Genomic DNA, 71,171 nt, shown 5'->3' with positions numbered 1-71,171 from the left:
GTGATGTGAAGGTTGTGATGATGATGATAATGATGGTGGTGATGGTGATGGTGATGAAGGTGGTGGTGATGGTGATGGTGATGGTGATGGTGATGGTAATGGTGGTGGTGATGGTGATGGTGATGAAGGTGGTGGTGATGGTGATGGTGATGGTGATGGTGATGATAGTGGTATGGGTGATGGTGGTGATGTGAAGGTTGTGATGATGATGATAATGATGGTGGTGATGGTGATGGTGATGAAGGTGGTGGTGATGGTGATGGTGATGGTGATGGTAATGGTAATGGTGGTGGTGATGGTGATGGTGATGAAGGTTGTGATGGTGATGGTGATGGTGGTGATGGTGATGATGGTGATGAAGGTGGTGTTGATGGTGATGGTGATGGTGATGATGGTGGTGAGGGTGATGGTGATAATGGTGATGGTGGTGATGTGAAGGTTGTGATGATGATGATAATGATGGTGATGATGGCAATGGTGATGATGGTGATTCTGGTGATAAGATGATGGAAGAGTTGTAGCATCTACTGCTTGACCCATGTATTTACCCCATTCCCCCTTTCAAGGGTGAGTTATTAGGAATTGGTGCTCATTTTTGAGGATTCCTGATTGAGTGATCAGAGCCCTTTGGTATCCATCTGCCTCTCAGACCGGCCACCTTACAGGGTGCCAGACCTGATGTTTTGTTCCACATTAATTCGACAGAGTGCGAGCTCCTGCCTCCTTCCCTCCTCTCCTGAGCAGGTGGAGTCTGGGCTGCTGGGAAAACCTCTTATTGGTGCACGTGCATTTTCATAAGCAGAAAACTCCCAGGGGAGGGACAGCCGGCTGAGGTGACATCAGCTCACAGATGGAGCTGGCCCGTAAGTGCAGCTGCGACTGCTCCAGCTGTGTCCATGGTAAGGAGCCAGGCGGGTGGTGGGGCAGGAGAGGTTCCAGGCACACCTGGCTCTCTGAGCAGTGGGGAAAGTCTGTCCTGGCTGTGCCAAAAAGACCTTCCTAAGGAGGTCTGGGCCCGAACTCCCCAGCTGCAGCCAGATCGTGGGAAACCTGGCCAGCTCCGTCACTATGCCTTCAAGGTGTGACTGCATCAGTAATGGAGAGCTTGAGCTGCGGGCAGTGTGGCTGGTTGTTGGCAAAGGCTGATGACGGCAAAGCACAGCAGACACCTGGACAGCAGGACACGGGTTCTAGTACGGACTCTGCTGCCCGCGGAGGAACTTGTGCCACCTCTTTCTTTCTCCAGGCCTCGGCTTCCCTATCTGTAAAAGGATGGGTCATCTTCGTCAAGTGTGGCTCTGGCAAATTTCTTTGGCACAGTGCCCACCGCAGTAGACCTGCTACAGACACCTTGGTGTGCATGAGTGGATGCCGTGGGGAAGCTACTTGTATGAGTTTGGATTGGTCCTTTCTGCCCCTTGAGTAAAAGAGACAGAGAACACAAGAAGGATCAAGAGCTGGCTGGGAAATTCAAAAGAATATCCAGAGGAGCCCTGAGCAGGAATTCCTGGGGGCGGAGGAGACCCGCCTGGCAGGCAGGGTACAGGGAGGAGGCACAGCTCAAAGGGGAAGGCCAGAGGCTTTGGGTTACTATGGTAACTGCAGCGAGCAGGAAAGGGACAGAGAAGATGCCAAGGGTGGCATTTTTTTTCTTTAAGACTGGCTTTCTTTCTGTGAGGGAGAAAGAGGAGGCAGCAAGAGAGAGGGCCCTAAGACAGGGGAGACTTGGAGGCAAAATCACCTTTAAAACAGGAAATCCATCCCTTTTGAATTCAACTCGGCGATCCTGTTTTGTGATGGGAGGGCACACCATGGAAGGCCACTCAGGAGCCACTGGGCAGCCTCTGCAGGGCAGGTACCTGCTCAGCCCTTTGCACACTTGGTGGGTTTAATCCCCACTGTGGCCACCAGGATTGGTGGTCAGGCCCACTTTGCAGACAGGGAAACTGATCCTCACTGCATCCCAGGGCAGCATGGTGGCAGATTGGATTGACATGGGGTCTGTCGGGCTCCACCATCTCCGCACTGAAGTCCTCTGCCAAACAACCACGCTGAAACTTGGCATCTGCCCGTGGGAGCCGGGTTGGTTGGTCCTCCTTGTCCTTCCCGAGTAGCACTTTCAGGTGGGCCCCTGGATGTGCCATAGGAAGACGCTGCTTCCTGTGGGTGGAGTGAACTGAGTGCTCTCGCCTAGAGTGTTGTCCTGTTCCCTGGGGTGGGTGGGGTGGCGGATGTGGTGGGGTGGCGGATGTGGTGCGGTGACGAGCGCTCCAGCTCCCAGTTTCTGCTCAGCCATTGTGCGACCTGGGGCTGTGCCTCAGTTTTCTCTCCTGGCAGTGGGCACACGGTGGAGTTTTCCAGGGGCTGGAGCAATGACTGAATGTGCTGTGTCGTGGGGCCACTGGCTGACGCACGGCTCGTGTGCCACACACCTTAGCCTGTCATGGGAAGAAGGGGGCCTGGGAGAGAAGGGCCAGGCCCCCCAAGCCCAAGTCAGGGCAGCACAGTGGCCCCGAGCTGGCCTCTGGTTCTCACGGGTGTGTGCCCACTGCAGGGGGCGCTGCCGAGGGCTGCATCAGATGCAGGACCCCAGACGCCTGCACCCAGCTTCAGGTCACAAACTGAATAAGAACACTGATTGTGTGTGTGTGTGTGTGTGTGAGAGAGAGAGAGAGAGAGAGAGAGAGAGAGAGAGACAGACAGAGAGAGAGAGAGAGAGAGAGAGAGAGAGAGAGAGAGAGAGAGAATAATTGGAATTATAGGCCTCTTGTGTCCTGTGCATGGAGACCCCCCGCCCCACCTCCCGCCGGCTGAGGTCTCCTCACTGCAGGCTCCAGAGCCCCTTATCCACACCCTCACTCTGCCTAATCCAGTCATTGCCTCTACTGTTCACTGAGCTCATTTTTAAAAGTTCTGCTCTGGTCACAAACAGGGTGGGGTCCTGAGGGTCAGAGTCAAGGACGGGTACAGGGAAGAGCAGAATTCCTGGAAACCTGAGGACTCCAGGAGACATGTCTGAAGGGGGGGCCACTGATGGGGGTGAGCACTCACCTGGAGGGACCCTGGAAAAAGAGGACACACAGGTTGAAAGAGGACATGGAAAAGGGGGAAAGTTACATTTACTGAGCACAGACTAAGTGTCCAGCATCAGGCTAGCGGCTTCTACACACGTCCACTTGCTAATTACCTGTGGCAGGTACTTTTTATCCCCAGTTTGCAGAATGGGAAAACGGAGGCCCACACGGAGAGAGGCATGTGAGGACGGATCACCAGGTTGACCTGGTGGGTCCTGAGGACTGTGCTGTCCTCCAGGATACGAGATGGAGTATTGGTCTTGGTGACATGTTTGTGGAAGACCAGGGTGGGATCCTCCCCAGGAGCAGACTGCTGTTGGTAGCTGTGGGTGCCCTGGGTGAGAGGTGACAAGTCCCCCTGTCCCTGGAACCAGTGTGGAGAGCATCTCCCAACACTCTGGAGGTGGGCAGAGTGTCATGCACAGCCGCCAGGCGCTGTCCCTGGAGGCCCAGCTGTCACCATCTGAGGGTGGGTGAGTCAGCGGGTAGCCTGCCACCACAGGTCGGTGACAACTCTTTGGGGAAAAAGTGTTGTATGATGAGAAGGTGGTGACGTGGCACTCTGTTTGCAAAACTCTCCGTGGTCACTTTTAATTCAGAAGATATTTGATGCAATAAAACTAGAGCTTGAGTATCAAATTTCTTGGGGAAGCTGAGGGGGTGAGGGAGCTGTTTTCTTTTTTAGAAATTCCTGCAAAAAGGAACAACAGTAAATGGGGGAATTAATGACACAGAAACCAGAGAGAGTCCGGAATCTTCAGAAGTGACAGCATCATTTCAGGGGTGAGAAACATCCAGACACCATCTGGTCCGAGCTACCACTTAAAAAGTGTGGGGTCTGAGGCCCAAGGAGGTTCCACAAGATTCTCAAGGTCATTCAGCCAGTTAGCAACCAAGGCAGGTCTTGGGTCAGCTTCTCTGACTCTGAGCCCTTGACAGAAGGGCCCTTGAGAGTCTGGGCTTCAGGCAAAGAAAGCAGACTCTCTCGAGTCTTAGGAGAACTCACCAGATCGCCATTAATGACCAGGGAGTTATGTGAACCCGGCTGCTCAGCAGTGGAGCGAGACAAGAACCTGGCTGTCCAGGAGTCTAGTTAGGTGTCCTGACCATTTACTACCCCAAAGTTGGCACATAAGCCCCACCCTGATCTGTCAGCTTGTCCACAAGGAGTTTTTCAGCTTAAAGTTCTGGATAGAGGCCGATGGATTTCCATCACACCACTGGACACTCTCCCACCTTTTGAGTTGACCGGAAGTCAACTTCCCGGCTAGTCGTGAATGTTGCCCAGACTCAGCCATCAGCGGCACCCGTGCAGGGCTTCGGTTGGTAAGAAACATAAAGGAGCAAGCTCCATATGGAAACCTTTCCTGGTGAGGACTGTGAGGCCTGGGGTGGAGGGGGGGCATCTGCACCCAGACACCCAGAGCCCCGGGGCACAGCAGCTGCCCCCTGTGCTGGCCATCTGCAGGCTGCACACAGAGACTGTGAGGTCTGAAGAGAGCTATGAGCAGGGCCAGAGAGGATCTGGACACCATTCCTGGGCACGCAGCCCTCTTGGAGATTTTGTGAGTTCCTGAAAAACTGTAGTAAATTTCTTTTTGTTTCATTTAAACTCGATAGAGCAGCCCTATTGATCTGCATCTGAAGATTCAGATGGGCACAAATGTCATCTCCACCATCATCGTCACCATGGCTGTGTTTTGTACCTTGGAATTCAAGTGGCTTGAGAAGGAAAGTACCTTGGTGTTTGATTTTATTCACTCACTCTATATGACATTGTTGACCCTTGAGCTCTTGAGCTATGCATGAACAGTAGGTGCTCCTTGTTGAGGTCCTGGCCTCTGGCTAGCTGGGGAGAGGGATAGGTGAGGTTCCCCTGGTAAAAGATGCCAGGAGTCAGAGCTTTCATTCTTGCTGAGTGCTCCTTCTCGGCTGATTTCAGCAGCATGCACTAAATGACTCATTAAAAAGTGGCTTCGGCAAGCAAGGATATTCGTTAGTTCACACGGATCTAGAAACAGTGCGGTCAACGCAGAGGCTCCATGGTGTCCAATCGAGGCCCCAGATCCTTCTAGTCCCAAGTCTTTCTTCTCTGTCATTCTTTGTGAGGTTGCTTTTGTTCTCAGGCTTGTCACAAGGTGGCCGCTGCTCTTCCAGACATCACAGAGGGACACCAACGTCCAGCGATACCGAACAATAACTCCATTTGCATCTTTTCCTTTGAGACACCTCTTTTGGAAGCCATGACACCTTTTCCAGCAGCTCCTCAGCAGATTTTCTCTCCTGATCCATTGGCCAATAAACTGTGCCCTGGATCCTTTCTTGAATGGTCATGGAAGGTGAATGGGTTTGCCACAGTGGCAGGCACTGTTCTGGGTTTGTGCCCTGGGACTAGGCAGGCTGTACCTCTGTTTTATTCATGGCTTCCCAAGCCTGAGCAACACAGGGGCTCTTCTGCAGAGAAAGACGGGGTGGCCAGTTGCCCTCATGTGCTGGCCCTTGGACTAGTGGGCAGCTATTGCTAGCCCCATTTTCTTGACCTTGAAACTCATAAAGTCCAGAAGTGATTTGCAGAAGACCTCACAGCTAGCTCATGGGTGTCTGTGTGTGTGTGTGTGTGTGTGTGTGGGCAGTCGGATTTGAATCTGACCAATTGCAAGTTTGGAACACCCCCTGGTGTCCTGTGGGGAAGGCACTCTACCCACAGGTCCTGCAGAGCTTTGCTAAAGCAAGAAAAGCTTCAGCATTGAAAAAACTGACTAATTGGAGAGGGAGGTAGAAAAACTCCCTTGCTGGGTTTAACTTTGTATTTTAATAAACAGTTTAAAGGAAAGAGAAACAGCTTCCTGTCGGCTGCTGAGGAGCTTCCTCTGTGCTGCTGAAATATTTAGTCTCCTGTAATTGCCCAGCATCCCTCCGGCTGGGCACCCCGCGGTGCAGGAGGGAAGCACTCAGTCCTGAGTCAATGGCTGTGTTTGCAGGAAGATGGCTGCCAGTGGTGAGTGGCTCACTAATGGCCTCCCTGGGAGGCTCACCAGGGATTTATTTCCGGGTGGAGTTAATGTTTCTTTAGAGGGAGGGACCTTAGTTGCTTCTTCCGGAAGGCGGTGGGGGGGTGGCTCATTTTCTTCCGATATTGTCGTTTTCCCCAGGCGCAAGGGCTAGGCTTGCAAATTGCTTTGGATTTGAAGGCAGTTTTGTTTCTAATTCAGAAGAACTCCATTTATTGGAACTCCTGTGTTCTAGAAGCATCCACTGGGTGTCCCTTTCTGGCGGGAACTGGGCATGCCAAGATGCTGTCAGTCCCAAAGCTCCGCCTTCAGGAGGCCAGTCACAGCACCGTGGGGACGAGGGGCTGTGGGTGTCCACAGGGCTCCCTGCTCTCACCAGGGGTGGCACGGGGGAAGGAAGGGAAGGCTTCCTGGAAGGGGTGATGCCTGAGCCAAGTCAAGCCAAAGAAAGGTATTTCAGTCTCTTTTTCTGGGAATCGAACCCAAGGCCTTGTGCACACTTGGCAAGCACTCGGCCACTAGCCTCCATCCTAGCCCCAGGAAAAGTATTTCAGAAACAGGGAGTAATATGGGGAAAAATCATGATGGCTAGGCATGAAGAGTAGGTGTTAGGCATGAATAGTAGCCCTCTCCTCCCCAACCCCCCACACACATGGTATAATGGTAACAAGAGCAAATATGGACCCCTGTCTGGGCTTTGAACTGTCCCAAGTGTTTTACATTTAGATACTTATCAATTGTCGCATCCATCCTGTGAGAGAGGCATTTATTATGCCATTTTACAAATGCAAACAACACCATCAGCTCAGAGAGGGAAACCTCGAGCCAAGCTAATAAGCACGCAGCAAAGATGGCTGGCGCCTAGTCACGGTGCTGTCTGCTGCTCTTGGGGACTGCACATGTCCAGGGTCTCTCTGCAGTCTGTCTTTGACGCTGCAGCAATGCTTGATATGCACACTTGATATGCATAGGTAACAGTTAATTTCAAAAGACAGGATTTACATTTTCTTCCAAACTCTCAAAGGGTTGGTTTAGGCATCTAAATTTTGAGACCACACCCTCTAACTAAGGACTTGAAGCTGGAGAGAAAAGAACCACAATCGAATATGATTGGAGCAAACTGATGGAGAACCAAGTGGCCTCGGCGGAGATGGGGACGATCTCCGCTTGGTCTGGGTGTCAGGATATGTTGCTCTGAATTTTCTGATCACCCTTTGGCTCTCTAGGCTGTTGGAGAGGATGACAGTAATGTTAGCTGGGAGAGCCCCTTACAATTTACCAAAACACCTCCAAGGTCTCTTTGGATTCTCACTACCAACGGCAACGGTCACTGAGTCAAAGAAGAGGCAATGAGGGTTAGAGAGAGGAAATGATGTCGTGGGGGTCACACAGGCAGCAAGTGGCAGAGTCAGCCCAACCAGGAGGACCAGGAAGACAGGGCTCCTAGGAATGGGGGAGGGGGAGGCCATGCAGGGGGAGAGTTGAGCACCAGGGGGAAGCTGCGTGATTCTGGGAGAGAAGCAAGAGGTTCCAGGGAGTCTCCACACTTCCCTTTTGGATGCCAAATAGTTTGTGAGATGGGGCCATCTTGTGTTGAGGCTGTCTCCAAAGGCAGGAGATCAGAAGACCACGGAGATGGAGGCCTGGGAGCTGCAAAACATGTAGCCATCAGAGCCTCATAGAAAGGGATCAAGACCCATCTGTTCTTTTCAAAATGGTGATAGCTCCTTCCAAAATATTCAAGCAGAGAAGCTCAGGAGTCAGGCCGGTTTAGATTCACAACCAGCTACTTGTTCTCTCTGGGGCTTATTTGCGAAATGAGGATAGAAGCAGATCCATCGTACAATATTGACTGAGGTGGTGTATGTGAGGGGTAGGCGGTGCCCATCACCAGGAAGTATGATTTCTGTTAAGTGACTGGTTGACACGTGTGGCCGAGTGCATCTGAGACGCCTCCCTCTGTGGTGCCTGACAAGTGTGCTGAGACGCGCTGTCCCCTAGGCCAAGGGCTCAAGGTTTCCTGTACAGGGCACCCCTGCACCTGCCTCTCACATACACTGAGCAGAGTTTAGAAGAACAGGCAGTTACTGTTGATCAATTACCATGAAATGATGTTAATTGACTGAATAATCACAACAACAGCATGAGTTTGGTAACATTTGTACTCTCTTTATGGATCAAGAAGCTCAGAGAATTTGAGTAGCTCACCCAAGGTCTGTCTACACAGCTGGAATGTGAAGTGAAGTGGTGTGTTAGGAATTTAAAAAAAAAAATTGTTTTGTTTTTTAGTTGTCAATGGACCTTTATTTTACTTATTTATACGTGTCGCTGAGAATCAAACCCAGTGCCTCCCACGGCTAGGCACTGCCACTGAGCCCAAGGTCACACACCTTCTGTGTCAGTCAAGGTCATGTTAGGGAATGGCACACACAAAAAATGAAGTTTTGATAGAAGAACAACTTACGAGATGGAATCTTTGAAATTTACAGTATCTGATCGTTTGGATCTGCAAAAATGGCAATTTTATAAGCTTCAACCTCACATAGCGGCAGGGATGGCATTTAGAGAGAGAGCTGCAGGCAGTGGCACCATGCCCTGAGATCAGCACCTCAGGGAGCTGCAACCATCACTGAGTCGGAGGGGTGAGAAGAGGGAATGGTCCCCAGGGCTGGAAGAGAGGTCCACGTGGAGAGGTCACCAAGGAGGAGATGAGGGATTTGGCTGAGCCCCCAGTGATCCACTGGAGGGAGGGAGCTGGGGAAGGATACTCCTCACCCCTCTCCTCCATTCCTGAGCTCTACATGGGCTTCCACTGGGTGAACCCCGATGGAAGCCAGCGGTCCAGGGTGCCTCTTACTTCAGCCCATGGAGTGTGGCCGGTTGGAGCACAGAGCAGAGCAGGGAGGGGTGAGAGCGTCTCAAGACACAGACAGATGACATTTCTCAGAGTGAGTAAGTGCAGGGCTGGGTTCCAATCCAGGCAGCCCCGTCTCAGGGCCCCTGCTCTGTACCAGCACCTCTCTCACTTAGAATCTGGTGGAAACAGCTGGGTCTTTAGAGTCACTGATGTACCTTGAGGAAAGCCTCTCAGCTTCTCAGGCATTCACAATGAATTATTCATCCTTTATATTAATATTTGATGGCTGACAAAAGAGCTGGTTTGGGGAGCACCTCTGTGCAGAGCAGAGCCAGCCTGAGCCCAGACCGCGGCCTCCTCCTGGCAGGTCTGCAGAAATATTCCAGAAGATGGGGCTCTTGTCAGGAGGATGGCGCAGTTATGGACACTTATGGCATCCAACCAATTGAAGACAGATCACTCACACCCAAAAGACAACTCTGTAAGAATCGTGTGAGCCTGAAAGTTAACCGTAACATAAGGTGAGAAAATCATGAGGTTAAAAACCTGAAAACATCAGGTTCTGAGACAACTCAGCGTTACCAGAGAGCACAGGAGAGAGATGGGAGTGTGTGTCCTGGCATTTCTACCCCCAAGTCGGCCCTGGGACTGGGAACTACCTCCTTCTCTCCCCCTTTAGTTCCAATGCTTAGGACATCTTCCTCTTTTAGTCCCATGGCCAAATCCTACTCATTCTCCAAGAGCCATCTCTTTGAGGAACCTCCCACGACCTCCCATCTTATCCCAGGCAGAGCAAAGCTTCGGGGGGCAATTGGATAGTTCATGTCTGTCTCCCCAACTAGACTGTGAGTCAGCTCCCCCTCATGGTCTCTGGAGCCTCTAGCCCAGCACGGTGCCTGGTGTCTTGGAGGTGCTGCTTGTGGGACGAATGAATAAATGAGTCACCAGATCCTGTGGTCCCAGGGGAGGAGTCTGTGAGAGTCTGTGAGAAATTCCACGGAAACTGGCTCCACATCTGAAGGATTCCTCCACCTCCCACCAGCACCATGGGCTGTCAACCAACCTGCCATCCATGGGCCTCTGCTGACCCTTGTAGCAGACTCCTGGGCAGCCTGTCCCTGGACTCCCTGCTGGTGAGGCTCTTCCTACCACTCCTGCTTCCTCCTTTGCCTTAACAAACCCTTTTCAGTCTAAACTTGACCTCAGCTTGCTGTCCTTTTGGAAAAGTCGACATACGGCCTTACTCATGACCGTATCACCGGAGACTTGGCAGATCATGGAGCATCGCAGGGGCACAAATGGTTGTTGGAGAGTGAACAGGTGCAAAGAAAGGGTGATGTTTTAAGCAAAGATCCTCCTACGAACTCTGCAGGCAGCATCCACCCTTTTGCCCGAGCTCACTTCTGGCCCTCGTCTTTGGGAAGTGCTAGTGGAAGGTTTTACACCCCAGAGGTTCTCCAATGACCCTGCTTCCTCTTGAAATAACAAAATAGCACTAGTGGAAGTTATTTGCAGAAACTGCTTTTGATGCTTCATGCCAGACCCCTGCAGCTGGTGGGGGGCATGTCCCACACGTGCTGGCTATGCCCTACTTCAAGAGCCGACCTTGGCTCCCCACTTCTCCACTCTTTATTGAAGCCGTGGGAGCTCATTCAGTCCACAAGACAGGAACCTGGGAGTGTGTGAAGTTTGTCTCCCACAAAAGGGAGACAAGTGTCAGTGGACATGCACCCAGCCTCTGTCCTTGGCAATCAGTCCTCCTGTCTCCTCCCTTCCATTCCCTGTCCTTGCTCCTTTTCTATTTGATTATCAGTGACACTGATGGGCAGTGTCTTTAGCTGCACGCTGAGTGCAGAGGCCAGCGTGTGGCTCTACGTTCCTCCTTCCGTGGGCTGGCGTGGCTGGGACAGGGCGTGGCTTCTCCTTGCTGTGGACTGCTTCTGGCCTTCTCTCTAGACCTTCTCTTCCTCCCATGGGGGATTTGAGCTGGGTCATTGTCCTGGGTGCCCAGGGCCACATGGATGGATTAACTTTCCTGCATGTCAGCCTCTGACAGCTCCATGGGCTGCAGCACTGGCTTTTGACCCAGGGCTGCTGAAGCTAATGAGCTTAGGCCTCAGGCCCGCCCCCCTTCCAATGGTGGAGGCTGCTCCCTGTTCACCACAACCCATTTCTCTTCCTTCTGGTCACACCTCCAGTTGGCCCTCCCCAGCCTCACTTGATGCTGGGTGTGACCTCGCGGCTGCAAGGTATGGGTGACACCTTAGAAACTCTAGCAAAGAATTCTAGAGACCCTGAAGATTCAAACAAGATGTAAAACCTACATTTTGAATGAATGCAGGAGTGCAGGTGGCATTTCCAGGGTGATGAATGACGTTTGTCAATCACATTGTTGGTCCTTTGTTCAAGTCTTTGGCTCACTTTTAAAAAGTGGGCTGTCTTTATTCCTCCTGAGTCGTAGCATCTTCACATATTTTGAGAACAATCTCCTTGTCAGATGAATATATCCAGAATGCTTTCTTCCAGTTTAAGTCTTGTTGTTCATTTTCTAATGGTGTCTTTGGATGAGTAGAAGTTGAAATGAAACGAAGTCTGATTTATCTATGCATTGTTTTATGATGCATGCTTTCAGTGTCCTACTTAAGAAATCTTTTCCTATCCCAAGTTTGGGTAGATATCCCCTTGCATTTTCTTATAGAAGATTTGCAGATTTAGCTTTGACATTAGTGTTTGGCCCAACTACATACAAACTAATTTTGTATACAGTGTGAGTTAGGGGATCAGGGTTCATTTTTTTTCCTTATAAAGATACTCAATTGTTTGAGCACTATTTGTTAATTAAGCTGCATTGGTAACTTTGACAAAAGTCAATTGGCCTATTAGGTATGAATTTATTTCTGGATTTTCTGTTCTATTACGTTGATATCCTTGTCACTCTTTACACCAAAACCACGTTTTTTTTTTTTTTTTTATTGTAGCTTTACAGTGAGTATTAAAATTAAGCGGCTTTGGGCTCTCAGACTTTATTCTTTTAAAAAACTGCTTTGGCTATTATTGGTCCTTTGGGTTTCCATATGCATTTCAGAATCAGCTTCAGACCCAAAAGACAGCTGAGATTTCATAGGAATTTTGTTAAATGCATGGATCAAATTCAGAGAAAACTGTAATTTTTATAATATTAAGTCTTGGATCCATGGAATATGGAATATTATCCATATATTCAGATCTTTTAGAATATTTCTTAGCAAATATCTTTAGTTTTCATGCACAAGTCTTGTATATGTTATTCAAATCTAAATTGCTTCATATGCTTTTTTTTTTTTTGCATTAGTGTCTGGCTCCATTTTGAGGAAAACATTTGGTTTTTGATCATTAGGTATAACGTTAGCTATAGTTTTTCTTTTTAGACCGTCTCTAGCATGTATAAACCATCTAACTATGAGAAAGTTCCCTTGTATTTCTAGTTTGCTAAGACATTCTTAAAAACCATGAATGGGTACTAGATTTTGTCAAATGCTTTTTCCACATGTATTACGATGATTTCATGCTTTTCTTCCTTCATTTGGTTAATACGGCGAACTATGCTGACTGATTTCCAATTGTTAAATCAACCTTGCATTTCTGAGCTAGACCTCACTTTGTCATAGTTTATTATTTCTTTTTACGCATTTGCTAATTTTAACATGACTTGCATCTGTGTCTATTAGGGTTAGATATGAAGCTTTCCCCAAAAGCTCGTGTGTGAGACAATACAAGAAAGTCTAGAGGTGTGACACTGGGTTAGGAGAGCCTAATCAGTAACCTAATTAATAACCAATGAGTGCATTAATCTACTTGAATGGATTAACTGGGTGGTGATTGTAGGCAGGTAGGGTGTGGCCAAAGGCATGTGACAGGACATGCCCTGATTGTCATATCCTGAGCTGCTTTCCTCTGTCACACCCTTCTGCCGTGAGATGTGGAGCTGACCATCTGTGGACTGAGCCCCTGAAACCGTGAGCCCCAAATAAACTTTTCCTCACCTATGTGGTTCTTGTCAGGTCTTTTGGTGTCAGGGATGAAAAAGCTGACTAAATGTTTATAAGAGATACTGATGCTTTTTTTAAAAAAAAAAGTCTTTATCTGATTTTAGTATCAGGGTGCATTGGCCTCGTATGATGAGCTGGGAGATGTTCCCATTTACTCTGCACAGTTTGGGTATTATTGCTACTGGTGCAGAGATCCAGAACACAGCATGAGCTCTTCTAGCTGCTTCTGCAGAAGTGCAGAAGTTCTTCAGCAAGAGGGATGTGAGTCTTGGCCTGTAGCTGAAGAAGAATGTGGCTAATTCCTGGTGGACAGTCTCCAGCTCCATCCACTCCACTGCTGAGGATCACATGGAATAAAGAGGTTGAAGTCCATCACAAGATCATCCCTTCCGGGCCATATTAGCCACACACATATATTTGCCATTGCAAAATCTACTCCTCTGCTTTGTTTTTCTTGTGGATACAACACAGAGCTTGAATCTCAAATCTCTGAAAGCCTTACTGAGCTGTGTTTTGACACATCTCTCCTCCTAAGTTCCTAATATTTAGTTTTTAAATTAGATGGACCTCGGCCCCCATCCCAGATGACGTTGCACTCAACTTTGACAGTAAAAGCCTCTTGAAATATGATTGAATCTGAGAAAGTTCCCTAAGTTTTTCTAGTTTGCTAAGACATTCCTAAAAATCATGAATGAGTACTAGATTTTGTCAAAAGCTTGTCTGAATCTTGTATCCTGACCATTATTCATTGGTAGAAAATATTAAACACACATCTGTTTATCTGTTTTTCATCTATTTTTTAAATTACCATGATTAACAGCTGAAGGTGCATACAGCCAGCTCCCCCAATATTATTACCCATAAAGTGACTCACACAGCATCAAGGACCAGAATGACAGAAGTCATGACAAGAAGATGAAGGTTCAGAAACGCTCAGGATTTAGTCCAAGATCAATGGCCAGTAAGTGATAGAGTTGGGGCTTCAATGCTGGTTTCCTGGTTCCAAATCTCATCTTGATTTCTGGGTGACCTCCTGGTCTTCAGAAACAGAGGTGGGGTCCTTGGTAGGAGTGAGAAAGGTTTTGCACACATTAATCGCTCACACGCCACAGGCAATGGAATTATCCTTGACTTTTCTGGAGGAAAAGGTGATAGGCATCTTCCCGGGACCAAGCCAGCATCAAACCAGAGCCCCCGCTTGGAGCCGAGGACACACGACTCTTTCATATTGAGGATCTCAGAACTTCAGAACCCAAAGTCCTATGGCAGAATCTTTAGAACTCGGAACACCAACCTGGACTCTTTAGAACTGGGAACAAAGCTACTAAAGAAAGAAGAGACCAAACACGGTCAGAGAATGGCTGGGATGCAGGGGCTCATGAGATGGCGAGAAGGGAAGGGCGTTAACACCTGAGGGAGGGACTTCTGTGTTGAGGTGGGCTGCCTGGATTTTGTCCCAAGAAGATGAGTCTCCTTGGGAACTGACAGGGGGTTGGGCATGTCAACTACGTGTGGACTCCAGTGAACTCCGGTGACCCCACTGTCCTGGGATGTGCAGGTTGGTGTGGAAGTACCCCAGGCTGTCTTCCAGGCTGGAGGTCCCAAAGTGAGAGGGACAGGGCACACCTCAGCAGCTATGATTTGTGACTGGTCCATGCTGATGAGTCAGTCATGCCTTTGGCCTTCCACAGCAGAAATGGCCACTTCCTGGTTGAGAGAAAGATGGTAGCTTGGGGCTGAGGGAGAGAGGAAGGGCAGGCCTTGGATCTTTTAGGAGTTAGGGCTGACCCTCCTCTCTGTGATTGTTCTAACTTTGATTCCTTTGGTCCCAATGAGAGGAGATTAGCAAAATATGCTGTCCTTTGATTGATCACTAATACAATGCTGAAGACCACTCAGCCCATGCCCTGCACCTTCCAGCTCCTGGCTGGGAGGTGGTGGTCTCCATCACCTGAACAGGATGTGGATGGGTACTGTCCAGCTGGTGAGTAGGGGCCATGACCATGACAGAGTGGGTCACCCCAGCTTTGAAGCCAAGTCTCCAGGTCCCTGGTGGGCCACTGTGGGATGACCTGTCATGTCTCCTGGAGATATCCAAACCAGGCTCTTTGATCTCATTCTGGAAGTTTCCCCATGATTCTCTAATAGAAGTAGGAAAAGCAAAGAAGCATAACTCTGAACCATCTTGGAGGAGAAGATGTGCAGATATTACATGACCTTGTTTCTCACGGCAACAGGCGGCTCATCTTCTGGGAAATGTATGTGCAGTTTTGTGTCATGTTTATGAACAAGAGAAAATATGAGCAGTCTGTTCATGCCATCTGCTTCCCAGGGGAGGGAAGATTCGTCATGCCGTGGTGTCAGAGGGACATCCAGCTCACAGGGGACTTTCTGGAGGTGTGCCATCAAAGAGTCCTGCCTTTAGGGAGCTGGGACCTGTGGGGTCTTCCAGGAGAGCTGTGTTTAGAGGGGAGGAGAGAGAGGAGAGAGAGGAAGGGGACGGGGCCAGGATAGGGAAGGAAGAGGAGGGAAGAAGAGAGGGAGGAAGAGGAGAGAGACAGCAAGGTTCTGACTAGCTGGAGCACTTCCCTCCATTTTGCCCACCTGTCTGTCACGTGCACAGGGCCACCCCCAGCAGCACGGTGGCTCCTGGGAACTCTCTACATTGTCTCATTTCATTTCATCATGACCTGTGACCTTTTCAGAGATGAGGAGACCCAGGTGGAAAAAGTGACCAGAGAAACCACCAGATGCTGGGGTCTCCGAACCAGGCTCCTGGCCCAGGGATCCATGGCTCCATATTTGCCCCATCATTTACCCAGCAATCCCACTCCAGGGCTGCCAACCAGGGGTCACTTGGGTGTGTGTTGCTAAGGGACATCCCATCTGCCATCCTCGTGGCTTTTTGCAAAATGACACTTGAGACCCCTTTAAGCGATCCTGGGGGAGGCAAGGGCAGCACTTGGATGCTTTAAACAACAGGCTGAATTATGGCAAGACACCGACAAGAACCTTAAGGTCCCATCGAAAGAGAGCAGGGAAATCTGTGATGGTCCATCTAAAGGGAACCCCAGACAGACCCTGCCACTGAATGGAAGTGTGCCCATAAATGCTCATGACAAAGTGACCTGGGAGCAGTGGTCACAGCGTGAGGCCATGTTGTAAATTACAGTATGGGACCTAGTGCTGATGGTGAGGCGTCTGGATGTCCATTCAAGGATGTCACCTTGACTGCCTTTGGACCTAGCACAGAAATGTGGGATGCTGTCCACCGTAAAATGACAAGGAACACAGGGACAGCGGAGGAAAGCGTGTTCCTGCCAAAAAAGCAAAGTAATTTAAAAGGTGGAGAATAAACTCGCCAAACAGACCACAAGCCACAGGTCTGTAACTCGCACACCGAGTATGAGAAGTGGCCACTCTAGGTGGCGAGATCTGAGGATGATCTTCTTTTTTAAAGAAGGATTTGTATAGAATTTTCTAAGATTGGAATTCTTTTAAAATTTTCTTTTGGTTCTGGGGATTGAACCCAGGGACACATAAGCACTGAGCCACATCTCCAGCCTTAAAAATATATATATATTTTATTTAGAAATAGGGTCTCTCTGGGTCTTGCTAAATTCCTGAAGCTGGTTTTGAACATGAGATCCTCCTGTCTCAGCTTCCCAAGTGGCTGGGATGACAGGCGTGGGCCACTGGACCCATTTTAAAATTATGATTCTCTTTCACCCGGGATCATGCATGTGTCTTACAGAAAGGCAAGGAAGGACTGAGCTGGTCATCTTCCTCCTTTGTGGTTGCTGTGAGGTGCCCTCTGGCCTCCCTGCAGGAGAGGGTGCCCTGCAAGCTGGAGGAGCCAGGCCAGAAGAGGCCCCAAGGCTGTGCTCCTCAGGGCCTGGGTACCATACTCCTGCCGGCTTAGGATCCTCAAAACTGTTCTGAAATCACAGAAACACACGCAACAGGACAACCTTGCAGTCCATCAGGAATCAGGAGCTTTATTATTATTATTATTTTAAAGCCACTATGAACCTTGACTTTCAAGCTATGTGACTTTGCTCAGTTGGTTAAAACAAAAGAAAAAACAATCTTAGGAGAAGGGTGTCTCTGCCCCACCCCTCCCATCCTCTTCGCAGGGTCCAGATCCCTCCTAATGAACTTAACAGTCCTTGGCGTCCTCTCCCCGCCACTGAGCCTTAGGCCACTTGAGGCTCTTTCCCTGAGGATTTAAATGTAGCTTTTTGGCTGCAAAAGTGGAGAACAGGGTACCTGCAACCCAGGTGGGTTGGCTCACCATCCTGGGTTGCACCGTCTACATCAGATAAATGAGAGGAAAATGCCTACAGAATGGGATTTGGGGGCAAACACTCCCGACCACAGACCTGCCGCACCTTCTGCAGTACCTTCCCGACAGCGCCCCAACTGCCTTCATGTGGCAGCTGGAGCTCTCTGCTCCCTGGGCATTTACGGGGGCCAGGCCAGGTGCTGTTCCTCAGGGGGTTCTGTCACATGGACCTCCCAGAGTCCCTCGAATCACCCCAGGATGGTGAGGTGCCTGTGGTCACTCGAATCACAAGAGGCAGAGATGGGACTCAGGATCAGGTGGCTTCTGGCCACAGGACAAGCACCCTTCGGGTCAAGACCACTACATCGTGTTCACGGCCAGCCACATGCCTGACCCCCATTGCAGGGACTCTGGCTTTCTGAGCGGCTTTCCAGGAGCAGCAGTGAGGAGCATCAGTTCAGCCACACTCTCCGGGTCAGCTGGGCTGTGGCAAAGAAGTGGCGGGGTCAGGGGAATCTACTGTGAGACCCATCCAGCCTGCTCTGAGAGAGATCAAGCCCACAGCTGTGGCCAGCAGGTACTGACACTCTCTCTCTTGTGGGGGTGATCTGCTTCTGCTGTGCCAGCCACGTGGCTTCAGAAAAGCCAATTCACCTTTCGGAGACTTTTCCTGCATCTTGCAACATAAGAAAAAGTGCAAGGGTATGGTGGGATTGTCTTGTGTCCCACAGGAGAGTCTAAGTGCTGGGATAGAGCCCTGGTGTCATGTTACATATTGCCATAGTTGGTCAAGGCCAGCTGGGGCTCGGGTACATGGTGACAGCTGGTGGCCAGCCAGTCCTGGGCAGCTTCTCTCTCCACCTCCTCACAGGGCTGCAGACATGGGGGCTGTGAGTGCTGTGTTCCTGGTCCCTGCTGGGCTTGGCATGCACTGCCAGGGACTGTGGATCAGGACCACCTGGAAGAACCACAGGGAGCTGTTTTGAGGATTGCAAAGACAGTTGTTCCCCTCAATAAATTCCGAAATTAGTGTACTTGGAAAAAAAAAATCACGGGGGCTTCTGCAGGCCTAACCAAACGAATGTGTTAAAAGAATCACATTCAAGTTTTTGGATTATTTTTTAAAATAAAATTAAAAATAGGGATAGGCAAAGGCACCTGGACGAAAACAAAGGGCACTAAGAGTTTTTTTTTTTTTTTTCCATTGCACCTTTATTGTTTATCTGTTCACTGTTGGAATTTCACATGGTCTTTCCAGAGTCACACACACCGGTCAGAGAGCCCCTCTCCCTGGCAGCTCTTTTATTTCTCACCACCCTTTTGTCCTGATTTGTGGGACATCCTGCTAGAGCCTGAGGAGCTCCCAGGGGTGGTTTACTTTTACTGGAGAGGGGGAGGGAGGTGTGCAGGGCTGGACCTCAGCAGAAGGACGGGCTTTTGAGTCCTGACCCTCCTGGGACCTCCTCACCTCCACGTCCTCTCTGTTCCAGCCACCTGGGCCTCACTCAGCTAAGGAACCAGACGGAAGGCGGTTGGAGTTCTGACTCCACTCCAGCCCCAGGATCTTGGGGAGTCTCCCGATCTCTCTTCTACAACATGGGGAAAGACTCCCTCTTTCACGCGGCTACGAGGAGGGTTCCGTGACTTGCATACCAAGTGCCTGCCTGGCACCCAGTGTGGCCTCAACACACCTTAGCTTCCCTCCTTCTGGAGAAGAGAAGGGAAGGTACCTGATCAATTGGTGTCAGGGAAAGGTGCTCAGGGGCATTTGCTTTATAAGAGTCTGGTCCCTTGGCAGAGCCCAAGAAATGGTTCTCTATTGGTGGAATTTCGGGAAGGAGGGGAAGACAGGAGGCAGAGACCTCCTTGGCATCATTTAAAGTCAACCAGGCAGACTGGCAGAAAGATCAGGGACCCTCATTTTAAGGCCAGGCACTGCAGGCAGGCGAGGGCTCCACACGGGCAACCAGAAGAGGGCGAGTCTGTATCACTCCACCTGCCAGGGAGGAGGTACTCCACGTAGGTGAAAACCAAGAGCTCCAAGAAACGCAGCAATCTGTTAGGGCCATCACGGAACCTCCTTCTACTGCCCTTGAAAGGCTGCTGTCCCAAGGGTGTCCTCGCAATAGGGAGGGTGTATGTCATTTATACCCTGCCAGCTTTAAAGAGGACCAGGACGTCTGTCTAGGGCACCCAATGCTGAGCCCCCACCTCGGCCCTTCCCACCTCTCAGTCCTGGAAACCCAAACCTGATAAACGAATGGTTACGAGGATGAGATAACAACGCAGCCAGGAAGACGCTGGAATGTTCTGTCCAGGAGTCCATCTGCCATTAGAGCCACACTCCTCTTCCTCAACGGTAGTCCTTTGAAATTTCTTTACAGCTCACCGATCACTCAGCCAATGTTCATGCATAATTCTCGGTACAGATAGGGTGCATCTATGGCCTGCATGCCCACGATCATTTTATATCTCCAGTATAACAAAAAGCCGCTCAATGGACACTCTTACAACATGCACCAACAAAGACCATGGTTGGTAGTATGGAAAAATGTCCTCCTGACGAGAGAGAGAGAGAGAGAGAGAGAGAGAGAGAGAGAGAAACAAGAGTGCAAAGGTAAAAGATTCAACAGGAGACCAGAGGACTAGAATGGATACAGAAAACAACTTTTGCAGATGAGCGGGCAAAGCGGTTAAAAGCAGGGAAGCACTATCCATCTAGAAGTGCCTCTCCAAATATTTGGTTCATGCTAAAAAATAGAGCACATTTATTAAAAATATATATTTATAAACCTTGATATGAACAGATACACACATCAAGCCAATGAAAAAAAGAAAAATAAGTCATCTCCCAGGTATCAAATAGTTAGACACTTGTGATGAATGGGATGCCTGTCGGAGGACTGCCCCGTGGTCTACTGCACTCGACCGCTCAAGGAGACCGGAGGGAACGCTGGTCCAGGGAGATGCTCAGCTGAGCTGCGCCTGCCCCGTTCATCTTTTCCAGCACGGTGTCGTCAGCGATCTGGGATGATGAATTTCTGCACCCATGCGCTCACCACCGGTGCCCAAGGCTGGTCTTCCAAGCCTCCTCCTGGGCCCCCCGCCAAAGACGCTGAGTTCCTTGTGGCGTGAATGAGTTTTGTTGGGTTCATTGTGCTTTAGTGTCTGCTCCTTGCAGCAGGATCGGTTTATTTGTGACCTTTTTATAAAGTTCGAGGGTGCATTGGATGGAGCGGGGTGTGTAGGTCGAGCTTCCTGTCCTCACGGCCTCTGGTCACTGACCTGTGAACCCACAGGACTCCTGTCTCGAGGCCATCCCGAGGCCCCCAGGGGCTCTGGGCCATTCACAGGGTGGTGTAAATGTACACGAAGATGATGACGATGAGGTTCAGGATGGTCCCAATGATGCCCAGCATCGCCAGGACACTTTCCTCTTTACTCTCTTTTTCTTGGCCTCCTTTGTCCTCGTCATTTCCACTGGTGATTACCATCTTGGTTGCAAATGTCTTTATCTTCCGCGTCAGGCTAACCTGTAGGTGGGAAAAGGCAGCACACAGGTTATGATTCCCAGCACCCTCCGTGCGGCTGGGTGGGGTACAGGGCTGGCAAGCTCAGGCTGCGGCTAGACCCTGGGTGGGGTGACAGATGGCACACAGGCTGAGCCCGGCCTGGAGACTGCGCTCTTGGCCACCAAGAGTCAGAGGAACATGGCTTATGGACCTGGGGGCAATGTCCTGAGACTGTGTGACTCTGTGGAGCTTGTTTTCCCATTTCCCTGGACACAGAAAACCAGCAGCTACCCAGCAGTCACACGGACACTCAGGAGTTTCCCCCACGATGGCGAGAAGGTCACACACTCTCACATGCTGTGTCATACCTGTGGAATGTGCTGTCTTGCATGCTCAGGAAGGGTGCAGAGTGTCACTGTCACCCATTCTGAAATGCTAGCATGATAAGGGCAGGGGCAGGCAGGACCCAAGAGAAGTGATCCACTGGGCCCAGAGAGGCTGTTAGAGGCCCAAGGGCAACACAGAAGGGGCAGCTCCAGGAGAGGTTCTCACGGCCTCTGGTGGGATCCTCTGTTGGTACCATGTGGGAAGTGTGCAGGCTCTACATGTTCTACACCTGCTCTCCCAGCTGTATACCTGGGAGGTGGCCTTGCTTTTGCACACCTGGAGACACGGGCAGGAATGCTCCTCCCAGCCTCATGTGCCATAGCAGAGGACTGGGAGCTGCCCAGAGGTGCACTCAGAGGTAAGCAGAAGGCCACATGCAGGCTTTACCACAGGGACTATCCACAACAGCCGGATGGCCACCCAGGACAGCGGGACGAAGCCCAGACACCAGGGGGCAAAAGCACAGCCCAGCACAACCTGATTCAATTCATAAATGCTCAACACAGACAAGACCAAAGAGCACGCCGGTGTAGACTTGGACTTTTATAAAAATTAAGAGAATGATGAACACAAAGCCCAGGAGAGCGGCTTCCTCCAGGCAGAAGCTCAGGGGACACCAGTGACCTTCAAAGACACTGGTCATCGGCTAAGCTGGGTGTGGGCACTTGGGTGCTTCTTTTTATCATCATTCTTTAAATTGCCAGCATGCTTTGGCTTTTCCCTTATGTCTCTGATATATTTTGCAATCACCACAATTATTTTTTATTTTTCAGGGCAGTTAAGGTGGCCATCCGGGCTGCGTGGCAGTCAGCTGGAACCTCCCTTCCTATCAATTACTAGTGCAAACCATATTAAAAAGTACCTTAAGGGATGGGGTGTGGGCACACGGGGGCCCTGGGCTGCATTTCCTCTGACTCTGTATACCCAGGGGCTTTTCATCCTGTAGGGCTGGGATGTGGTTAGTTTTATGTGACAACCAGACTGGACCACAGGGTGCCCAGATATGTGGTCAGACATTATTCTCTCTGGGTGTGGTGTGAGGATGTTTCTGGATGAGATTGAGTGGATGGGCTGGGAAAAGCAGACAGCGAAGGTGGACATGCCCCTGAGTAAGAGAATTCCCCTGCCTGGCTCCTTTTAAGCTGAGACATCCACTTTTTCCTGTCTTTGGACTTGAACTTTTGAATTTCTGTCAGCTCTTCCTGGGTCCTGAGCCTGCAGACCTTCAAACTGGAAGGATCTGGAAGGAACTACACCATTGGCCCTTCTGGGATTCCTGCAGCTGACTTAGCCTGCAGATGTGAGGGCTTGCTGCTCTTCCAAATCACGAGTCAGTTGCTTATAACACATGCCCTTCACACAACCGCACACACACATAGGCGCATTCACACACTCGAACACACATATATATCTCCTCCTGGTTCTGTGTCTCTGGAGACTCCTGACGGTGCAGGGGTGAATGACATCTCAGGAAACATATCCAGGAAGGGTGCAATGGGAGCCTAGGAATGCGAGCCTGTGGCTGACAAATGAAGCATCTCAGGCTCCTCCCACTGTGCACACAAACCCTGAGAGGGCTGGACCAGGCCTTGCCCATGGCTCAGGATTTGGAACACTGCCCACGTGGACAGACATCTGTACGGACGCATGCATGCCAAGAAGCCTAGAGGAGCTGTGCAGATGAAGTGCACATCGATGAGTGAGTGAGTGAGTGACCCCAAGGCAAGTTTCCCGTCCTTCACAATTTGAGTTTGCTAGACAGGCTCTGAGTGGCTTGCTGTTCTCGCAGCAAGCCACTCTTGATCACTTGGCTCAGTGATCAAGTGCCCCTGAGTTCAATTCCCAGTACAAAAAAAAAAAAAAAAAAAGAATATCACATATCTCTAGACCATTTTATATATGTATGTATAAGCATATGTCCCAGTTTATGGCTTAATGCTTCACTTTTATGATATTGTTTATAAACATATTAAACTTAGTATTATTGAATTGATAGTAGTCTCCCGTTTTTTGTATTATTACAATATCCTTCACTACCCCCAAAGTATTCATCTCTATCATCTGTAAAAGTTTTTAAATTTTCTCTTTCTGCAATTGTATATAATCCTTCTGGAATTGATGAGATATTGATTTGACTTCATTTACTTGTTATATTGACACTCAATTACTCCAGTGTGTTAATCAAAGGACCCTTGTTTCCCCATTGACCAGTAGTGTCCAGGTCAGCATGTGTGCATAGTTCTGCACTGTTCAGCCTATTTGTCTAAGACTTGTATAAGGATTCTTGCTCTCTTACAAAGTCCCCCTACTTATTCTTTAGTAAATATGTTGGCTGTTGTTATCCCTTGTACTTTGATAATACATTTTAGAAGCCACTTGTCAAATATCACCAAAAAGTTTGTAGGAACTTTTACTGGAACTACAATGAATCTATAAACCACTTCAGGAAAAACTAAAGTGTTTAGGATATTGACTCTTGCCTTCCATGAAGATGGTATATCTTTCTTTTTATGTAGGTCTACTTTTATATCTTTCAGTACAATCTTACAATATCCCTTATACGTTACACATTCTTGTTAGATTTATTTCTAGGCACTTTATAGTTCCAATACCTTTGCAAATCCTATCTTTTAACAATTATCATCATCATCGAGATGTAATTCACAGGCCAAAAAATTCACCCATTTAAAGTGTAGAGTTTGATCATAGCATATTCACAGAGTTGTGTAACCATCAGCAAAAAATATAAGTGCAGAACACTTTCCTCACTCAAAAAAACAAACAAAAAAACCTTTTTCAGACATTCCCCACTCACCCCACTCATCCCTCCACCCAACCCCTGGCAGGAAGGGACGGTTGAGTGAGAGTGTGAATAAAGGAATTTATACTCTTGTAAGCTTTGCGGCGGACGGTTGCCTGGCCTTTGGTCTTTGTTTAACGATTTTGTTGTCTTCCCCTCTGTTGCTGTTTCCTCCCTGGTCTTCAGGCTGCTCTCCTCCATCCCTGTCCATCCTCTGGGCCTTACCCACATGTCTGTTGCTATCCGCTTCCCTCAGCCACTCCCCACCTGAAAGCCAGGCTGATGACCTGAGCAACTCAGAAGCCAGCTTCTGGGCTGTGGCTCTCCTGTGAGTTGGAGAAGGCCTCTTCCAGGCCTCTGGTCTCCTGCAGAGGACTCAGAATGTAAACACAGCTGACCTGATTATCCCCGCCACTTCCTCCTGCATCAGAGTTATCTCAGGTTAATTCAGGGAAGAAGCTAAATTAAGCCTTGAAACCTAGCAGCCTCTGTGACAGGCACTTTGTTGTGCTTGAGTGACTGCCATGATGGGTCTTTGGTTATAAGGGCAGCACTAATTGCATCTCTTAAGACTGACCTTGGCCATCTATTCCCTGCCCTGCAGAGATGGGGAGATGCCAGAGACCTTATAGTGCCTACTGCTCATTCAGCACAGCCTCCCAGGAGCCTGCTCCATGCTAGCACCAAAGAGGAGGGGACTCAAAAGCTCCCCCACTCAGGACTCAGTCTTTCTAAGACATCAAATAAGAAGCAAGAGACCCTGATAAAGAGGTGACTGGTATTTGGAGAGATTTCCCTTTGGGGCAGAAGAGGGAGTCAGCTTCTGGGGTACTTTATACCTTTTTATGACTTTGTGCAAAGTCTGGACCATAGAGTCACCAAATTAAGGGTGGGAAGCATTGATCAGTCCCACACTTATCCACAAGCAGGTGCCACTGAACTGAAAAACTGTTGACTATGCTGGGGATGTAGCTAAGTAGTAGAGCACTTGCCTGGCATGTACAAGGCCCTGGGTTCATCCCCAACACCACCAAAAAAAAAAAAATCAAATTGTTTAGCAGTATCCACTAAAGTCAAACATATGTGTGCTGTATGTCCCAGCCCTTCCTCTGGGTATACGAAGCTCATGGGAAATTGCACACATTTAAATTTTACATCAAAAGAAACAGGAACTCTGTGCTTTAGACTCTAGTTGAAGTGTGCATGCTGCAGTATTTAAAGGGAAGGGTAACAGTATCTGCAGTTTACTTTGAAATGCACCAAAAAAGAAGGTGAGTGACTAAGCAAGTACAGCCCATAACACCCAAGAGGTGTAAGCAGTGGAGCTGGGGGCGGGGTGAGTGGGTGGACACTGTGTCGAAAAATCTTTACATAAACTCTTGGGTAAATGTATACATGTGTTCGCCAGAGACACACACAGAATGACGCGCACAGAATGTGCACAGCAGCATTATTCTGTAGTCCCAAACTTGAGGCATCCCAGAAGCCCATCAACAGTAGACTAAATACGTGAATGGCGAGTGTCTCCATACAGTGAAATACTGTTCATAAAGGAGAAGGAGTGCGCGCAGCTCCACACAGATAGGAAGGTGAGTCTTACAAAATAGCATTGGGAGAAAGAAGTCAGGTTCGTAAAGGAACATACTATGCAATTCCATTTATATAAAATTCAAAGCCAGGCAAAACTATCCTATGGTGTTAGAAGCCGTGTGATGGTTTCAGGAGAAGAGTGAATATGGGACTGGGTGGGGCAGCATGGGAGGCCCCTGGGTGCTGACCAGCTCTGTTTCTTGATCCTAGAGCTAAACTCATGTATCAAGCTGCACACTTGTGCACTTGTCTGTGTGTTCATGATGCACGGCAAAAACTATTCAAAGGGAGGAAAGAAAAGAGAGAGAGAACCAAACAGAGCCTTATTTTGTATTTTATTTGGAGACAGGGTCTCAATGAATTGCTTAGCCCTTCGCTATTGCTGAGGCTGGGTTTGAACTTTCGATCCTTCTGACTCAGCCTCCTGAGCCACTGGGATTAAAGATGTAAGCCTCTATACTCGGCTTCCTGGCACTTTTCTAAGGATTAAACAGCCATATAGAAGCTAAACCTCTGGTATATATTCACAATGGAACATTACTCAGCATTAAAAGAGAATAAAATCATGGCATTTGCAGGTAAATGGATGGAGTTGGAGAAGATAATGTTAAGTGAAGTAAGCCAATCCCAAAAAACCAAATGCTGAATGTTTTCTCTTATATGAGGAGGCTGATTCATAGTGGGGTTGGGAGGGGGAGCATGAGAAGATCAGACCAACTCTAGATAGGGCAAAGGTGTGGGAGGGGATGGGAGGGGGCATGGGGGTAAAAAAGATGGTGGAACGAGATGGATGTCATTGCCCGAAGTACATGTATGAAGACACGAATGGTGTGAATATACTTTGTGTACAACCAGGGAGATGAAAAAATGTGCTCTATATGTGTAATGTGAATTGTGATGCATTCTGCTGTCATATAGAACAAATTAGAATAAATTTTTTTTTTAAAAAAAGAAGCTAAACCTCACCCATCAGAGAAATGGAAGCTAAAAGACAATGAACAACCACCAGAAGGGCAAGAACCTAAACTCCAAAAACCGCGAAACACTGACAAAGGATGAGAAAGCAACAGGGCTCTGGGATCCCGGGAGCAGGAGGACCAGCTGGACTGTCACTTGGGAAGCCTGGATGGCATGACCTGGAAAGGCTGAGCACACCCAGTACCTGGTGGCCCAGCCACTGCCTCTAATACACACACTGCGCACACCTGCAGTGAGCACCGGCCTGTGGACGAGCGCTCCTGGGCAGCAGTGACAGCAGGAGCGAACTGCTGGGCCCCACACACTGGCCCTCAGTGTTCTGGGTCCACTGTCGCATATTTTCATGCTCCAACGACACAGAGTGGGGAGAAGGCGTGAAGCCCTGGGTGGCAGACACAGGGCTGACGGGGAAAGACGGGCTGCAGACCACAGAAAGGTGCTTCTATTCCTACACAAAGCCACAGTGTGTTTGAGCTGATGAAGCTGCAAAGAAAACAAGAGAAACCCAAAAGCCAGGGTCGCAGCTCCCACCGAGTGGATGGGGTGGGGGTGCTCAGGAACCTCGAAGGCACCGGGAGTGTTTCTTAAGCTGGTAGTGGGCACGTGGGTGCTGATTCTCTCTCTTGTATTTTTGTAATAGGCTCCTTTTTATCTCTATGATAATTAATAAATCAGTAAGTGCATTAATGATTATAACAATCAAATGACTGCTTAATTTATTAATAAAACAAAACTGGCAATAAAAACAAAAAGCTACTTAGTAGAAGCAATTTTAAAAACAACAACAGGGTTCTAGGCACTGGCATATTTAGTGTTTCGCTAACTGCCAAAAGAAGCCCTGCATTGCAACCAGGAGGAGGGCCACCCCTCGGCAGAGGCAGAGCGCCCCTTCTGCACCCCTGACCTGCGGAGGTGAAGCCCAAACCTCTGCAAGCTGGTCTCCCAAGAAGCACACTCGGGAGTTTTTAGTGGTTTGCCTAATTACGAGGTTGGTCTTGGGGGAAATAAGAGCACACAGAAGACAGCGCTGGGGGGCGGGGGGGCTTGCATGCCCAGGCTGCAGCGTCCTGTGGGCCCCGGGAATCACGGCCATCCATTGGGCTTGCAGGCGCAGAGGGTGCTGTGCACTCACTGGCCCAGTGCCCATGCTCTCCTTTGCTATCAGTGTCCCAATTTTCCTCTGGAAAATTACTCTTGCCAATGGATGCCGTCAGTCACAGCACCAAGGACACGGCCCTGGATCCTGCTAAGCTCATCAGGCGTGCCCCGGAGCTCAGTCCTGGGGACGATGACACACGACGACGGGGAATGGTGAATGCTGATTCATCCTAGCCAGGGTGCCCAGGCACGAGCACCACTCTTTCCCCCTTATTAAAGGTCGTTCACCGCTGCCTTCTGCCCACGAACTACCCCGTAGCCCCGCTGTGAAAATAAGGTCCCTGCCTAGGGCAGTTGAAACCCGACAGTTATCAATGTCTGCCACAGGAAACCAAAGGACTTTTACTTCCTCAGAAGGCGTATCCACATTTATTGGTTTGATTCCTCGTTTGATATTTGAAGGAATCATTCATCTCCCTACAAGAAGCTCACTAAGTGCCGACGGAGCCTTCTGGACACTTGTCATCATTCTGATATCCACCACCTGCCTGAACAGCTCATTCCATCTGCGGACAGCTCCGTCAGGAAAGCCCTTTCCTTTAAAACAAAATATCCTCACCACAGCTTGCACCCACTGGAAATATTTCTAAAACTAGGAACTGAAAATAAAAACAAATTCTCATTATCTTCCAAAAGGCAACGTCTCAAGCTTTCTGAAAAAATGTATCTTGGGGAAATGAACAATCTGTCTTACGATAATGTCTGGGATCCAATCTTGTCTCGGTGGTTTACCAGCTGTGCCATCTGAGTAGGATGCTTCGTCCCTCTGAACCTCAGTTTCCTCATCTACAATGTGGGGGCAGTACTGAGCTTGTAGTCGTCAAGTTAATGGGTGCACATGGCCTGGCTCAGTGAATGGCAGCTGCTGGAATTAGATGATGGTGGTGGAGATTGATGATGATGATGGTGGTGGTGGTGGTGGTGGCGGTGGAGGAAAGTCCTTCTCATGGCCCTAGGAGCCCTTCGTTTTCCAGCTAAGTATGCCCCACTACCTACTTGTCCAGGAGTCCCTCCTACTCAGGATCCCTCACCTGGGAAGGCCCATCCTAATACACTGCATGCATAAGGAAAGATTTTTCCAGCCCAAATTAGGCAGGATCCTCTCTCTTCCTTTCTTCTGGATGTGCAACCATTAATGCTGCTCAGAACCACGTCTATTTGGACTCATGATTATCACAAAGCCACAGTGCAGTGTCCCCTTCCTGTAGTGGGAGGTGCAAGTTCTGCACCCCAAAGCAGGACAGCACATTTGCATTCCATTTCCAAGTGCTGACTTCTGCCCACCATCCCACCCTGGAGAGATCATCTGCCCAGATAGTTCTGCCTTCCTACATGGTCACGCTCCTCTTTGTTTCAGATGGTCCACACATGGGATGCTCACACCCTCTGTATTGTCTAAATGACCCTTTTCCCGTGTTTTATTAGGTTTCTAGCTTAATACTAGCTCATTAACTGGCACTCTTCCAGGGCTACCATTCTGGTACTGTTTGCCTTCTCCTGCCTGCACTTATCCATCATTTCTCCAAGGATGTCAGGAAGTCAGGGTGGGACTCAGGTCCACCAGGTTAGTGACCCTGACGGAGGGGACATGGCTGACAACTATCCAGTCGTAGGAGCCACACTGGCCCCGGTGCTCTGGAGATTGTGGAGTCAACTCTTTATCTCTCTTTTACATCAGTTTCTCAGAGCTGCTTTACTAAGAATCAAAGAAACAGGGATCATCCTCAGTGGTCACTAGTAAACTGAGATCGAAAAAAAATCATGGGATCACCACTCCCGGATACATGACACAACAGGAAAAACAAAAACAAAAACGACGGAAGCAAAGCCTTTGTGCGAAGAGCAGGTGGCTATGCCTGTGGAGGGGGGACAGCACATGGACATGCAGGCCACTCACACTGTAAGACGTATTTTAAACACCTTACTTGTATAGGGAAGAAAAGGCTTGGGGGAAAACCCAGAAACTTTCTACGGCATGGTGGATGATGTTATTTTACTTTTGTCACATTCAAAGCAATCAATATGTAAGGAAATGAAACCCTGAAGACTCTGTTTTCCTGTATCCTGAGGACCCCCCCCCTCCACCAGTGAGGAGAACAGGCTTGGGGTGCTGGCACACAGGGAGAGACCTTTGGGGGTCAGTCTGTCAGCTGGAGATGCTGAACTTGAACCCCAAGCAGGTCGCAGCCGTGTGCAAAATCGACAGACGACAGGGTTCTGCTGGCCTTTGTCTCCCATAGCAGCCCCAATCAGGCTGGATGGGAGCTGGTCTCCGTGTCATATTTTCTAGTGAAAAGTTGTTTTCTCAAAAGAATGCTCATCTCAGAACTTTGCTCCCCGAGGTATTGAAAGGTCCCACTGGTTCAAGAACAGGAGGGAGGAGCCGTTCCATCCGAGTCTCCCGTTGCCTGCCGCTGCCGGCTCTGCGGCTGTGCAGCTCAATTGCAATTCCAAGTGCTTCTCCATCTTGAGAACATTTTCATTTGGGGGGTGAAGCGGGTTCACGCTGATCCCCTTTACAAGGACAAGCTCCTGCCTTGAAGTCAGAATAGCTGCTCGACAAACCCAGTGGATGACGTTGGAGTCTGGAGGAAGCACCAACTTTTCCTTTAAGAGCAGACCTCCGTGGCCTCCCAAAACATAGCAGCTCCTGAGCACCTGAGGCCCAGGCTTCAGATGGAGGCTCTCTGAGCACCACATGACCAAGCCCTCCACAAGACGATGGCATATGCAAATGAAAGACAAGGACTTGAGGGGGAAGCGAATACAGGGCTCCATCCACGCAAGCAGTGGGCAGGACACTGCAGGAACCCGGGCTGGGATGTCTGACCCGCCAGGGCGATATGCAGAGAACCATCCCCAGTAGACAGAAGGCCTGGGCTGAGACGGAAAAGGCGAGGGGGACTAGCTCAGTGGGTGGAGGAGAAAGGACTGAGGTTAAAGCCAGGCAGGTGCAAAGGACAGCAATGTGCAGGATGTCACAACACATCCGGGCCATGGAGTATCACAGTCAGGTGGCTGAGGTAGGAGCTCCGGAGGGGGAAGCAGGGATCAGAACTTATAAGCCACATGAAGCAACGCTGGCCTCTATTCAGTACAAGCAGTGGGTACACGGACGTTCACTTCCTATTTATTTTCTCAGTCACACACATTCTATTCTTTTGTATGCATGAGAGACTTCATAATAAATTTTTAAAACTCAATTCGCTCCTAAAATCAAACCATAGTAAGTAAAAGTTGCTGACTTGCTCTGCAGGGTGAAGTGTCTGGATAGAGTGGCCTCACACAACGAGATCCTACTTGCCGCCTTCTGGGCTTCCGGGAAATGAGTGGGAGCTTCTGTCCAGGCCACAGACTCCTGGTGCCCAGGTGAGTTTCCAGCAGGGGCTGGGCAAGAGTTTTTCCAATGCATACACTACTCTGTGGGTTTAGCACAGCTCAGGTGGCCACAGAAAGGCTTGGGTGTCATTACACAGCTGCTCAAGAGAGATGGCAGCCGGGTGGTCCCTGGTGATGGGAATACAGCAGCAACTTAAAGACTCACCAAACACCGAGCAGGGTGTGAACTCAGTAGCTGGAGCTCCCCCAGACACTGCCCATCTCCTGCCTGCCCTGGGAGGCCTGGGCACTTGTCTGCACACTCTTCCTGGCTTGCAGGACTGCTGTTACCCTTTGAGACTCATCTGCTGGTGGCACATCCAGGGACCTCTTCTTCAGCAGCCTCCCAGCATTTCCTGCCCTAGTCTGCAAACACCACTTGATTTGAGTCCTTTCCTACTAACCCGTGAGCTCTTCGCAAGGGACAAGATGGGGCCTTGTTCATCTTCATGTCCTCCAACCCCTGAGACTGGTCTGGAGCAGCCATGGTGTCAGGGTACTGAGAGAGTGAAGGAGCTGACAGGTGGACAGATGGTCAGATAGGAGGGTGGAAGGGTGGGTGGACTGATAGGTAGAGCACAGGAAGCAGATGAAATGGGTGACGGGGACAGTCTAGCCCAGCCCAGCCAGATGGATACCACTATAAAGACAGAGAGGAGAACCTGAGTCACCAGGCAGGAGCCAGCCAGAGAGGGCGGGTTGGCCCAGTTATGTGTGTGTGCATGTGTCCCCAGAGTTGAAGAGAAGAGCTGTCCCCTACTCCGACTACCTCTGACATCCTCCCTCTCTCACTGTCTACAAATGAGTATACAGGCCCAAGTCACGCAGAGATCCTGGGCCAGGAGTCAGCAGAAGAAGAGGGGAGGCTGGCAGGTCTGCCTGGGCTCCATCCGCCCCTGCATACAGAGCTGGTCATGTGAAAATGTCCAGGGCCTGCCCTCGGTGGGCTTATTTTCTTTCTCACCTTGAAGTCTGATAAAAAGGAGAGTTAGTTGACTGTGTGTTGAGTGAAGAAAGTTTAAACACTGGTACAAAGAGAAGGAAGAGCTCCAGAAGTTCATTCTATTGAAGTAGACTTCCAGGGGAACATTTGTCACCAGCAGCTTTGAGGTAAGGATTCTTAAACCAAGAGTGGACATGAGACCCAAGCCAGTGGTACTGTCTTCCCTGATGTCGATGATGCCACCTTGCTGCCGGCTGCTTCCACTGGGCCGTGGACCCCACTTGCCAACAAGCAGACTCCACCTCAGTCCCCAGAACCAGCAGGAAGTCGGGAGAGGAGCTGGGGTTCCAGCGGTGAGCCAACGCCTCCTGGTCCTCCTCAGAGACTCACAGACTCGTGACAACTCCGGCTGGGGGAGTGGCAAGGTCTTTCCGCTCCAACAGTGCAGCGGAGAGACAGGAACAGCCCATCATCAGAAAACTGAGTTCATGACTCTCGTGATCCTCATTCACTATGTGAACCTGGGCAAGTCTCTTGACATCTCCGCCCGACAGCTTTCTCGCCCAGAGAGGGAGTTAACATCAGCGCGATCCCAGCTTCTTGGTGAGGCTGTAAAGGGCCTGATGAGGCAGCTGTCAGGGATGAGCCAGCGTCTGTCCTACCGAGATCCTAAGGGACAGAATGCTTGGTCTGACAGGTCGCTGCCTGGTGGACCTGGAGAGGGGACTCCCTCGGAGCAGCAGCGTTCCCACCTTGTCCCTGTGCCTTTGGCTGACTTTCAGTAAGAAACGGGTGTTTCCAACAACCCACGGCAGAGCTGCCTGGGGGAAGTTGGCGGAGCTTGATGGAACCCCATGCGCACCACACCATCCTTCCCATCTGTCCACTGGCCCCAGACTCCGCCGGCAGATAACGTCCAGTGGGAGGAAACGGCACGTGCAGGTGTGTTCACTGCGGCATCCTCTGCAGCACAAAGACCCAGAGCAATGTCAATGCCAGATGGAGGAGAGGAGGAGCCCACTCTGGCCTGACCGCAGGCCACTGGGGCTGGTGCAGATGTCAGTGGGGGAGGGGAAGAGCTCTAGGGACTGACCTGGAGAGACTTCAGGACACACAGCTACCCTCGGGTAAGAAAGCAGGGCCCGAGAGTCATTAGTACTATACTCCATGGGAGAAGGGCTGGAGGTGCAGCCCGTGGGAGCTCAGCGGTGGTGCACTGCTCAGCTCTGCGAGGGCCCAGCACTGAATAAGAAAACAGGAACAGGAGCTCTAAAAATGCACACAATCTTCTCATTAGTGCAGAAAATCCAACTGTAAACCCAAGGGCCAGGAGGAGACGCTGCTTCTCTGATAGGCAGCAACCTATCAGGACAAGCTAGAAATATAAGAGACAGATTACCCAGAGGAGGTGAGTGGGAAAGGGGTGGGGAGAAAGGAGGCAGGATGGGGTGGCAGGGACAACGAGGGAGTGACACTGCCCTTCTTGAGTCTGTCTTCTGGGAAGGCATGGAAATCTTTCACTTGCTCTTCATAGACCTCCCACCCAGGAAACAGTGAACACCAGCCGAGACGTGAGTGAGCTCCCGCTAGAATCTAAGCATGAGCAAGCAGGATGTGTCAATGACACCCACACTGCAGGGGCACGGAAGGACAAGACCCACCCAAGGAACTCTGGACACTGTCTTGGGTGGATGGTGTCCAGATAAAATAGAACAGGTGCACACGGGCCTTGCTGCTGTCTGCTGGATGAATGCGTCTCTCACGGGGGTACAGGTGAGCACACCTGAGGCTACCCTGGTGAGTTCTAGAATTAAATAACAGGTGTCAGCTAACAATGCTGGACTTGTCCCTGTTGGAGAAGGAAATTGCAGCAAAGGAGAAGGAAGGAGGCTTCCGCTGTTGGCCTGGAGATGGAGACACCAGCATTCACTCAGGACGTCTACCTGTATCGGGGAGGCAGGGGCACAGGTGAGCACGCGTGTCTGTGCTGGTGCACGGCCACACACACTCAGGTGTGAGGAGGATTTGCTAGGCACTTTCACTGCTGTGCAGCCGTCACAGAGTGACCTTCCACAGGCTAAATGGCTATGACATCGCGAGGCAATATAAGCTTCGGTCGCACTGTCAGTCACATATGTGGCTCCTCATTGATCCAAACGCTGGGATCCGTAATTCCCAGATCTGACCCCTGGAAGCCAGCAGCAATGACAGCGCTGTGGCAGTGTGAGCACCTGGCACCCTCGCACTGGCTTTGATATTCCATTCTCAAGTGATAGGAACCCGCGCTCCTGGGAGAGGTGGTGGATTCAAGGGTTGAAGAGGGAAAAATACAAGATGAGCCTCGAAAATCTTGTGATGCTGGAAAGCAAGGAGCTGCTCAGAAGAAGATGGGGGTGGAAGGGCTGGCTGGAGCCCAGCGCGAACCTGAAGCAGCCCCTGGTGGCCACAGCCGGAGCCATGGGGACAGGAAAGTGAAAAACTGCAGTGCTGGTCTTTGCTGATATAAATAATCACAGAAATAAGTGAACAGGGTGGAGGGCCCACTCTTTCCCATAGTAGAATCCCAATTACTGAAGAAATAGAAAAATCACCACCAAGTCAACACCAGAGGAGGCTAAACCAACAAATGCAAGTTTGAGGAGAAACAGGATTCACATGAATCCAAGTGTCCCCTCCAAGATAGTTATCAACATCTCCAGCGATGGCACGCGACACCACCAACCCTATGTGTGAAACCAAGAGGACACGGCATGGCCTCTGGGGAACTCTGTCCTCACATGCTCACCTGCAGTCCAGTCCTGACAAGACATCAGACAACCCAAGCAGAGGGACACTGGGCAAGGTCATGAAAGACAAAGACAGAGGGACTGTCCCAGATTGGAGGAGACTAAGGAACGCGGGCCCTGGGTCGGGTCCCGTGGCGGGGAAAAGGTGTGAGTGGGAAACTGGTCCCATCTGAATAAGGTCTGCCTTAGTTGACAGGATTGCAGGAGTGTGCTGAGGCACCAGGGTTACATAAAACGCTAACCGGAGGGGAAGGAAGCAGGGTGACAGAACTTTACCACTCCTGCAGCGTTTCTATAAGTCTAAGTCAGCCACCCCCCAAAATGGGCTGGTGTTCAAATCCAACATTCAGATATTTCACAAAGACTTACTCCAAACCCCCAGGGCCTTTGCAAGGCCCTACTTCAACGTGCTGCGTGTAAATCCTCCAGGCCAAGGGGTGGGACACATGCTAAGGAATCTTGGAACTGAGCTAGCACTTCTGGGACCTTAAGTGGGCAGGGCTGGCCTCTGTAATTGGCTGTGAGTCAGTCCTTCGCTACCTGGAACCCAGCGCTGAGGGGACCTAGGCCTAGGTCCCCTCAGCGCTGGGTTCGCTGGGTCGACTCCCAGCCACCCCTGCTGTGCTCTGAGACCCTGTGGCCCTGTTTTCACAATCAATTGGAACCTGAGGTCTAGAGACTGCTCCACCATCTCTCTGGGGCTGAGCCTCAAGGGTCTTAGTTCCAGTTACCCCAGGTCCCAAATTTCAGAATGAATACCAAGGTTTTTAGGATCAGGCCTCGAGCCTAGCTCCTGTCCCAAGCACCTGCTTGGTGATCCTGGGCTGACAACATTCATGCCTGTCCCCATCCCCCCACATCAAGTATCTTGCTCACAAGCCTGCCTGGTGGCTGTAGCTCTGTTCCTGCGACCCAGGGTTTGGCTGGTGGCCTCCCTGGGTCCTACCTGTACCCACCTCTCCTTTCCCATCCCTGTCCCCTTCCTCTGTCCCCACTACACGGTGTCCTCACAGACCCCATAATCTGCTGCTTGCCTGGGTGCAGGCTGTCTGCCAGACTGACTTCCCCAGCTCCCCAAAGAGGCATGTCTGGCCTCCACAACCCCCACCCAAGCCACAGTCCTCACCCAGGCCTCAGCCCCCCACCCGGGCCACAGCCCCCACCCAGGCCTCAGCCCCCCACCAGGGCTTCAGCCCCCACCCAAGCCACAGCCCTCACCCAGGCCTCAGCCCCCACCCAGGACACAGCCCCCACCTGGGCCACAGCCCCCACCCAGGCCTCAGGTGGCCCAGCCCAGTGCCAGATTTGCTGTGAAGGAGCCGTCACTGGCTCCAGCCCCAGCCCCAAGCTCAGACCACAATGGAAGACCCAGAGAGAAGGCCCCAGCCCATTCAGGCTACTAGCAGAGCCGGAGGATGGGAGCAGTGGGTGGAGAGGACCTTGGCTAAAAAGCTAAAAAGCTCTGTCTGCAGCCCCTAAGGAGAGGGTTTTCTTCTTCAAGCAGCAGCAGGACCTTGATAAAGAGGCAGATGGAGCCTTCTTGGGGAGCACTAAAGATGATGAACTTCCATTTCCTCACCTGCAAGGTAGGGAGAATAATTCTCTGGGCAATTGAGTGAGAACTGTGTGAGCAGGACACAGAGCCTGCTTGCTGCGTTTGTGATTTGTGCTCCAAGCTTGTGTGTGTGTGTGTGTGTGTGTGTGTGTGTGTGTGTGTGTTAGGGGAGAGCATTCATTGGAAGAGCCTTATGCCCTCAGCTCTGAGCTCTGCAGAACAGAGGGTCTTGCAGGGTCTCTGGGCGCCGAGTTTGGTTTTCCCTAATAAGAACAATCCCACTTGGCTATGCTGACTTTGTCTCCTCTTACTTCCCGATTCCTGAGCTGCATGGGCACACTTCACAGTGCTCCACCCTCTCCCCATCCCATGCTGAGCACCTCCCAGGGGCTTCATCTCCACTAACGGCTTCCATCCTTGCAAGGACTGAGGATGGGGCAGCGCTACCAGCACGAGGGAGGGGAGCCAGTGAGGAGGAGGGTGGCCGCCCCAGGTCTCGCAGCTGGCCCTGCAGCTGACGGGGCATGAAAACTGCCATTCAGACCCACACAGCCTGGTGCTGAGCAGCTCTGAAGTGTCCTACCCATCACTGTTGCCTGAATACAAAATGACAATCATGGTGGCCACCGCATCCTCCTCCTTCCCTCTCCATGGCCATACCTTACTATTTCTCGTTTTCCCCCCAAAAGTCCCATAAAGGAAAGGATAATGAGGAAATTCAACTTGGAGTCTCTGTTCAGATCAGAAACAGAAACTGGAGGGTGTGCGAGGAATCGAAGACCCCTTAGTCTTGGCAAAACGGAGGGGCCATAGCCTCAGCTCTCTGTCCCCAAGGTCCATATGGAGAGGTCCTAACAGAACTTGGAAGGCACGTGGCCAGGTGGTGCTACTCCACCTCCTCATTTCCTGGTCCTTGAGAGTTCCCATTTCTGAATGCCCCTGGGGAGACCCGGGCTGAGCTAAGGGCACAGCAGAGGCTCCGTGGTTGAGATTTCCTAGCACTGGGGTCTTGCTGAGCTCGCGGCTTGGCCAATCTGGCTGCGGGTCAGCAGCCTGTGTTTCATGAATATTTCTCTGTCGTGGGTCTTTCCTCCCAACATTTCACTTACTCGCGAGCATTTGCATTTTAATATGATGTTTTTGACACAGCCAGGAAGCTGGGGGCTTCTACATCTCCTGAGATACAAAATCTCACCTTTGCCTCTGAATCCCTCTGACTGTTCTTGTCCAGGCCAGAAATAGCACACTTCTCAACTCCTGAGTGACAACTTTTTGAAGAAGCTGCTACTGATCTGCAGAGAAGAGTCAGGCATACAAATTTGATCCAATATTTGTCCAGAACTAATAAGGTGGGAAAAGGTTTGGGTTATAAGCACCATCGCAGAAAAAATACACGTGGAGCCACCCCTGCCTACCCACCCAAACCTCCTAATCCCCTCTCAGCCATTCCTATACCAGCTCCACCAGTGCCCTTGGTCTTCTTTGAAAAAGATGACCCCAGGGCCTTTGCCCTTGCTGCATCCTGGCTTGGAAGACACCTTGCCCACGCTCTCCCACTGGTCTCCCATGCCTCCCCCTCTCCACCCACATCCTACTTCATTTCTTCCAAGTGCTGATCACTACTCAAAAGTAAGTTATTTTTTTTCACCTCTCCCTGCACTCTGAAGATGGGCTTCCTGATGGCAATCTTGCTCCTTGATGCTGTCCCAGTGCCAAGAGCAACATCAAGCACACTGGAGGGGCTCAGGAAGTTGTGCTTGAACACATGAAAATGTGTCTGTTTTCCAGAAGAGCAAGGTGTGGCTCCCTGGGGCTGAGTGATCTGTCCAGATGTCAGGGTCCTCCACCCTGGGTCAACCCCTGTGCTGCACTTGCACAAGGCACCCTCCTACTCTCTCCCTTGACCCTCTCCCTAGACATCCTCTCCTGGCATCCACATGGGTCCCTGAGTGCACCGTGTCCTGGCCCTGACTCTCGAGGAGGGAACGAGAAACACTAAAGCTTTTCCAGTCTGACCCCTGGCTGAGTCCTCCCTCCAGTCCCTAATGCTCTCACCCCAAGGCTGCCGGCATCAGTGCCACAGGGGCCGCAGGAGTCGCCAGCCCCCAGGGCAGCACCCATGGGCTCTGGAGGACGGCAAGGTCTTAGGTTGCGCCACTCTGTTAACTTGGCTAAGCCCCTCCCCCCTGAAGCTGATTCTGGATGTCTCCTCCCCATCCCAAGCATCCAGTGAGAAAACCAAGGAGACAATGAATGATTCCTGGAAATAAAAAGAGCCGGGGGAAACACACTCGAAAATAAGGCAAATGAATAAATAAAAAGCAAAAAGCACCTAAAACATCAGATGTCTTCCGTCTTGTCTGGTCACACATAAATGGCCATATTTTAACCTCGTTTGCCTGTGCATAAAATGAAGATTTGGGTCAAGCGGTTTCCCCAACCTGAGGGCACGCTCCCTCCCTCCTTTGGCTGTGAGCTATTAATGCCAACAGCGTTTTGAAATCCAGCACAGCCTGCCCTCCAAAAGGATCACTCTGAGGCTGCCTGAAATCATGGGTCACCTTGTCCTAAGTGGGGTGAGTTGTCCTGGAGGGAGACCTACTATGCACCCAGCATGAAGCCTCATGCTCCATTGTCCTGGAGGGAGACCTACTGTGCACCCAGCATGGAGCCTCCACTTGGCCTCAGCCTTTACATGCCCATTTCCTCCAAGCTTTAGGGCCCCAGAGGGCAGAGACTAAGCCACTGCTGCTGCGTTCTCCTCACTCTGTGTCTAAGCAGTTTTATGCTCACAGGAAGACTCAGACACATCTGCCGAATACATGAAAAAAATAAATAAAAGGGAAAAATAAAGCCCCCCAGGACATGGCTCAGTCCCCGGTCCTGTGTGATCTGAGGAGCTCCCACACTGGAGAACTGAGCAACTTCCTTCAGATGGCTTTATAGTTTGCTGTCTGTTCGCCAGAATCCTCCAGGGGGGAAAGCTCTCTGGAGCAGACAGTGAGGTTAGAAAGAGCGAAGGTTAGAAGGCATGCCTAAGGTTAATAGCTAAGCCCATTTCCTGGTTCCCCACTTCTGAGGTCTAAATGCTATGTCCCCTGGATATCCCTATGTTGGAATCCACACCCCCAAGATGACGGTGTCAGGGAAGGCATCTGTGAGACGTGGTTAAGGTCACGAGGGGGCTCATGAACAGGATCGGTGCCCTCATAAAAGAGGCCTCAGGAAGACTCTCCACCATCCGCCCGCTGAGCCCACGGCTAGGGGTGCTGTCTGAATTAGGAAACGGGCCCTCACCAGATGCCAATTCTGCTGATAGCCTGATCCTGGATTCCAGCCTCCAGAACTGTGAGAAACAAGTTTCTGTTTATAAGCACCCCCCCACACACCCACACACCCAGTTATGGCATTTTGTCATAGGAAGCTACATAGATTAACACATGGGTGCTGCCTGCATTTATAGCCCCCCCCCAAATTCTTCCCACAGGAGATGAGGACTCCTAAGCAAGCCCTAGATCCCAGGAGTCCCTCCAGTGGGTGCTGCCCACCCCAGAGTAGAGGGTCTCCTGTTCAGAGAGAGAGAAGCCCCAGTTATTGTGGGGACATCTGGGTGGATTCTGAGGTCTTGCCTTAGGCAAAGCCCAATGGGCCGGTGAGAAGCAAACCACATCCAGGAGGGGTCAACGGTCTCCTGAGTCTCCTTAGGAGACTCCGCAGAACTCTGGCACACCTCCTGCTGGGGCAGCCAAGACGGAGCTGGGAATGCCAAACTTGCCCCGCAAGCCCTATAGCAGGGAACGCCAGCCTTCACACAGACAGCAAGGTGGGACAAGTTCTGGGCCTAAACTCTAGGCGAAATCCATCAAATCTTTTGGGAAAAGAGAAGCAGAGTAGAAATGAAGTGTGGTTTTCAGCTGTGCATTTCCACCTCCATGATCTTGGTCAGTTACCCAATCTTTTCAGCCTTTTCTGAGTCTGTAGGGGAAAGGATCCAGGACCTCTGCAGACACCCAAACCCATGGATGTGTTACAGGTTGGACATGAGGTGCTCTCCAAGAGCTCGTGTGTTGGAAAGTTAAGAGGTGAGACAACTGGGTTATGAGAGCCTCGACTTAATCCAAGTGCATTAATCCACTTAAATGGATTAACTGGGTGTTCACTACAGGCAGGTAGGATGTGGCTAGAGAAGGTGGGTCTTTGGGGACATGCATGTCCTCTGCTGTTTGCCTCCTCCACACTCTTCTACTGTAATGTTTTGTCTCTCCTCTAGCCCAGAATAGTAGAGTTGGCCATCTGTGACTGACACTTCTGAAACTGTGAGACAGATTAATAACTTTTCTTCCTCTATGTTGTTCCTGTCAAGTCTTTTGGTCACCATGATGAAAAAACTGACTAAAACAGATTCTCAGAATCTCCTAAATAAAATGGAATAATACTTACTCAGAACCTACACACATCTACCACATACTTTAACTCATCTCTAGGTTACTTGTAATACCTCATGTGGTGTAAGTGCTATATGAATCATTGTTATACTGTATCATTTAAGGAATAATGACAAGAAAAAAACTTGGCTCTATAGACACAACCATCGTAAGCCCTACCACAGCGTACCTGATCCACAGTTAAATTGACCTATAGATACAGAACCTATGGATACAGGGGCTGACTGTATTCATTGGCCCAAAAAGAAACTCACCACAGTTGGTAGATTTTTCTCAGCCTGGGGTGAGCAGGTACACAAGGAGATGAGGACCATGAAGAAAAAGATTAAAATAAACATAAAACTGACCTCTGAGGAGACAGAAATAATTCATAGACTAAAGCAAACACAACACCAATTAATATTTCACTATGCAGTGTATTTGGAGCCATAAAGCAAAAATAGATTCTAGGAAAAGAAGTGATCAGGGAACAAGACAAAGCTCTCAGAAGTTAAAAATATCAATGCCAACACTGTGCTCAAAAGAAAAAAAAAGAGAGCGACTGAAAATGAAGTCAGTAAAATATAGAATGAAGAGTTCAAAGGTAAGAAAAAGAGAAAAATGTACATAGCCACATAGAGATTTAACCTGGAAGGTTTAGGTTCAGAAACGGAGAATGGGAGGGGGGGCAGTTAAGAAAAATCAAATGTGTTAAGATCTCCCAGAGCAAAAGACAGTTTTTCAGAGTAAGGGATCCACTGTGCACCCAGGAAAATGAAGGAATAAAAACCCACCCTGAAGATTATTCTCAGGCAGCATAAGAATGTGAAGGATGGAGAGGGATCCCTAAGATCTTCTAGGAAAGAAAAAGGAAAGTAGGTAATCTGCAAAGACAAGAATCAGAGCTCTCCCCAGCAATGAGGACAGCCTGAGTTTTCACAATTCCGGAAATAAAATAGACTCATTCAGAGGTTTCCTGGTCCACACACCTTTCCCTAGGGAGTCAGTGGGGCAGTGAGATCCACCCACCCCCAGGGAGCAAGGAAAGGGAATGCAAGGGGAGCCCTGGGCAGGAGGCTGGGGGGAGGCGGAGGCCTGGTGGAGGGAGAGAGCGCCTCCTAGAGGGGAGGAGGTCCCAGGGCTCTGTAGGACTGGGAAAGGAAAAGGCAGGTGCCACCAGAAGAAAGGCAACTGGATGTCCCAGGGGAGAGCCCTGCACAAGAAAGTCACCATCCGACGCCGAGGCCAACTAAAATAGGGCATGATACTAAGGCACTGAGTGGGAGCAGAGAGAAGGTCCCAGGCCACTCTGCCCTGAGCCCTCCAGGGGTTCTGATGCTGATCTCCAAGAAGGACCTGTCACCCAGCCTGTGGCTTAAGCCAGCACCAGATGCTTCTGTTACAGCAGTGACATCGTCAATGTCCCCTGCCATTTTCAAGTTCCAGGGTCCAGCTGTGGACAGCACCTACTGCAGAGAATTCAGGAGCAGATGGAAATGGTGATGACCTCTGCGCGACGTCAACCCCGAGGCAGCAGGGCAGTGACCCCGAAGCTGAGAAGAAAGGCAGGAAGGACAACAGGGCAGTGACAACCTCCTCTCACCACGGGGGGAGCCAGAAGTCCTGGTGGAGAAAGGCTCGCACTTCAAGACGACGTCACTGACAGAAGCACTTCATAAACACAGAGAAGAGCAGGGGAGGGGAGAGGGCAGGGTGGGGCCAAAAGGGATCTGTCCACTGTGTGGATGTGATTGCTGGAACGTGCAGAATGAAGACACGGTCACGGTGAGGATTAAATGAACTAATATAAAGAATATCTCCAGGAATTGCCAGGAATAAAGCAAGCATCTCACATCTATCAGGGATTTTATCATATGCTTGCCAGTCCAATTTGATTTGTTATAAACGTATGTATTAATTAAGACGGAATCTTAAATATTAAGTAAATAAAACACCCAGCAGAGCTATTTGAAGGAATGAATGCAGTGGTGTATGTGTGCTTGCAGTCCCAGCTACTTGGGAGGTTGAGGCAGGAGGATCATTTGAGCCCAGGAATTGGAGGCCAGCCTGAGCAACATAATGAGACCTTATCTCAGAATAAATAGATAAATGAATAAATAAATTGCATCAAGGAATAACCTATAAGGTACTATTTTAGTGATGGCTAAACAGGGCAGGGGAGCTTGCTCTGGGAACTGAGTGGCCTGTATAATGTGGAAGGAGGGCTGAGGAGAGGAAGGTTCCCAGAGAGAGGCCTAGAAAGAGATCCTGCCCTTGGCACTGTTTGTAAACTGTAACGGGCTCCACATGTCAGCCTGTGATATCTACTATGTCAACACTGCAAAGTGTTATTTTTTGCAAATAGAAAATAAGTGCATGCACATATGGGGAGCCTGGGCACTATCCTCAACCCACCTGCAAGCAGAGTCTAAGTTGCTGCTCTACAGAGAGACAGCAAAGGTGGCAGAGGTTTTCTACTTCTGTTTGGGGGAATGGCCTCTAGGGTTTGGGAGGGTGTGGTGCGATCCCTGGCCTGGCCCTGGCCCTTTCACAGGAGCCCCACTTACATTCGGAGGCAAACAGGACAGAAGGTACCTCGTCCTATCCCCAGAGGTAGGCTGCAAAGATTCCTGCTGCGACAGACCAGGCCTCCTTGGGCACAGGGGGTGCTTGCACACATCCCTCCCTTAGCTGGGCCAGCTCAATCTCTGTTTCTGGAATCCTGCCTCAGTTTCCCCAAGAAGCCTGAACCCTGAGTCCTGACGTGCTGCCTGGCTCACTCTGGGACCCTTCTGCTGGAAGACCAGCCTCTTTCTAATGCTGCTGCTGCTGCTTCAGAATTCCCATTTTGGCTTGGGAGGCAGAAGCTGGTGTTGCAGGTAGGGACAGCAGGTGTGCAGCCACATAGGAGAGTGACCGCTGACACTGCCACTCACTGGCAGTGTGACCTCAGGAACGTTTCTCAACTTCCCTGAGCTTGGGCTTTCTCAGTGATTCACTGATTTATTTGACAAATATTTTAGCAAGTGCCAGAGGGCTAGGTACCTGCTAGGTGCTGGGAATTCAACAGGTGTGTAAGGCCCACAAGGAACTTAGCAAGGGACTTTGAGGTGAACACTCTGATGGACGGGCACTGTGTGCTACAGAGGCCCAGAAGTGCAGGAGCAATGGCTGCACCGAGAGAACCTGAGGTCAGAGAGAAGGTTGGAAGGAGGAGCGGAAGCAGGAGACTGTTCCAGGGATTTTTCTCCTATTGCTCGAAGGAAGGAGAAATTGACCTGAAAGAAATTCTGAAGGTCTGGCGCTCAGGGTGCTAGCAGTGAGAGAAGGTGCCAGAAAACCATGCCAGGAAGATCAGAGGCCCTGAGGCTCCCCATGGCATCATGGGAGGCCTCTAGAGCAAGGACCAATTCCCACTTAGTAGGAAGGTTGTGAAGTGTAGTGAACTCTGATGCCCAAGGGAGCTGACCCCTGGGACCTGGAATTATTACGTGCCACCTTGGAAGGCACAGACAACCTGACCATCCGGGTGCCTGCGTGTTGGCTTGCCCTGTTCTACAGCTCTCCATCTCCTGACACTTGCACCCACGCACGTACGTGCGCCAGGCGTGCTTTACTTAATGTGCTGTGAGGACACTGAGCTAAGATGGGGTCCCAACACCAAATCAATCCTGCATGCAAACATGTGTGTCTTGGCCCGATCTGGCCTCCACTCTGCACTGGCCTCTGATCTGGCCTCCAACCTTCCCACTGGCCTGGGCTAAGCCCAGCAGGCCTCCCTCATGCTCTCCTCCCAGGCTCAGACACAAACCTGTTCCTGCTGCCTGGACTGTCCCTCTTCACATGGCTCATTGCTACTCCTCCTCCAAGAGCAGCTCAGCTGGCCCCTCCCAGGACACCTTTCTCCGGGTGCTGTGCTTCCTAACTTACTTCTCACATGGCATCTGTCACCCATCTCCAGATTCTGGCTGTCAGGCCTGTTCCTGCTTGGGCCCTATGGGTGCCCCTGGCTGCAATTCAGAGCCAGAGAGCAGAGGTGCTCTGCAGACACATGCAGCAGGGTGAACCCCAGTCAATGGCACTGCTCCAGTGCATGTGCTGGCAAACGCTGCTGTGACCGAGGACCCTACAGTCTCTGCATGCCACCCTTCCCGTAACTACAGCTATCGATACCTCCCTAGGACGCCACCACATCCCCTCTGACGTTGCTGTGCGGCTGGCAGGCACCTCGTTACAATCTCCGAAGCTCTGCAATGTACGAAGGGAAGCAGGACTTGCAGGAAGGCTTGCTCTCTCAGGCACGGCCTTGCGGACTTTCTGCTTTACGTCGAAACCCAACAATCTACAGACCCAGGGCTCTTCACCGGCAGAAGGGCACTGGCCTGGTTCCAAATCTCCTTTCTCAGTCAACTGGGAGCAAGAAAAAAAATGTTCCCATGAGCATGATGGTTGCCAGGGGCCCCTGCACACGCTGCTGCACACAGGCTCTGAAGCCCTGATTGTCAGGGACAAACCTCTCCCTGGTGGCCCTTTTCCTGTTATGGCGCCGGGGAGGGGGACCAACAGGGCATGACTCCAACATGGGCTCCAACAGGGCATGACTTCATCTAATTTGTAGAACTCATTTAGGGTCCCCAAGCCCTTGCACAGATGCGGCACATAGTGTGTGTTCAGTGAGAGCTCATTAACACACCTGCGCTGGCTCTTCTCAAGGAGAGGAATTTATGACAAAATGGCACTTTTCACCCAAAGGAAACCTACACCGAGAAGATGCATTCTTGCAAACACTGTCAACACCCCTCTGGACCCGAAGAGCATACCTGGCCCAGGGCCAACCCAGCTCACACCATCTCATCAGCAGCCGCCGCCTCTCTTCCCTCTCTCGGGAATCTGCTGACTTCCCTGAGCACAAGCGAACGCTGTCCATCAAAGCAGAGCAAAACCAGCATGCCACTTGCACTCGCCAGCAGCCAGGTGTCCCTGGGTGCCTGGCACTCACTGGAACCACTACCTACTCATCTCCACGGGGTCATTTGCAAATGGTGAAACAGACTCAATAGAGAAGGACAAGTGCCCACACAAGGCAGCCACACCCTGGAGCTGGGGGGGAACCTAACCCTGGATGCAGCATCCATGGGGAGCTTTCAAAGAAACTGGTGCCCAGACCCCACCCCAGACCTGCCGCAGCATAACACAGTGAGGGACCCAGACACCAGCATTTAAAACTGTCCCCAGGAGGACCATGCAGCTCTGCTGAGAACTCCCAGTGCTTAAGCAAGCTGTCCTGGGCACCAGGGCTCCTCTGTTATTGTAACCTGAGCACCTGCTATACCCCCGGCCCTCTGCTGCCTGCTGGGTAAAGCCTGTGGTCTTTCAGGAGCAGCCAAAGCCCTCGGGGGTCCTCAGGCAGCTTTGGGGATCAAAGTCACACACAGGAAGTGAGGACAGATTCAAGCCCTCAGAACTGAGAAGAGTTAGGGGTCATGCTGCCCCGGATCCACTTTGCAGAAAACTTTTCCTTAAGAGCCGTGGAGTCAATATTTTTTGGCCAGGTTGCTCCAGGCTCCTGTGTCCTAAAACCTTCGATTCCTGTCCTCCACATGCAGGTGACCCAGGCTGCCTCTCACGCTACCCATGGGACGGTTCCTTTCCCCTTTCACACCACCCTCTTAGGTTTCCTCTAGTCCTCAGCATAAAACCATCACCAGATTCCAGAGGACCCCTGTTCCCTCTCTCTGGTGTTGAGCGAGAAACCTCCCCACCAAGTGGCCACTATCACCTCGTCCTGGAGGGAAGGGGAACACAATGCCCCTTCAGGCACGCATTGGCAAGGGCAAGAAGTTTCCTTCGGGAACCCCTCCTTGTCCAGGTCCTCCACCTGTTCCTGTGAGCAGCTCCCATGGGGGCCACGGAGCACCATCCTGCAGCAGACAGAGGGAGGTGCCATCTTGGACTCTGCTCCTCGGCCAAGCACCCCCCAGGTTCCAGTGCAGGCAGCTGGCATTTATCAGGGCCCTGTTTTAATAGGCGTCATCTCATTGAATGCCACAGCAGCCCTGCATGGTGCTCAGGGAGCAAAACGACTCACCCAAGGGACGCTCACCGAGTCCCCTGGCTGCAGACACATGAAAACTCCCACATGCCTCCCACTGGGCTGGAGGGAAACAGACTCAGCCAGACAGCCCTGCACCAGCAACGCTTGGCTCCTGGTAGGGAAGAAGCCGATCACTGTCCACCTGAGCTCCAGATGCTTCCCCAGACACAACGGCCCCTTGGCCACCTGAGGTCCAAGCCATACCTTGACTTGATAACACACCAAGTGCAGCCAGAGGCCCCAAGGAAGGGGACATATGCAGGCGGGGGTGGCCCTGCTTCTCAGTAAACACAGAGTCCAAGCTGCCACCCACTCACTGTGCCCAGGCGTTGGCAGCATCCCAAGCAGATGCCAAAGCAGCACAACCTGTTCCCATGGGCTCCAAGCTGGCAGCACAGACTCACACCCATGCTGGCAGAGGACGGGGGAGGGTGGGGGGACACAGGGCTGAATTAAGTGACCTGAGCAGGGGACAGTGAAGACTCTGTGGTGGGACAGCATGGACTACTCAGAGAACCTTCTGGCTGAGGGCCCACTAGGGCCCCCCAGCAATCTCTCCAAGTAACAAGTTGAACAGGGTCTCCCCAAAAGATGTTCAAGTCCTAGTGACTGGCACCTGTGACCCCACATGGAAACAGCACCTTTGCAGATGTAATCAAGTTACAATGAGCTCATCTGGACTAGGGTGGGCCCTACATCCAATGATGGTGCCTTCATAGGGAGAGCTGGACGTAGGACGGCACGTGTGACGATTGGGGCTGGGGCCGGGATGATGCATGCACAAGCCAAGGGCCACCAAGGACAGGGGCCACTGCCATGAACCAGGAAAAGGCTACGGAGGCTCCTCCCCTGGAACCTGCAGTGAGCGTGACCCCACCCACACGGTGGGTTTGGACTTCTGCCCTTCACACTGTTAGGCAGTAGGTGTCTGTTCTTCAAGCCACCTAGGCTATGGTAGTATTAGAGCGACGGTAGGAAACTCAACCCAGCTAGGACACACACGGAGCCAAGCCCAGAAAACTCTCCCACCTGCAGGCACACTAAGGGCACCACAAGAGGGACACGTGATGGTGACTGGCTGCAGAAAGCACGGGTGCAGATTCCTGCTCCATCCCGAGGAGCTGTGACCCTGGGCAAGCGCCCCCCCACAGTCTGAGCCTTTTCCCTCATTGGTCACACTGGGCCACTCAGTCCCGCTCACACGCCTCACAGAGTTGTTAAATCCCACTGCGCGGTGAGAGGGCTTCACAAACAACATTCATGATTCCCACAGAGAGAAGGCACAAGTTATTCTATAAGCCAGTGGTTTTCACCAGGGAGAGAATCGACACTCAGTGTCAAGGTCATTCCCATAACCGCCCCAGCCTGTGTCTTTGGACTCAGAAGTGAGTAATGCACAGGGCTCCATTCCAGACCCCCTGAGGGCCAGGCAGGGAGGGACTTTGGCTGCAGCTGGGGGGACATGTCTTCTGAAGTCAGTCAGTTCAAGTCGAACCCTTTGCTCTACTTAAAGTGTTGGCCGGCACAGATTTCTAATTTGCAAATGTTACTCACTGTTCACATCGCCAAAGGGCCATCTTTCTAAATCATAGGCTACCTTCATGTCACTTCCCTGTACCCCAACCTCAGCTGGCTGCGGACACAGGTCAGCCCTTCTTGTCCACCTTCTGCCATTACTGCTGAGTGACCTCCAGGCCTCCTACGTCGTGGGTCCCCTCTGTGAGCCACAGACCATTTTCACGTGCGTGACCAAAGTCTTAGTAATCAAATGAGAAATTCAGGATGGTGCACTTTAATTAATCAGCTTTAATTAACGAATTAATTTAAAATAATCACTTTAAACAAATTCCAATATTAAGATCTTCCCATTTAAAAAAAAAAAGTTAGTTACCATATGAGGGTGAGACCGAGGGAAGATTAAAACTGGAGAATCTTGGGCCAGTTTCTCCATTAAACAAACATCCTCATCTGGGTGTGTCCACGGGCTGGCCACAGCCACCTTGTAGGTCATGAAACAGGCCCCAAGGTCAAGAGGTGGGGAGGGGCCATTATTTGGCCAAGTGCTCAGAAGATCAACAAGAGAGTCAAAGTGGGGGTGTGGGTAGAAAGAGAGGTGGGGCAGGTCCCCCACGGCAGGACCTCGGGCTCCAGGGGAAAGTGTCCTGGTCTTCCTCTGGTGACTGTCCTATGCAGACACAGTACTCCTTGCTTTGGTTTCCAAGAAATGCCAATTCCTTATCAAACCCCCCTTTGTCTATAATTATTTGTTTATTTTTTTGGGGGGATGGTCTTTCTGAACCTCTAAGTTCTATGAGGACAGACACCAGGTGGCCCTTGTGAAACCCAAACCCTGGGCTTGGCTGCTCGATGAAAGTCCTTCCAGCTGGACAAGTGGCTGGGGAGGCCTGGTTCTTGCCCCAAGGTGGGGCACCTCCGGACGCCATCCCTACTAGTCTCCAGCTTTCAGGGACTGGGAGAGAGGGCTCTCTGCAGCTCTGCCTGCCCAGACAAGGCAGGAGACAGGCGGGGGTGTGGCTCTGTGAGCTGACAGTGAAGTTGTCCCTTCTCACCAGGCAGATCCATTCCCAGTGGAGGGAGGACAGGAGAGGGGGCTCAGTCACAGGAGCCGTCCTGGGGCTCACTCCGTGTACAGAGAAGCTCCTGGGGGCTGAGGGTCTGGAGGAGAAGCCTGGCCTGCAGCAGGGCGCAGGGGAGAGGAGTGAGTGCAGGGCGGGGAAAGGGAGAGGGCCTGCCAGGGGGTGGGGGTGGGGGCAGGCCTGGCTCCTCGTCAGATGCCGCAAGCACAGGCCCAGAGCCCACGAAAATGCTTCCGTTTCTTCTAAAATTAAAATAATAATAATAATAATGAAGTCTGGGATGGAAACAAAAAGTAACATATCGCATTCCTACACTCATCTTAATCACTTCACATGTCACAGGACACAATTTTCCATTTTTTTTTCTTAATGGAGGAAGGTGCCCATGGAGGCAAACGTCGTTAGAAGCCAAAAAAAGGCCAACGTGGCTGTGGGAGGAGGGGAGGAGGGTGAGGACTGGTCTGCACTGGTGGCTGGCACCCTGGCCTCTCCAGAGCCGAGCAGCAGCACTGCGCCTCACCCGGCTCTGCTTCCTTCCCTGGGGAAGAGAACCACCAGAGGGCCAGGAGTGCAGATGTCCAGAGCTCTGCTTCCTCAGCTGGCCTGTGCACAGTCCTCTTGGGTAGCTTAAAACAGGCTGCAAATTCCACGCTCCTCCCATCAGAAGGTTTGGTTGGAGTCTAACTGTCCCTGCCTCCCTATATGGGCTGGCCTTTGTCACTTGTTTCTAACCATGTGCCAGAGGTGGCACAGCAGGACGGCAAGGCTCCATCATAAAAGGTGGTGCAGACAGATCCCCAGGGCTAGGTCCTGGGACATGTGCAATGGAGCCCTGAGCCACGCGTGGGGCGGGAAGTGCAGCTGTCCTGCCTGCCTCCATGCTGAGAGACCACGTGGAGAGTCCACGCAGAGTGATGGTGAGGTCTCAGCTGCGTTGCTTCTCATCCGGCCTCCAGGCTCTGTGCCTCCTCCCAGCCCCCGCGGCCAAACATGTGAGTGAGGCAGTCTTCCAGATGGTTCCAGCCCCAGCCCCAGCCTGGCTGTGACCTCATGTGAGGCTCTCGGAAAGGACCACCTTCCTGAGCAAAATGCACCAATACTAGTGTTTGAAGCCACTATTCGGAGGCACTTTTGTATGCAGCAATAAATACTCTTTAAGCTTTAGTTTCTTCATCTGTGAAACAGGAATAATAACAAAAGTAACTATTTTATGGAGCTGTCGTAAAGATTCACCGAACTAGTGAATGGAAGGCTCTCTGTTTCCGTAGGGTCTCCACCCACAGTACGTACCCAGGGAATAAAAGCTGCGATTATCACTAATTACTATTATCATGCCCATTTTTCAGAAGACAGAACAGGGCTCAGAAAGCCTAAAGCAGAATGTTTCAAGAACCAAAGAGCAAGTGAGAGCATGAACTTGGACTTAAATCCAGATTAGTCCAAGTCTCCAGTCTGACTCTGAGAACGACCTCAAACAGCAGGTGCACACCCTGCACGCGGCCAGGACAGCAGGCAGAATCTTGAAGACGCGCGGCGACTCCAACAGTGGGATGGAGGCACAGAGTACCTGGCAGCCAAGTGCAGAATGGGGGAGGGGCTTGGTCCCCTCCCAGAAAAAAGAGAAGCAGCTGAGGTCAGAGGCTCACAATGTCTTAATAAAACCTGCCCCAAATATCTGCCTGCACGGTACCCAGGCACTTTCCAAACTGATTTATCACCCCTCATCCTGGTGGGTGCCCATCCCACAAGGCTAGTTTTTACAGCTATGGTCTCAAAGTAACAGTCCATAAGGTGGAAAACTATGAAATTTGTCAGCAGCTAAATTACTTCACTCCAAAACTGTAATAATTAATGATCCTCCCAAGATCACTGACCTAATCCACAGGCTGACAAAGTTTGGGGCTAAAATAATAATTTCGCAAAAATTTCCTTCATGTTCCACAGGGATGTGACGGGCGCGTTACGAGCAGCAACTGCTCTTACAGATGTGCCCAATAAAGTCCTACAGGTTTTAGGGTTTGAAATGTTTGAAGCCAGCAGAACCGTCATCATGGCTTTCAGGAGAGGCTACTTGAGGAGGTGGGAAGCAGCTGGAGAGCCAGGTCCCGGAATCCCCCAGCCGGTCACTAACAGCAGAGGGCACTGATGGTGATGTTGAGAGATGATCTGGGCCAGCCACAGAGTACGCAGAGCCCCCAGGTGACAGGCTTTCCAGAATCAAATGACGCAGCCCAGCCCCGCCAGGGCTCCACGCGGACAGCACTGCCTTCTCTTCCCAGGCACGCGCAGATCCTGGTGACCAGCGGCTCTGCCCCGCTACTTCATTCTTTCCCCCGCTTACATTAAACAACCCCCGGAGCTTCAGAAACCGAGGAGCAAACCCAGGGCCAGGGAGCTTGGGGTCATGCCCAGGCCTGGCTCTGGGCCTGGCTTCCAGGAGGAAGGGCAAAGGAACAAGGAGAAAGCCATGTCCTCCGTGCCCATGGGAACAGGGCAGCGTGAGTACAGACTGTCCATCTCTAGGTGGCCTTGTGCCAGCACTGGGCCCTGGCCAGCCTCGGAGATCATGACCAGCTTCAGAATGATGGGATGCCCCCTCAGCCACGGCTCCCCTGTGCGACCTTGGGCCCGTTGCTTCCTGCCTCGAGGCCTCGGTTTGTTGACCTGTAAATGGGACAGATGGGTGGCTGCCGCTCCGCGCCCATCCCAGGCCCACATCCAGGGCGGGAGCTCCGCGGAGGGAGGCAGCTCTTCATAAGCGGGCAAACTGCCTGGGGTGCTCTGCCCTTGGCACGGCGTGCCCATCGCCTGTCATCGCCAGGGCCACACGGTCCAGAAAAGAGTTTGCGGAAAAGGCCTTTTCCCTCTTCCCCTTAGAGATGAGAAGGTGAAGGAGGAAGACAGACGGCCCGGGATCCCAGGGACATGCTTCCTCCTGTCCCTTCTGTCCAGCCAGCGCTGCAGAAGTCACCTGACCCATCAGGCATGTTGATTTCAAAGTCAATGATCACACAGTGGTGGCCACTTCGGGTTCCGACACCGACCCTCTTTTCCTGCCCATTAAGGCCGCCCTGGGGGAAGCTGGCCGGCAAGCACGTGCCCTGGGCTCTCGGCTGTGGATGTAGGTCTGGGAACACTGTTTTTAGGCCAGGAGCAGCGTGATGGCGCCTGCAGAAGCACAGGGAGACCCACGGCTCGGTGAATCAGGTTGGGACACTGCCCGCTCCATTTCCTGTTGGCCAGAGTCCACGAGGGCTGTGCCGGAGCCAGCAGCTACCTCGCTTTCCCTCCCAGCCCCACAAGGTCGGCGGAGCGGGTCTGGGGAGCAAGGCGGGAGGATCTGGCGGTGCTGAGACTCTCAGTACATACAGCAGAGGCAGTGCAATCAGAGAATCGGTGCCTGGAGGTCACAGCTGGACAACCCTGTTCATTCCTGCACAGAAACTGAACATTTTACACATCTTCACTATTCCACAGGGGAGATCAGGAAAAAAGGCCACCTGCAATTGTCTCAAAACTCAAACCCTCACTCTACCACCTCCCCAGCTCCCAGTCACTCATGACAGAGCACACCCCTTATCCTGGAGTTCAGCACCCACTCCCATCTAAGCAGCACTGGCCAGTCTCGTCTCTGCCTGGGTAGCCTCAGCCCACTGGTGCAGCCCCTCGGTGCCACTTGTCCTCTGTCCCCAGTAGTCAAGCCTCTGCATTTCTGTGGTGCCTTTCCCCTTCGCCTTGCTTGACAGACTTCAACTCGTCTCACGAGGCTCAGGCTTGGTGCCCCATCCCTCCCATTCAAACCCGTCCACCACCCAGCCCTCCTAGGGGTGCCTGTCACTCTAACTAGTCACAGGCTGATACACAACAGGCTTCCCAGTCTCTGGGTCTGACAAAGAGAGGGACCTTCTCATCTGCCTTCATCTCCCACACTGCCCTGCCTCAGGGCCTCTCAGTACAGGGGCGGTCAACATGGTCACCACGGGTATCACAAAGAAGGTGGATGCTAAGAGGAAAAAGCTTCCCTGAGAGAGAGTCGGGAGAGCACCTGCAATGGGGGGGGGTGCCGGAGGGTTTGAAGTGTTCTGGTCTTTTCCAGGTTGTGATACTGCCAGGCAGCCTGGCCTCTTGGGAACCAAATACTAGCTCCAGGTGCTGACCATGCAGCCCACCTCAAAGACCCTGTGTCTTCCCAGTTACGAGCTCAGCTCGTCTGGCCACCTCCAGGACCGACACCAAGCAGTTGACATTTCTGAGTGCAGTTTGCCTAAGAAACACTAAGGTAACTTGGGGCACTGACTCAGGCCCCAGGAGGGCAGCTGCTGACACACAGGCCAGGATACCTCTTCCTTGGTAGAAAATAAAAAGACCTGGGGTACTTTGCAGACCTCTCTGTCCCATCTGTGCAAAACCAAGAGCAAGAGGCAGATGTAAAACCTTGCAGACGAGTGTGGAGGGACCCAGGAGGGCCCCTGGATGTAACAGGTGACCTGTGAATGTGTGGGAGGAAGAGGAGGAGGAGGGCAAGGCCACTGCGGTCACAGCAGCTGAAGAGGGGTTCAATCTGTTTCTAAAACTCCCCCCCCCCCCCGAAAGAGGTTTCTAGAGCCACACTGATGATCCGGTCCAAGGATGACTCACTTCTGTATCCGCTGCCTGGAATTAAACAGGGGCTGGGAAGCCCTTCCCTGGGACGGTGGGCCTGAGCTGACGGCTGCCCCGCAGTCCAAGAGAATCAGACTCTATGGGGTTCAAAGCTGTGGGACAGAGAACAGCAGCTACTTAAGGTCCAGCCCCAGGCCCCAGGGCTCTGAGCGAACGCCGGGCAGCTGGATGGCTTGAGACGTGGCAGTGTGAAGGGAGAAGCCGGGGCAGGGGGCAGGGAGAAGCTGGGGCACGGGGCAGGGAGGAGATGAGACCAAGGACCACATCAGGTAGGGCCTGAGGGTCCCTGGCTACTCTCAGGGACATGGGGAGCACTGGAGACCTCCAAGCGGAGGACAGAGGCCATCCTGTAGGAGGCCCGCTCCAGGTGCTGACCGAAAGCAGCAGGCAGGAGGAAGAGGGGTGGTGCCTGGTGAAGGGCGGATCCCCAGCTTGGGGGTGGGGTGTCCCACAAGGAGTGTTTTGGCGTAGGACTGGGCATTAGCGATCCACAAATAATTCCTGAAATTCATCGTGCCTGACAGGAGGACGCAGTGGGGACGTGTTAAAAATAGATCCCAGGCCCCCGCCCTTGGAGGTTCTGACTCAACAGGTTGGCAGCAAAGACCAGGAATGGCATTTTAATAAGTCCACATGGAGCTTCCGCAGAGACAGTCCCTGGATCACACTTGGAATAAAACCCTGCAGTGACCCCATCCTGGCCCAGTCAGCCATGGAAACCAGCCGAGGGCCACAGTGGCCGGGTGGCTGTCCACAGGCATCAGGTGAGGTGAGCAGAAGGCAGGGCTAGGAGCCACCACCTGACCACCAGGCTGCCTCCAGGGCCCTCTCCAGCAGCCAAGTCCTCTGAGTGAACCCCATTAAAAGGGCAGGGGTGAGGTCCAGGCCTGGAGGGAGAGCGGTAGTGCATGAGTTCCTGGTGCTGTCTGTGTCCACCACAGGAGCCTCCGTGCCCAGCAGCACCTAGGCCAGAGCTGGGGCTCAGTTAGCTCTCGCTAAACTATGAACAGCTGACATCTGCTGGATTAATGAGGGGTGGTCCCAGTAATCAGGACCAGAAAGAGGCAGGCCCATGAGGAGGAGATGGCACCAGGCCTGCACAGACAGTGCAGCCCATGGAGGCACCTGGGGATGTCCTCAAGCGGGCCCGAGGACAACCAGCCCCGGAGGGTAGGAGCCACCTCCACTGGGGATTTTCAGGCAGAGCCAACGTTGATCTTGTTGGCAAAAGCGATGAGGGAACAGCCTCCACTGCTCCTTTAAGGGGCAGGTGGATTTTTCCACTCCTGCTTTTCCCGTGGAGAACACAGGATGCTGGCTTTCATTTCCACCTTCAGATTTTAGCACCGTAAAGCGGGGCTTACTCTTTTTTTTGAAGGATTCAATAAAGCTCTCTCAGCAAGAGAACCATGTACATTCATGAATCCCTTTCAGCTCCCCCATGCTGCTCTCTGGGTGTATTCATTGTTAGAGTATCTCAGGCCGTCAATATTGATCAGTGAAAGAAGATGACTGTCATTGTCACCCATTTTCTGAATTAAAAGGAGTCAAGAATCCCAGGGGCGGGGGCACGCAGGCCACCTGAGCCTGAACACTGTCTCAGTGGCAGGGGAAGCATCGTGCTGGCCGGACCCCCAGGTTATATTAGCAGATACAGGCTGAGAGCCCCGGGATGATGGGAAAATGCCCTGGGCGGTCCCTACTTGCTCTTTAGCTTCATGATGCTAAATGAGGCGCACACAGCAGCTCATCACAGATTATTAAGAAACAGCATCAGCTGGGAACACATCAACCCTCGAAAACACCACCACCTGACCCTGCGGTCAGGGCCCCACATCGCTTGTCCACTGAGGCGTGGAACAAATACTAAGCCACACCTCAGTCCACTGGGAGGGGCCTGCCAAGGGGCAGGCTTTTAACCACCTAAGGCTACACTTGTCTTAATTCACACACAAAGAGAACGGAAAACATCAAAATCGGTTCAGTTGAATGTATTCTGTGATTCTTGAGGCTAGAAATGGCTGTGAAGTCATTCTCCTTTACTACATTCCCAACAGCTATTCAAGGTAACCACAAATCAGAGGCCGTGGACCTGGCCGCCTCCTCATCTCACCCTCTCTGATGCCCCTGCGTAGCTCCTTTCTACATTTTTAATAACCATAAGTATTAGAAATCGGCCCGATGCTGAAGCCATCGGGAGCCTGCTCTCTCCAAGTTTGGGAGCCAAAGATTGAGACTTTACAGGTGTCTCCGAGGACAGCCAGTATTACTCCTCTAACCACATCAAAAAATTGCGCTGGCTGCTCTGATGATGTTGGTATTTTACAGATCACAATGGAGTTTTCCAACTCATTCTGTCTGCCTCTTCTCATGAATCACCTATCAGGAAACCTCAGGTTCATGGCACAGGAGCATTTCAGGAATTCAACGTGGGTGGAAGGGCTCTGTTAGTTAAGACCTCCCCATCAGGACGCGGACTAGGTCAGCAACGGAGCTGGCGGTATTTTCAATTGCTGGCGAAAATAACCCATTTGTGTGTCAGTGGTGGAATGTCAGTCATTGTTAGAACGTCCAGCTGGGTGAGAGGGCTAAAGTGTATCTGGTGACCTCCCTTTACTCTCTATAAATTGTACTTTGCAAATGGGACCCAGGAGTCTCTGGTCCTGGATGTGGCTGATACTCGGGCAGCTCTGAAGACTCATCAGTAAGGAACTTCTGAAAGCCACCCTCAACACTTGGGCCAGCATCTCTGCCTGGTAGCTTGCAAAGTCCTTGACACCCACATCTCCTCCTAAATCCTGGGAATTCCTAAGCACTTGTGTGAACCTTTCACACCTTAGAAGTGTCCCTTCCAGCTTCTTCTCTGGTGTGTTTTTCCAGAGAATTCACCCAATGGCATCCTGGAGAGGACAACCGGCCTCTGAAGGCTGTTACGTAACTTTCATTCTGTGTTCCTGCTTAGGAGATGCAGGCGACCAGCGCCTTCCAAAGCAACCCAGGTGTCATTCTGAGATCTCTTTCCACCAAACCCCAGGACCATGTAGAAGCTAAAGGAGTTATTTTAGCTTCCCCCAAAGAACTGCCAACACCAACCCTTTTAAGGTTATATTTGGCTTACTGAATCTCTTTGGGGATGAATATATTTGACACCCTGTAGTTAACTGTCCTAAAAAAAAAGTCCATTTAATTTAGAAATCTATCAATAATCAAGTCACCCCCATTTTCCTGACAACAAATCTGCATGCTTTTGTCAGTGCCAGGCATTATTTAGCAATTCAGGACTAAGGACACAATTTGGTTACAGGACACACTGCAGTAATGCGGAAACGAGGTGTAATACCGGGCGACTTAAACGCTAGCAGTGTATTTAAAATGTTGCTGGGCTCTGAGTTTGCTGATCCTGAGAGTTCTGAGCCCAGCTTCCTCATCTGGTGCACGAGGACAACAATGTCTGCTCTGCAAAGTTGTAAGACAAAGTGTGGCTCTTTCTCTCACCCTCTCTATCTGAAAATGACTTCACCAGGAGGCCTGGCCCCAGGCAATGGCTATGCAGGTGTCCCAAGGAAGCTGGCAAGCACCCTGCTGCCGATCCACGCACGGCTCACCATTTTCAGCTTCAGCTAAGTTCAAGGCTCTAATTAAAGTATTTTTCATTTTCAAAACAAATGCAAACAGCAATTACGTACTTCCCCTCCTTTCCTTCCAGGAAGAGGCTGAGACTGAGTTGAAATCCCTGAGTCCCTTGGACTGCGAGGCTTTACAGATAGAACGACATATACTTCCTACCCCATTGACCCACATTACATAATGGTTTCTGTGTCTCCTGCCACATGGATTCCAGAGAGGGTCAGGGCTCTCAGGCGTGTGGCAAGACTCCACCATGTAAGGAAACCCTGACGGGGAAACTGGCATAGTCACCTTCAGGATCAAAGTCCCATCACCACACATTTAGAGTACTGAGTCTCTACTTAGGGTAAAACAATGCACCTTTGATAACGACCAGTTCCTCATTGTTCATGTGGATGTCTAATTGAAAATGTTACATAACCTTAATGTACAAAGCATTCTGGAGCTTTTAATAACGAGCTGCATCCAAATTGTGAGGATTCTTCAAGCTTAGAGTTAGAGGAGGTCTGGTACACACACACACACACACACACACACACACACACACACACACCCATTGCATATATGTAAACCGAGATCCAGAGAAAGAACAATCTACCCAAGACCACAAAGCAAAGCAGCAAGAGAGTCAGGACTCAGTTCCAGGTTTCCTGATCCCTGGAGGCTGTTCCTTTCCTCTGTGGCTTCATGTGTCCACGTGTGTAAGAACACACAGGCTGCAGCACTTGAACTGGGACCTCACAGCTTTGATTGAGCAGGACAGCCAGGAACAAGAGAGCTCATGGTCCAAGCTTCTGAGTTAGAAATGGCAAGCAAATGCCTTGTCATTGAGATTTATTTGAGACACACACCATCCTGCACTCCCCCAAGACATCTGGGCACTTCTACCACATTCCACATGCAGTCACTCTGGGTATGGTAATGGAAGATCCTGGCTTTCAAGACCTTCCCCAAAAGACGCATTTGTTCTTGCCTGCACGTTTTCATGCTGGGAGAAAGAAGAGCAGAAAATGTGAGAAAACTGACAAATTAAAAATCAAGAACCAGGAAGGGGAGTAATGTTTATTGTGTAATCTGGCTACGGTTATCAGTAGTATGATATATGATCTGAAAATTGTTATTTCATAATTATGTTAACATTATCCAAAGTAACTTAATGGAAATTGTTTCTCTGCATTCATTTTTTACTCAAAACCTCACCAGTGAATCATGAGGAGATGAACAACGTCGCCACACAGAAGGCATTGTGTTCCCCCCAAAGACCCCATGAGCTTGTCAAAAAAGAAAGCCTGGGTCTGGTTTCATGAACTGCATATAGTCATGGAACCTGCTGGGAGCTTAGTTTCTGGGAAAAAGGTGGTATATGCCCATTTCATTCGGGATTCAGTAACACTTTAAAAGGTTCGTCAATCCACATCTTAAAAAGAATGATGACAACCCCATTAACAGCCCATAGGTCAAGTTGATGCATTTATCTGTAAATAACAGGCCAAAGCAAAGTCAGGGTCTGAACACCCTAGTCACCCACTTTCCTTGTCTCAGCCCTCTGTGTCCAGGCTCCACCTCTCTCTAACATCACCAGCAGATGACAGAGCTGGGAGATTAAACCATCTCTTTATTTGCTTGCACTAACTGTTCAGGCTGAGAAGGTTTTACCTATGCAAATATGATTGATTCATTCTGAGATGGACAGGCCACGCTCAGTGGCTTGCTGCTTTCTAGCCTTCAGGGCATCTAGTTGATACATTTCATCTGTTCTTAGGGACTAATGTCATCTCTCCAATCGAAATGTCTAACCTATCCCATAACCCCAACATGGTACCTTGGCACATTTTATAATCGTCATACTTTAGCCAAATAAATAGTCTACTAAAGCATGACACAGGCTTCACCTCCTTTGATCTGAACCTGAATTCCCCAGCACCTTTGGCACCAAGTCCTCTTCTTGAAAATCAACAACGTATTCAGTGGCAGAGGTTTCAGCCCATACATGTGTGTTCCTTGGGCTCATGCACCCCAGCTCAGGTCTATACTCTATTAGCTGAAACAGATCTGAGAAATCATCAGCTCAGCTCTGCCCCCTGTTCACTAAGGGGGAAACTGACACCCCATTGCAAAGGCTGTTGCCCCAAACCTACACCTTCCCTGTCCATGTGGTGTAGACAATTGAGCTCAACACTTTGAGACTCAAACATTGAAACAAACTGCTCAGACCAGGAACAAATGGCTCCAAGTGGCTTCCCCTTTTAGGATCAATTTAAGTGCACTGACACAAACAGTTGAGAGCTATAGACCGGGAAAGCTGGGGGGCATGCAGGGGGGTGTAAGCAGAAGGGCTCATGAGTGCATTAAAGCCCCACGCCTCTTCTTTTGAACCGAGAAGTATGAAGTTCAATTGACACAGAGGGGTGGCAAATGTGAGTCAAGACTGAGGTGGCCCCTGCGTAGTGGTCATCAGGGACCAACCCCGGCTGTTAAGTAACCATCTTCCTGACTTATACAACCCGAGCAGGTAATCTTCATCAGCCCTCACCCGGGGGAAGTTTTAAGATGCAGCTGTGAGTGTCCCTTGGGCACACAGCACAGAAGGGGCACACAAGATTGGAACTAACACTGCCCTTTCCATCCTTCTAGAGGCCTGTGAAACAGAATCCCGGGAAAGAAAGCACCCAAGAAAACATTGTCTTCCTACCCAAAGAGAAGTAGCCTCACACTTGCAGTACACCTTAGGGGTTAGCAGCAACGGATGGAGCAATGAGACAAAAATGCATATTATCAGTGATTTATTCTATCTGAACTAACAGTCATTACAACAACTATCCCCCCCACCACACACACACAGACTCTTGAGCCTGAAGCAGCTAGTAGAAGAAATGGGACAAGTGTGTTTGTTAGGAAGGATTGGGTTGGTGGAGGGCAGAGGAGCACCTAGGTTTTCAATCCTGGTCTCCCATTCTCTACCCTTGTGACCTTGATTAAGTCATTCAATCTCTGAGCCTCAGTTTCCTCATCTGAGCTATGGAGAAAGGGGGTACTACTTCCTGGGGTGGTTTTAAGGCATACTGCCCAATACAGCCTGGACATCCACTTAACACCAGTTGTCCCCCCAAAGATACGTGCGAACCCAGGTTGCATACATATCGATATCTAGACCAAACAGGTCTCTTGCCTGCACGTCAAGCCCGCATCTGCCTCTCTAGGTCTTGAAGGCTCCTAGGCAGTTCGGCTTTCAGGCGGGATTTGAGAGCTGGGACGCCCTGATGGTTTCCAGGCTCTGGGTGGGAGCCGCCGGGGAGGGGGATCGGAGGCGGCCTCCAAGCCCTGGAAAGGGGCTTTGTTCCCGAGGCGAAGGGCCTGGCTTACCGAGAAGAGCATCCGGAGGCGGGCGGGGGGCGCGCGGGGCACGCAGCAGAGCCACAGCCCGGCCGGGGCCCGGGGCGCCAGAGCCAGAGGAAGGCGAGGAGGAGGAGGAGAAAGAGGAAGCTGCCGCCGGCTCCTGCCTCATTCTCCCGAGCAGCGCTGACTCGCTGGCCGCCGCGGGCTGGGGCTGGCCGCTGGGCGCGGGATCCCGAGCGCGCTGCTCATGTCCCTGTCCGCCGCTGGCGAGGTGTGCGCGCAGCCGGGTGGTCTCCAGGCGATACCCAGGGGCTCCTCATGCCCCGCGCCGGGGCTCGGCTGGAGGACCTCGGGGAAGCAGCGCGGAGGAAAAGAAGGAGAAAAAGAAACCGTGAGAGCACGCAGAGCTGCGCCCCGCGGGGCCAGGGGCGGGCGGGCACCAGCAGGACCGCGCCGCCCCACCCTACGCGCCTTGACTCCCCGCGCTGCGCGCCCGGTGGGGCACCGAGCCCCAGAAACTTTAGCACATGGCCAGTTCGGCAGCCACGGTGACCGGAGCTGCCCCGCGTGTCGCGCGCCCCCCACTCCCTCCCCGCCCCAGCCCAGGACCTGGAGCGCGGCTTACCGGCTGCTACCGCGACCGCGACCGCAGCGGCGGGTCGCCCACCTGGCCGCGCGCAGAGCAGCGCGCACCAGCTGGGAAGGAGGAAGGGACTGGTGGTGTTGGGGTCTCTGCAGGGAAGGGACACCTCGGGGGCCGCGATCGGTGTCGTTAAGTCATCCTGGGAGGGGGCTGAGCGAGAGCCTGGCGTCTGCAGCCCGGGATGGGGGAGGGTCCGTGCGCCCCCCGCCCCGCGGCGCAGCTGCTGACGACGCGCGCGGGCTTCCCCAGCCCCGGGTCTGCGGAGCTAGCCTGTTACCTAGCGACTCGCTCCGGGGAGCCCACGCTGACGCGTGCGACTAGCTAGGCTGCGGCAGCCGAGGGGAGGGGGAGCTCCGGTGAGCGGGGGGCGGGGAGGGAAGGCCGGCGGCGGTGGCCCGAGCTCCTCCCTCCGCCTCCCACTCTGCGCTGGGGAGGGAACCTGGGGAAGACGTGGCTTCATCCTGGCCCTGGAGGATGAGGGCCCCGCACTGGGCGGGGGTGGATAGAGAAAGGCACGGTGGCGCTCGTTCTACGCTGGGGCTACAGCAGCAGGTGGCGGCGACGTGGCCCGTGGAGGCCCGGCACCCAGAGGCCCTCGGAGACCCCTGCGGGAGCTCGGCAAATATGGCTATGGGTGCGTGGGTGTGTGTGACACGCTTCCACCCACGTGGCATATATGAGGACCTGGGGACGTGGGTGAAAGAAGCGCCGCCTCCTCCTCCCTCTGGTTTCCCTCCCTCCTTCCTGGACATTTTGCTCAGGCGCTGACTGACTTCATCATGGAAGCTCAGGTCGCTTAGCTCTCAGCTCTGAGCTCCTCCTGCCTTCCAGAGAACCGGAGGGTGGCCCAGCTTGAAGGCAGCTGCGTTGGGAAGAACCACTACCCCGCCCCAAGTCTGGCGGCCTTCCCATCCCTATATCCATTCGCCCGCCTGGGGGCTCTGTAACCTACCCGGAGGCCTGCCTCTTTCAGGATTTGAGCTCTCTCAGATCGACTGAGGTTCAAATTCCTGCCGGCCCCTCCAATTGCTTGCATTACAGTTACCTTTTTAAGTTGCTTAACATCTTCAGTAAAACGGAGTCTTTATGCCCATGGTAAATCGTTAATAATGGTGCCCAACACCTCCATGAATATGCTTTGTAAGGCAAGCAGCGTGTCTGCTGGTTGTCTCTCCAGAACATACCCCCATGCCCGGGTGAGAGGGGCAATGGCCTGGAAACATGACACAACAGAGGGACCCCTGGCTCTGCCAGTGAGGGAGGTAACTTGCCCAGGTCTACTGTGCCCCACAAGCAGCAATGGGCACAGAACACAGATTCCCAGGCCTACCTCTGCCCAACTTCAACAGCAGGGTGCAAGCACTGTTCCTTCTGCATTTCTCAGAACTCCATCCACATACAGAAGTGCTACCCCTCCAGAGAGCAGAGAGCAAAAAACCACAAGGTTGGGAAGGGATAGAGATAGGTCCTGGGGATGAGGTGGCAGGTACTTCCTATTCCTATACTGTTGGAATATGTTTCAGTCTCAGCAGCTACTAGCAGCTGGAAGTGCCTGAAATATCCACCTTCCTTCAGGCCTGACAGAAACTCCTGCAGGATGGGGTGAAACCACATCCTCAGCACTTGTGGTTGGCATTGCCAAACTGCCCGGTCAAGAAACTGAGAGTCAGGGGCTTCAGAGCATGAAACCCCTGACTGAGTAAGGGCTAAAGACCCTTCCAGATTGCTTTCTGCTAGGACAGCAATATTTAGAGTTTCCTCACAGTGCAGTTACATGAGGCAGAAGATGATTGGCTTATGGATATTGTCTTGCTTATGTATGATTGACAGGCATGCCCCACTCAAATCCTATAACTGTTGTGTGCATTCCAAAAATAAACTGAGACAACCACCTGAGGTGGGTCTCCAGCCAGTTCTCTCACCAGCTCCCAGAGTCTGTGTGTGTTGATTCCGCGTCTCTACCCCGCCCCGTGAGAAGGTAGCCGAGTGACCATCGATTACGAAGGGACTAGGAACACATTCACTATACCTTCCAATTCCTATAAGGAAGCACCTGCCACCTCATCAAGCACCAAGCAGTTTTCTTGGCCCAGAGGTGGAGCTTTTCCTCCATTTATTTACTGATTTTTGAGGTGACAGTAACTCCAGTTGAAACCCCTACAAACCCATTCAAACAGAAACTAAGGTCCAAAGGCAGCAATTTTCTGAAGACTGATTTCGGCATTTCCCAGTGAAATTGGGAGTAACACCCGAGTGTTCCATAGGCAATGGCAGCTGGCAGCTGGTCCCTAGAAGCTCCAGAAGGCCAATTTGCTGGTGCCAACTTGGCAGCCAGTTCTTAGTTCAGTCCTGACTTCCATGTGCAGGTACGATTTGACGTCTAATCTGGTCAGGGAGTTCAGTGCTTCAATGAAAACTCAGAGCTTGCACTCCCTGAAGAGTCATATCCGGGCCCCACTGTTCCAGGAGATGAAGTAGCCTGAAGGGAAGGGTGATTTGATTATGGTGTGAGCAACTCAGTCACAGGGTGCTGAGGTTTGTGCTCATGGCCGTGGCTAGCACTCATCCAGGTATGTGCGGGTCTAAGGGAAGGAGGCAGCATTGCCATTCCTCAAATAACAGAAGTGGAGAGGGTTCAAGCCAGATGGGTCTAAGAAAGTCCATGAATCCCTGGGACCACTTGGGGACTGTCCATCTGCCATGCGGTGAGGAACATTTTGGGGGGACTTATAAGGAGCATTCACTTAAGTGTAGTGTTAAGCACTAGGTATGAAGGTGGTTTGGATAAGCTCTCTGTCTTCTGAGACTCAATAAGGGCATTTATAGAGGGGTAGACTCTGCCAAGTTCTCCAGGTATTGAGAACTCTATCTATAAGAAGCTCATTTTAACCTCACCAAGCCCTGTAAGGAGATCCATTATCTTTTCATAAGAGAGAAAACTCAAAAAAGTTTCTGGAGACTATCATGGTATGTGGAGTAAGCCAATCCCCCCCAAAAAAACAAAGGCTGAATGTTCTCTCTGATATGTGGATGCTGACTCAAAATAAGCAGGCAGGGGAGGGAAGAATAGAAGTAGACTGGATTAGGCAAAGGGGAATGAAGGGAAAAGAGGGGGATGAGAACAGGAAGGACAGTGGAATGAATGGGACATAACTTTGCTATGTTCATATATGAATATATCATCTACAACCACAAAAATGGGAAGTTATACTCCACGTATATGTGATATGTCAAAATACATTCTACTGTCATGTATAACTAAAAAGAACAAATAAAAATTTTTAAAAAGGTTGTTTCCTAAGGTCATACTGTTGGCAAATGATGAACTCAGGTAATTATACTTAGTCTTTCTGATTCTAAAGCCCAAGTTTCTATAACCATCCTCTTACTATCTGCCAGGTTAAAGAAAAATTGGGGCAATAATGATATAAATAATACCTACCTGGTGTCAAGGATTACAATGAAAGGTGTGTATGGGGTCCCCAGCATAGTTCCTGGAACAAAATAAATTCTCTGTAAAAGACTGCTGTAAGCATTGGCATTAGGCCCTTGGTGTGGTATTGAACTGATATGTTCTATCTTATCGAGGTTACCAAGTGCTACTCTTGGAGGCATGGAAGAAAGTGACTACCTGTCAGTGGGGACTGCAGCTGGCTACACAGAGGAGGAGGTATCTGAGTTGGATCTCCAAGGGCAAGTAGAGGTCGGGCAGGTGGAGAAGGCAGGTGCAAGATTGAGCTGACTAGGAAGAATATGTAAGGGAAACACGCAGAGTTGTGGACAGGCATCTGGAAAGAACCAAGGTAGGAAAGCATGAGGTTGGGCAGATGCAGCAATCCCAGGGCTGCTGAAAGACACAGGTGGAGGAAATGCCCTGAAGCTTTGGAGGGGCTGCCCTTCTCCTGAGACTTGAGGGAGAGGAGGAGCCCATGGTCCCCAGTAGTGCTGGCTCCCTCCTTGAAGTAGCAAGCAAGGCCATCTGCTGAGCTTGGCCTTTGAAGTGGGTAATAAGCCAGAAAAGAGGGTCAGCCTCCTGGCAACCACCCAAGCAAAGACTTAGTGGCTGTGAGTGGGTCAGATACTTCCTCCCACCACTCACAAAGACAATGGAATAATGATTCCTGCCAGCCTTGCAGGGACGTGGTGAGGCACGTAGTACACTATACCAAATACCACGTGTGTGTGCCAGAGGCCTTGATGTCCTGTGGTGTGCACGTTCAAATGAGAGGCATAGATAACTCACATGTTCTCAGTGTTTTGCAGACATGAGTCTATTGTTTCTACAACCCCTTGATTCATCTGTGCATTCATTCATTTGGTAAATGTCTATGGAGACCTCAGTGCTCTATGACATCAGGCATTCACAGTAACTGTTGGTGCTGTGCTCAAGTTACTCAGACTTCAAGGTGAAAGGCACTAGTCAGTGGGATCATGTGACCATATCTGGACCAGATCTGTAGTGTCTGAGGGTCACATGGTTGTACAAAAGAGGGTCCCTTCCTTGGACCAAGGGGATTGAGGGAGGCTTCCGAGAGAAGGTGATTTCTAAGGTGAGTCCTGAGAGATGAGTGGGAGTCAGCCCAGGGAAGGGGAAATGTTTTGGGGGAGGGAGAAGGTTCCAAGTACAGGAGCTGAATTTCACTTATGAAGACTCAGAGATGAGTTATGGGAAATTTCAATATGAGGAAACAGAGGCCATGGAGAAAAATCAAACCTTGTGCAAGTTAGAGGAGAGAAAAAAAAAATGTACAGTTCAGGCAGCTAGGTGTGTGATGGGGGAGTAAAGTTAGAGGAATCCAAGATGGAGGAAAGAATTCCCTAGAAATGGCCTAGGAAGATTTGGAAGCATCACTCCTCTTACGACTCATTATCTGCTTTTAAGTTTTTTGAAGGGTGTCCATATTGTTCTTGCAATGGCTGTGTTAATAATCCACAGCTTCATCCCACAGTACATGAGATGACTTCTTTCTCCTGGTCTTCACCAGCATGATTTTATATTTCATTTTTGTTGTTGCTGTTGTTGTTTTGTTTTATAACAGGGTCTTGCTAAGTTACTGATTTTGGCCTTGAATTTGTGATCCTCCAGCCTCAGCCTCCTAAGGTGCTGGAACTCTAGGCATGCATCCCAGCTGTTTGTTTATTTTTTAATCACAGATATTCTAACAGATGTGAGGTGGTATCTCATTGCAGTTTTGATTTGCACTACTCTGATCATTAGCAATGTTGAATATTTTTCATTTACATGTCTTCTTTTAAGAAATATCTGTTTAGGTTTTTTGCCCACTTAAAAAAACAACAAGAACAACAACATGATCCAGCCATCCCACTACTGGGAATATATTCAGAAAAAATGAAGTCCGTTTGTCAAAGAGACACCTGCAGTCCCATGTTCTTTGCAGCACGAGTCACAGGAGCACATGGCCAAGTTATAGCCTCAATCTAAGTATCCACCAGCCAGTGAATGGGAAGAGAGAATGTGATACATATGAACCATTATATGGACTCATATTCACATATAGGAAAGGGTGGAATCCTGTCATTTGTGGCAAACTTGATGAGCCTGGAGGACATTATATAAAGTGAAATGAGCCAGGCACAGAAGGACAAACACTGCACGACGCCACTCAGGGGGGAGGGGAAGAGGTGGCTGACTTAGAAGCAGGGAATAGAGTAGTGAGTCCCAGAGTGGGGAGGGGCTGATAGGGGGTGCTGGGGAGAGCTGGGTTAATAGGCACAAAGTGACATGGAGGTGGCTGGGGAGGGTCTGGTGCTCTACCAGCTGCAGAGTGGCATTTGTTAATAGTGTTGTATTGGGTAGCGGAAGCGAGGATTGTGGATGCTCTCACCACAGAGGAGAACATGAGGAAATGCATGTGCTGATTGGATCATCACAGGATGTTGTCCATGGATCAGAACACCCCGCTGTCCCTGTAGGTATATACAATTATTATAAAACCAGTGTCTCTCCTCGTCGACAGCTCTTCATTTTCTAAAAGTTCTTGACTTGCTGTTGCCCAAGGCTGTCACTCCCCCACCTGTGCAGCCTTGTTTCACGTAATGGAGAGTGGGTGGGACGAGCCCTGGGTCTCAAAGCTGGCTTGAACTTGTGATTTGATCCTGGGGCCTCCTCTTGGCGGTCTGGCGCTGGTCATTCATTCCTAATAATAGATGAATCCTTGAGGTTCACAGGGCATGGCCTCCTCCGGAGCATACCCAGCTCTACTGGCATCTCCAGCTCCTGTAAAGGGCAGAAGCACCACCCGGGGTGGGGGGTGAGGGCGGTGCAGAGCCTACCCAGCAGAGCCCCTGGCAGCAGGGGACAGGAGCATGACTGGTTGGCTTGTCTGCATAGTCACAGCCTCCAGCAGGAGTCACATTCATGCTGATAGGACAGTTTGGGGCATGACAAGGTCTGAGAGGTGGTGACACAAATGGGTAAAACGAAGGAAAGAGGATTCCAGTATCTGTGTAGGAAGGGAGGTGTGGGGTCAGGAGCCTTCTCTGCCACACCCACATTGAAGAGGTTGTCAAAAATTAAAGAGAGGCGTAGAAAGACTTGAAATTAGGACAGGACCACAGCCGAGGTAACTGGGTGAGACACGAGAGATGAGTTGGAAGAGTGTCGTCAGCTTCGATTAGCTGATGGGGATTTCTTGTAGGAGAGCATTTGACTAGCTCTTATGTGGGCCTCCAAAACACTGAACTTTGCTTCCAGGGACACAGTTGCTTTTTATTTTTATTTTTTCCAGAACAAGGAAGAACACTTTAGCACTTAGAGCAGTAGTGAGCAACTACAGCTCACTGACTATTTTGTAAATAGAGTTTTATGGGTGTACAACTGCCCATTCATTCTATATTGTTTATGGTACCTGCATGCTACCAGAGCATGGAGTGGCTGCTACAGAGATAGCAAGACCCACTAAACCTGAAGTATCTGCCGTCCAGCCCTGTGCAGAAACAATTTGCCCACCCCTGACTCAGATAAGTCTAAATACCAAATGGGCTGCTTTGGTAGATAGTGAGTTCCTCATCATGTATGGTATTCAAGCAAAAACTTGGAAAGCAGTAATGCTGGAAAGGGCTCAAGATATCTATAAATTTTCTTTGTGATTATGTGAGTTCAGAAGTTAATGACAATTATTCAAATTTCTTTGCTTTCCGACAGATACAACAGTCATAAATATAGATAGATAGTCCACCTAGAGAGCAGCCTCAGTAGGTTCTCAGGTGTACAGCTTCTCATTGCTGGCACTGATGCCTATTGAGGAGAGCAGGGGCTTTCTCTGCCTGTTTAATACGAGAAGATAGATGTTGTGCAAATCCAGGCAATCTCAAGGGTGAACATCTGCTGCAAATCTCTCCCCACCCAAGCCTCTCTTGCTGGAAGGAGGCACTCATGTGCAAGCTCATTGATGAACAACTCTGAGCATCATCTCTGGGCTACCATTGTGCAGGTGGTTCCCATGATATTCTGTGAGTTTGCAAGGGATTAGATTTGGTATCCGCAAAATTAGTTTCACTGGGCTTCTGTTGGAATCCAGCAGGTTCTCTGCCCAACCCTGAACTTGACCAAGTACCTGCCTTCGAAGAACTGGCCACCTAGGTCCTAGCCAGCTTGACTAGAATGTGAAGAGTACCTGGTGGAGTCCAAAGGCAGGGCGAGATGCTCGAAGGCAGGCGCATCTGCCCAGCGACACAATGACACCATGCAATGCTACTGCCAGAAATTTGCTTTCTAAAATAAAAATGGTTTCTTTGAAGGGAAAGAAGTCTGTAACCATTTCACTATCTTTTTCTCAGCCAGATTGGATACAAGCAGATTCATTTTTCCCATCTTAGACTGTCTTGCCAACTCCACGGGGTGATGGAAACAAAAGAAAACACTCTCAAGCAGCCATACACAGCCTGCGTACCAAAGCAGAGCTTTCCAAACCAGAAAAGGAGAGCATCCTTTTATGAGTAGCATCAGCAAAGGCCAAATTGATTAAACTCTGTTCTTAGTGTCTTTGTACCAAGGATGGCTGTTCCTAACTGGCCTGGTCCCATCCATACCATGGTGACTTCCAAAGCCCTCATACCTTTGAGATTTTTCTCCCTTTCCCTATCAAAGTAAAAGGACAGCAGCAACAAAATCATTTTCTATCTTTACATTTCCCATTTTTCTTGTGCTGCTTTTGTGTTCAGGTGACAGATAATCAGGTGTCTAGCTGTCGGCTACCATTGGCAGGATTCCCCAGCTGAGAGATGACACCCAAGAGCTCCACCACCTCCAGAAGCGTGCAGGTATTGGGGCCCTAAAGCATCTGTTCTCTGGCACTTAAACATGCTCAAAACCTATTTGAACCACGTTAAGCTTGCTCTCCATCTAGGAGAAATCTTGGTGGTTTCTCTGTGTTTGTTTAGAATTTTAAAAGACCACAAAGGATTCCAGGGAATTCTTCCACCTGGTGAGACACAAAATAAACATCATGAAAAATTCTGCAAATATTCTATGCCTTCTCAGAGATACCTTAGGCTCATTATGCTGTTATCTTTTATTCCTGCTGCTGTCTGTAACAGAGAGAGTCTGAATCTCAAAACTGAGGCCTCATCTCCAGCTTCTCCCTCCCGGGCCCCCCTATGCCAGGCAGGACACACAAACCTCAATCTTGGCTTTCCTTCACCATGTCCCGTAGCCATAGCTCAGGCACGATTGAATTCTCAAATGAGAGTTGATTCTTGATTTTCTTTTTTTTTTTAATGATGACTCACAGGGTAAGGGGCATGGTAATAATAGCTGTGTCCCTAGTTAACTATAATAAAATGATTCTTAGATATTTTATTTATAATTCCAGTGCTAGCATGCAGAGTTTGGGCTCCCAAGGTAAAATTGGAAAACACTCTTAAACTAATTATTCCATGTATACTCAAGCACACTTTGCTGTAGTCCAAAGATTAATATTAATGTAGTAATTTAGTTCTGCTAGAAGAGATTGTCCCATAAAATAGACATTTCCATTAAATTGCTAAAAATGTGAAGCTTGGAGAAGTCCCTCCTTCTCCTTCTTAGTCTCAATTATCCATATGCTAATTGCTCTAAGAGTTGACAGATTCTCCAACGACAGGAAAGTCACAGGAACGAAGAGACAGTGTGCCACACAGCTGAAGTACAACCAAAAACCAATTTCCCAAACCTGCCTGCTGCACCGCACTCCCAGCCAGCCCTGCCTCTGCTCCTGTTGAAGTGAACCTTCTACTGTCTCCTTGGTCACATGGAAGGAAGGAGTCTCTGGAGCCCAAGGAAGTAGACGTTTCCCACATTGTCTCTCCAACCAAGATATTCACTAAGACTTTTGTTTATTCCCACAAATCCACTGGAGGCCAGTGTGCACGTTGGTAGGTCTGCGTGAGACTGAGCCGGCTTCAGGATCCTGCACAAGGCTCTTCTAAGGGAACAATGAGGAGGG

General features: G+C 50.8%; 1 protein-coding gene across 4 annotated transcripts; it reads right to left on the bottom strand.

The window, feature by feature from the left end:
- Positions 1-16,952: 16,952 nt before the first annotated feature.
- On the bottom strand, positions 16,953-62,363 carry LOC120886275 (protein TUNAR). 4 transcript variants are annotated; one of them, XM_078050814.1, is made up of 4 exons: positions 61,708-62,363; positions 61,110-61,430; positions 44,940-45,176; positions 16,953-20,788 (listed from the first exon to the last, which is right to left on the bottom strand). In XM_078050814.1, exons 2-4 carry the CDS (start codon positions 61,119-61,121, stop codon positions 20,603-20,605), a joined length of 435 nt encoding a protein of 144 aa, XP_077906940.1. In that variant the 5' UTR covers positions 61,122-61,430; positions 61,708-62,363; the 3' UTR covers positions 16,953-20,602. The 4 variants fall into 4 exon arrangements, with proteins under 4 accessions (XP_077906940.1, XP_077906941.1, XP_077906942.1 ...); XM_078050815.1 differs by having other exon boundaries at positions 61,110-61,421; XM_078050816.1 differs by lacking the exon at positions 44,940-45,176 and having other exon boundaries at positions 61,708-62,358.
- Between the last annotated feature and the right edge of the window lie 8,808 nt (positions 62,364-71,171).

Source organism: Ictidomys tridecemlineatus, chromosome 5 (genome assembly GCF_052094955.1).
Source record: "Ictidomys tridecemlineatus isolate mIctTri1 chromosome 5, mIctTri1.hap1, whole genome shotgun sequence".
NCBI classification, from domain to species: Eukaryota; Metazoa; Chordata; class Mammalia; order Rodentia; family Sciuridae; genus Ictidomys; species Ictidomys tridecemlineatus.
Note: the sequence above shows the minus strand (reverse complement) of the source record. Positions and strands in the feature narration are given on the sequence as shown.

Excerpts from the sequence above, each read along its gene's own strand:
- LOC120886275 (XM_078050814.1), bottom strand. Across the intron at positions 20,789-44,939 it reads TGTGGTGGCGTCCTAGGGAG|GTTAGCCTGACGCGGAAGAT; the intron begins GTATCGATAGCT and ends TCCCACCTACAG.